The 72,089-nt window shown below is 33.6% G+C and overlaps 2 protein-coding genes and 1 long non-coding RNA gene across 6 annotated transcripts in view; 1 reads left to right on the top strand and 2 right to left on the bottom strand.

Moving 5' to 3' along the window:
* Positions 1 to 304: 304 nt before the first annotated feature.
* Positions 305 to 30,493, bottom strand: LOC120340151 (plasma membrane calcium-transporting ATPase 2-like). Of its 4 annotated transcripts, XM_039408428.2 has the most exons (22): positions 30,225 to 30,493; positions 28,871 to 29,071; positions 26,929 to 27,189; positions 24,637 to 24,762; positions 24,208 to 24,342; positions 23,824 to 24,045; positions 20,645 to 20,859; positions 19,284 to 19,371; positions 18,875 to 19,032; positions 18,376 to 18,510; positions 16,415 to 16,521; positions 16,091 to 16,325; positions 14,818 to 14,997; positions 14,015 to 14,209; positions 13,262 to 13,453; positions 11,906 to 12,119; positions 9,931 to 10,142; positions 9,359 to 9,511; positions 8,445 to 8,579; positions 5,844 to 5,894; positions 4,694 to 4,838; positions 3,224 to 3,472 (listed from the first exon to the last, which is right to left on the bottom strand). In XM_039408428.2, exons 1-22 carry the CDS (start codon positions 30,409 to 30,411, stop codon positions 3,459 to 3,461), a joined length of 3,561 nt encoding a protein of 1,186 aa, XP_039264362.1. In that variant the 5' UTR covers positions 30,412 to 30,493; the 3' UTR covers positions 3,224 to 3,458. The 4 variants fall into 4 exon arrangements, with proteins under 4 accessions (XP_039264360.1, XP_039264361.1, XP_039264362.1 ...); XM_039408426.2 differs by lacking the exon at positions 4,694 to 4,838 and having other exon boundaries at positions 305 to 3,472; XM_039408429.2 differs by lacking the exons at positions 4,694 to 4,838; positions 5,844 to 5,894 and adding an exon at positions 7,439 to 7,628 and having other exon boundaries at positions 3,297 to 3,472.
* A 3,374-nt stretch (positions 30,494 to 33,867) lies between these two features.
* LOC120340155 (protein DD3-3-like) lies at positions 33,868 to 48,328 on the bottom strand. Its single transcript, XM_039408437.2, has 16 exons — positions 48,152 to 48,328; positions 47,498 to 47,638; positions 45,664 to 45,898; positions 45,065 to 45,181; positions 44,611 to 44,721; positions 44,416 to 44,505; positions 40,483 to 40,652; positions 40,122 to 40,228; positions 39,908 to 40,043; positions 39,482 to 39,578; positions 38,794 to 38,958; positions 37,936 to 38,077; positions 36,699 to 36,918; positions 35,902 to 36,055; positions 35,136 to 35,361; positions 33,868 to 34,643 (listed from the first exon to the last, which is right to left on the bottom strand). Exons 1-16 carry the CDS (start codon positions 48,232 to 48,234, stop codon positions 34,540 to 34,542), a joined length of 2,298 nt encoding a protein of 765 aa, XP_039264371.2. The 5' UTR covers positions 48,235 to 48,328; the 3' UTR covers positions 33,868 to 34,539.
* Positions 48,329 to 69,603: 21,275 nt separating this feature from the next.
* LOC144427261 (uncharacterized) overlaps positions 69,604 to 72,089 on the top strand; it is a 13,178-nt gene continuing 10,692 nt past the window's right edge. Inside the window, exon 1 of the long non-coding RNA XR_013477826.1 lies at positions 69,604 to 69,654. This is a non-coding gene — a long non-coding RNA (uncharacterized LOC144427261). The remainder of the gene's footprint in view (positions 69,655 to 72,089) is intronic.

Raw genomic sequence — 72,089 nt, forward strand, 5'->3', positions numbered from 1 at the left:
TCGTAACCTGACGAGGAGCCGTGGTTCGCCATATGATGAAGCCGTTTTATCGGCTATACTCTCTCACTAGATGATAAATATCCACTTTCTTCTCTCTCTGAATAAATATCAAAATCCTATCGATCTGTAAAACCCGAAAATAGCGTCAGCTATGTACTGCCTCCTTTTGCCAATTTATACGAGCCTTCAATTTAATAGAATTAAAAAAGGGAAGGTGAAAACCAGGATACTGTTACCGCATGATTATACAACAATTTCGGAACATTTTTTATGAATAAATTTAATAACATAAACATTCAACGTATAGTTCAACAACGGTACAAACTTTTATTTGAATAAACAAAAGAAAAAAACTAATGAAAACATACAATCAGTAATAATGTATTAAATTAAAACTTGAAGCATATCAAGGGCTTGAGAAAATATACAGGCGCCATCAATAACTATTTGTCGTCTTGCTTCAGAACATACTTAGGTAACACATGAAAATCAAGATAAGAAAATATATTGTGAACCACTGCCTTAGAAAAACCTGCGATTTGTCTGATTTATGCATGAGAATGAGATGAACCTCTTGGGTAAGCACTCCTTGTAGATGTCACATTCTCATAACAACTGCTGGTTAAAGCGAAAATAAAAATTATCTCTCTATCGAAACGAATTTTGATATTTTTATCAACAGTAAACTTCAATGCTGCACGATTTGAACTTGAATCCTATGGAGACCCAAAAGAATAAAGTTTATGGGATAAAAAACACGTAACCACACAAATATATCTGCATTTTGAAAGTAGATGGGAGTAAAAAACGATTTTTTTTTTGAGAAGATGGAAGTTTTTTTTGTATATTGATGTATTTACATGAAACAATAAGAAAAATGGTACAGAAGATTTTAGAAACCAAATAAACCTGCTCAATAATAAAAAATGTGCATACCAATTTGAAATTACATGTCAAGTCACGTCGAATCACATTAACATTTTCCGCAAACCGCATTCGTCTATTGAAACAATATAGATAGAAATATAGATTTAAAGGTATTGCTTATTAGTGAAGAGAGAAAATGGACTTACATAGGGAAATTGAGGCCACTTTGTGAGCCCCAGTAAACCCTTTTCGACCAAGACTATCATTTCTTTTTTATTTAGGTAGTAAGATTAGGTTTTTGTCAGATGATGAGAGAATTAAGAAATTTTATCTTGTGTAAAATAAAAACCTAAAACACAAAAAAAATGCGGAATTTTAAACTATAAATTTTTGTTATATACAAATTATTATCAATATAGTTTTCAATCGAAATTAATGCTCGTAAATGGTCGATTAATAATTCGATATCTTTTCGAACAGGATCAAAAATCTTCACTTTAAAATCTGAGAAATGGGCAAATGAAATCAAAAACAATGCAGTAGATTGTAAAAAAGCAATAGCAAATTTTTGCAAGCTTCCTAGTAAATTTTTATAGCACTAATAAAAAAAAAATTTTCTTGTATATTCCTATAGTACTGTTGTATAGAGAAATTGATTGGTTGCTATAGGACAATTGATAAACTCGTATCGGTCATTGTCAGGAAAATTTCAGCGAATCTATTTGAGCCTATATTCCTGAAGGATTGAATGTGCCATAGAGATGATTCATGTGTAAAGAAATTCTTTTTAACACATTCGGTGTCTTGCAACTATGTTTTGACTACAGAAAACAAACTACAGTTAAAACAATATAAATTATTTCCTAAATGAACAAAGTTATATAAATCAAAATACAAAAGAATATGCTTCTTCACCAATAACGTTCTTCCTTTAATTACCAATGACATGAATTTTATCGGAAAAATATGAGTTAAAACAATATTCATTCAGACATTTATATCTTGATAATACGGCACATTAATTTTTCAACATAGCCAATATGGATAATAATATGACCTAAACAAAAAAGGATACTTGAGCTATCAAAAAATGCTGTTGACGAATTCATAAATTACTACGTTAATTTTTGTACAGCCAACTTTCTCACAATATTCTGATAGAGAATTACAAAGAATTCTAAAATATTAACTATCAAGAAATGGAATTTCATATAAGTTAAATCAGAAATTATACAGTTGATGGCTCAATACCAATAATACCAAGCAGATGTGAGAATGGACGACTGGTAGTAATCTAGAACTGTTATAGAATTGACATTCAGATACCGTTAAAAATAGGTAAAAAAAATTTAAAACGAAAAATCAAAAACCGAATTACCGGTAGTTTTTACACAACTAAAACAGTTGTCAGGTTAATATGGAAGTGCCAAGCACACTTATTGTGCTGTAAATATCAGTTGCAAATTATATGCATGAGAATGCAATAGCAAAGAATGAAAGGTATATTTTGGAGAAAAAAATATAAATTTAAAACGCTAAAAGCAAGGTTCAGAAAAAAACATACAAAATCAAAATAATGAACCAGACGGGGTAAGGAACTGCATTTATATTAATCACGTTTCATACTTTAAAATCTGTCATTTTTAACGAACTAAGGGGGATTGCATTATTAAACAAGGTATCTAACTTCTAACAGAATGATGAAATAGAACTTCCATTTTCAAAGCCAGATTGAGTGCAGCAAACTTAAATTAAAAACTCCATTTCAAAAATAAACGATCACTTTTGGATAAAAATAAACTAGTTTAAATTCAGCACATATAGTCTTATGGGTAATATGTCTTATCAGTGGCCAATATACTATATAATAAAATTACATTTATTAACAATATAACTATATGTTACGCTACATAAAAATACGGAGATAATAGTATCGTGATGCAATCATTTTCACAAAAAATGAAACCCAGAAAACTGATTTTTATCTAAGTTTATAAAATGAATATAAAACGTAAGATTTGTAACTTTGGTTATAATTTCTAAATTATCAATACTTGTTTCTGAGTCAATTTATCAAAAAAGGGGTCATTTCAGAAACACAAACTGATTTTTATACCAAATCGAACTTCCCCATGGTAATTCATAACAAACACAAATTTTCATCTGTAAAAAGCCGAGAACAAAACTATGTCAGAAATATTCAAATTCGACTATGCAACTTTTTCCACCTGCAAGACAACACTTAAATCCAATTCATTTGAAGCTGTTATCCGAGACACAGGTATAAGATGAAAATAATGCGTCATCATGCAGTTGGGTTTTCATTTTCTGAAGTCATTTTATTTTCTATCGATGAAGACACGTCGGCATTAATTTCAGCTGACATGAAGTGCACCGGAGGTGACATGGCCGTATTTTGTTTGATTTGGTTTGTAATGTCACTAATTTGTTCCTGGGTCATGACCTCATCATCTTCATCATCGTCATAATTTTCATATTGATGCATTGCCGGTAAAAAGTTGTGAATTGAATGGACGGAATTCATGCTACGTTTATAATGTCTGGTTTCATATAAGGAACTTCGGAAAGCGTTAACAACCCGAATCTAAAAGAAAAATGAGAACATATTATGAAGTCATAAGAAAAGTAGATGAACGGGGTGAAATTTAATAACAAAAGGAGTATTTACTATAAGAAAATGAGATATTTCGAGTCGAAAAATACAAAAAAGTCTATCATCTCAAAAATAAAAAATAAAAGTATTCTGAATAGAATGATGCTGAAAAAAAAAGAATAAATGTATTTCTTACTCAACATTAATACTGTACGCACAGCAGTTGCCTATTATTATGTTTTGTAAAAATGGAAAGTTCTCTTGGCAGTAATCAGGTGCTTATATGGACCTTATGGTCACAATGACACAAGGAGAAATCGGACAGATAGAAATCGCAGACCTAGAATTTAGATGGGAGTGGGACCAAAAAACAATTCGCCACAATGAGCGATAATCCACCCACACAAAATTCATATGACAACGAAACAATAACATTTTTACAAATTAGATAGGAATGATAAATTAATAGTTACGGTAATTATGAATTGTTAATTTGTGTAATTTTCCCTCTAAAATTATACATATCAATATGGAGCATTCTTATAAACAACAGACATGTCTCACAAAAAATCATTCAGTAATGGGTTTCTTCAAAAATTACTAATAGGAAATAGATTGGTAAAAATAATAAACCACAGACTAAATAAATAAATAGGACAGTGGAACACAATATTTGTTTTTTATAGATTCATCTTTCAGAATTAAGATCATAATTTTATGTGTCACACTGAACAGTACATGTAAACTCTACACTGGTTACCATTACCAAGCCTTACCAAACTAGCCGTGTGGCTATACAGAGCCATTATGTATATATTATAAGCAAGGTTAACAGAGGATGTGCTATAAGATATTTTTGAGAATACTATGTTTTGATGTTGGGTATATTTGGATATATCCTAACAACTATCACTAGTTCAGAATCTATAATATGGACTACTTTCCCTATGTTTGTAATTGTTATATTTGATTTTCAAAGCAAGAGCCTTTGCTGAGCATTTGCATTAAATTTCAAGGCCACCAAATTTTGTTATCTTCCTAGGTCTTCATAATCAGGTATGAAACCATTTAGTACCATAGACAAAATTCTTGAAAAAACAGGTTACAGTTATCGTTAGGAACATCTGTAATAAGGCCCATTTTTGATATTTTAACCAGGATAACTACTAGAAAAGCAGTGTTTAAAGACTATAAAGAGCAGAGAAACATTACCAATAAAAGGTATAGAATCTTTTCTATGAGAAGAAGGAAGTTGAGAAGATGAAGGTGGAGTTGTATTGCACTGTTGAGAAGCTACAGGTTCTATATTGCCTTGAGAAGTCGAAGAACAAAGCCTCTGTCGAGCAAGCGCCATTGTCTGTCAGATCATCGAGAAAAGGTTATATTCATCAAAAATGGCAAAGTTTTTCAAACTTGCTACAAGAACACAAGCAGTGATCAAGCAATGGTAATGGTCTCCCACAGGTTCATCCACACTACTCAAAAGACTCGCCATGCCAAAATTATTAGTAGTTGGCCTTCACTCGTGAAAGAGCATAAAGCAAGAAAAAACAAAATTTTGTCGATCGTTGATGTTCACTGAGATGATGTGATTGAACGCAACATGCTGATGATATATTCATTCACTGAATATGATAATTCACCACGAAATTTTAGTTACGGCACAATAACTCAACAGGCACTTGACGACTGCAAGCTAACCAGCATTAACAGGCAGTACGGCAGTGGCACGAAGGTGAAAGAAAGCACCAATTTGTAGATTCCAGGAAGAAAAAAATAAATATTTTCAGAGAGTACATTTTCATGATATCATCTATAAGAGGATGATGGCACGTATTCAAGTAAAAAAATGTCTGAAAAATATTCTTAGAGGTCCTTAAGAAATAGCGAAAGATTAAGAACCTTTATTTCGAATTACAGTTCACAACAAAATCATGCATCATATATTTAAGTAACGATGATGTTTTGCCTACACTGGGTGAAATACCAATAAGTCTTTCTTAAAACTAATCAAAACATTAAATAAATGAGATGTTTTGTTAGTTGTCTATAAAGTACCAAATACAGTGACTGGCAAGTGATCTTCTTTGCATACAATGTTATGAAGTTGTGTGGCTGACATTCATGAATCGCAATCTACGAGTATGTAAGGATAGTGGTGGATATAGTGCCTAAGTTGTTGTATTTTACTATTTCATGTAACACCAGACAAATCATGCTTTGAAAACAGAATAGAAATGACAAAATATTTTAAACATGCCTGTTCCACCATTCATTCTGTGATAATAATTTAATAATACTGACTGACTGCATGGCAGGAAGATGCAATACAGGAAAATTTACAAACATTCTAAATATTTACATTAGTGTTTGAAGCAGCTGATCCTTGTTGAAAAGCCTGTACGACGTCCATCTGTACAATATTGTTAGAACTTGTTATTTCACCAAGCCCAAAAGTTAATAAGATTAAGGAAATTAGAATCCAATAATTAATTGCAGGCAGTTAAAACTTTGGTGATTTTTTTTAGATAAACTAGGCCAGAGCTGAATCGAGACCTACAAAAAAAGTATGTGAATTCGACAGTACTAAAAATTTTTTTAGTATGAATTCTATGAAATCCACTACTTTTTATTGTACAATATTGTACTGTACTTAATCATAAAGTTTTCAAACTATATCTACAATCATATACCGAAAGAATAATATTTAAATGGCATTGGTATGCTGTGTTCCTCGACAGCCGCACTGTTTGATCGTTTTGTTATATTGTATAAAGGTATTGATAAAATTCATATAATGGGTCGGAAAAGTGAAGGCAGAAGACGATAGGAAAAGATACAGGTATAGAAAAATAATATTATGTGATATAAGGTTCGAAATATGGAATAAACAAAATAAATAGCTTTATATGTTGTCGACAATCCTATTAATTAACAATAACCAAAACGAAGAGAATACTATGGTATTGATATTTAAAAGAGAAATGAAATTTCATTGATAAAAAACTTCTCAAGCTGGGCGATGGCTCAAAGACATTGTAACTAAGATTAAAGATTGCAGCCGCTGATATAGATGAAGCGTAGGGCTGCAATGTTTCAGTTCTGGAATAGCCTACACAATAAATACACTCTGTGCTTTCAGTGAGGGGTGAATTAAAAAGGTACATAAAAATGGTAGATATGGATTTTTATGTACCTCACAACATAGTACATACAATTAAAGCAACAAACATCAATTTAATCATTATATTATTACTTTTATACAATCCAGCACTGTTTATTGCAGTGATTCTATATTTCTAATTGAATAATCAAATCTTCATATTGTGAGCTGGCATAGAACACAAATATGAGCAGTACCAATTATATTATATATATATATGATTTTCTCATGGCTTTATCCTCAAAAAGTTTTATTAATAGAACAGCATTGACACAATTTGACAGTCGAGCAAAATAACTTCACTTGTAAAGTCAAGATTTTATTATTTTTAAGCAGTTCGAATATTTATATATGTATATAAATAGACAGAATAAGATTAATCAGTAGAAAAAATCTTCAAATTTATTCCATGTCATTTTCATATGTTAGAAAACTACAATCGCCTCAAGTGATAGATCAGAAAGATTGCTGAATTCAATGTAGCCTTCAATCAAATATTTTATGATAATCAAACAAATTTTGATCATATTACATACGGAAGATCCTAAACACTAACATATAATCGTCTATGATGCTTATTCAATCTATCTGTAAACCTTGTACAACTTATCCATATCATAAATAATTTGAACTAATAAACAGCTCCATCAAAAATCTGAATCAAATCACTCACATAATAAAAATGCTTATTACTTCTGAAAAACAACCTTACATAAGTCTAATGCAAACTAAACTTTATTCTTTAGACTCACTATACTTTCTACTTCTACTAACAAAGACAAAAAAAGTACTACCTAAAAAATAAAACTAAATCTTCTGTAACTAAAATCTCAAAAAAATTTATTTCTCTTCTTCATTCTCTTCTTGTATAGGAGTAGCATGAGCTGAATGATGATGTAACAATGGTGCAAATTGTTTTCTTTCCTCTGCACTAAGATCATGAAGAGATCTGTAATGATGATCCTGCTCTCTCTTTGTTTTAATCTAGATTGAAGGAAGAAAAGATGAAAAACAAATAACGTAAATCTCATTTGTGCTCATTTATTTACTACAACTGTTTATACGCCCTTCGCCTCAAACGAGACTTCGCATAAGCAACTGCTTGGTAAGAAGCTTCTACAGTTTGAAAGAACCTGATTCTTTACGGCTAAACATCACCTATTCAATTTATTACATTCTGAGTGAGGTGGGCATGGGATTTGAACTCAAGATTTGAAATTGCGTTGCCATCACAGTCAGGTCTAATGCTTTAAAAATGAGGCTGCTGCTTTATTAAAAATACTAATGTGCAGGCAAACTGTAGAATACTGAAACTATTTCCTGACCACATTAAGCATTCCAGTCAATCTCACTGAACTCAATTTTTTAGAATTATGTTATTGTATTTCAATTGAAGACAGAACATTCCCATTATAATGAGCTAGCTAACTTTGCTAAATAACTGCTGAATAACAATTCTATACAAAATCTTCAACTTGCAAAACTGATTATAAACAAAAATTTTTTTCTTAAATTCTTAATATGAATATTACTTCTGTCATACTGTGCAATTATACTCATATTGTACAAATTTGAAAACCTTATCTATGATCAGTCACAGGATAATTTATATCAAATTTGACTAGTTAAAAATTGACAATACCATCATATTGTTGCATATAAGAAACACAAAGTTTATTTCCTCAAAACTAAAAATTTCTATAAATATTTAAGTCCCTTTAAGTACGAACAAATATAATATTTAAATCAAAATCCCAACACACTATATTTAGACCAGGCTAGAAGAAAACATGAACAAACCTGTTGCTGTATTCTGTTGAGACCACGGAACCACAAGATCTGACCACGAGATTTCAATTGTTGATCACCAAACTCTTCCAAAATGTCTTCTTTCTCACCAAGGTCTGGATCAACTTCTGGTTCAGATTTACCAATCTGGTGGAAAAATTCATTGAATAATTATTTGCGTGAAATCCTCATCCGAGTTTTGAGTATGGTGTGTAAGCCATGAAGCTTGGTACCATTCTATTACTCACAAGAGGAGTTGACTGCCATATCTAACTTGGGTACACCTTTACCAAGCGAATTGAGAGACAGAATTTCAGACTTTCAATGGTGAAATTCGAAAGTAAAATTTGCAGTAGTAACTTAGGAGCAAGACTGCATGCGATAAAGTCAAAATTTCCTTCAGACTGGAGACAAGATCAAGAGTTATGATATATTTCTGTGAATTAACATTTGCTTTTTTAATGGCTCAGAAATGGTGTCAGCTCTGCAATTAAGTGCATTCAGAGTTTGGGCAACTATAATTTATTTATACTTTATTTTTATTAAGCCCTCATTTTTAAAATAAAGAATTTCACAAAGTCCTCACTATTGAGGAAATGACTTGCAGTGCAAGCCATGAATGACAACTACAATGTATCAGAAGCTATCTGTTTGAATTTGCGTAGAAAAATATTCACACCACTGTAATAATGCATAACCACAAGATAGGATAGGATTTACATATTTATGCAGGGGGAGAGGAAAGTTGATAATACAGTTTAATCATATGGCGAACGCAGCCTCTCATTCAGTTACCAGACCATGTCGGGCTTGGGATTAGTCAGCCGGTAATTTATTTGGACTTGATGGTGGAGGGGAGGAAGTCGTGACCGGCCAGATAATAAGTATATAAAACAGCATCAGCATAACATATAATTAATACATACTGTCATGCACTTTGGTAATTTCTTGTTAGGTATTGTCGCAATCACTTGTCCCCAGAGTAATTCACTAATTCCGATGAAAATACACCATAACCACTGAGCTAAGGATAACGGTGCACAGCTGAATGCGGGTCCGCCAAATTGTACAATGACAAACTGTAAAATAAATTAGTTCGAGTTATTCCAACCAAATAATGTATGTAAAATTTTATGTTATTCAACATAAAACTGTATTATTTAACATATAAATGGATATCATATACTGCAATAACTGGAACAAGTAATTTAGTATTCGAAAATTCATCATCCTTTCAAATTTTAATTATGAATCAAACATTATCCATTTCGATACCAAAATAAAAATTTTAAGAAAAATGCTATTTCAAATTTCAAATAACAGAATTAAAAAAAAATCTATTCCAAAAGCAGTTCTAACAGAATTTATAAAAGATCTCTCTCAGTGTGATTACTACGTTTAACAATAATTGCCTCTCTGCCTTTGCTTCACTATTTATTGATTGACGATTTAAATTTTAATAAGAATTATATTTACCGATTGAATATAATTACAATACCTGTACAATTATGGTTCCTATTATAATAGCAACGAAGATTGGATTTGTGAACATTCCAGAAAAGACGTCTCTTTCACCATGAATTTTTCGGGCGTTTATTTCGTTAAATATTTGCATGAGTACGAATGTGTTGAAAATGATGGTAAAGTGTACACTTGGTGGAGCATGAAGTTGCGCTGTACGTCCATTGTCAATGTCAAATATTAATTCACCTGAAAAGACAAATCAAAAAATGTATAAAAAAAAATCACAAAGATGATAAATACAAAAAAGCTTCAGCTACAAAAATACCCAAACTAAAAGAAAACCATTTATAATCTATAAATTGAGAAATTTTATTGTGGAAAGCCAAAAATATTAAATTATACTAAAAAAAATTATGCACATGAAAAACACCAGAGATGTCCATAAAACGAATGAGTGCATTCAAAATTGTTTATATTCGATATAATTATTACTTAATTTAGGAATGATTTAGAATAGCTTTGTTCGAATATTTGTCAAATTACCAATTCAACATTCGACGGTCAGACAAAATTAGACTCATAGATAGAGAATATCAGTTTATCTTAAACATTCTTCATTACCAGATAAATTTTTCATGAATTTAAAATAGTTTCCCAAATTTTAATGTTAAACAAGAAAAATATTTCGATATTGAAAATATACCCGATATTGCTTATTCAAAAACATCGTTTCAGAATGTATTCGGAATAGTGAATTATTCGATTTTGGCTATACATAAGTAGAACTTATATGATCAATATGCTGTAAATTCAATTAGAAATACATAGAAGAGGTGATGGAGCCATTTACCAAAAACTCAGGTTACATAGTACCTTAACGAAGAAAAGTACTTGGATAACCTTTCGTATACATACCACTATGATGAATATTGACATGACATGATTGCATAACACTCCTCTTATATATGTATTAGTTAAATAGGAATTATTACCATTGGGAATACCACGGATCTCGGAGCAATGTTGTCATATATAATGTATTGGAACAATTGCGCAATATAGCCAAGAATATGAGTTACTAATATTTAGGAAAAGGCAATACAAAAACCAGCATGGGGAAATGATATGCCATGGGTTTTAAAATCAATTCATGACCAAACAAACACACTAAATATAGATGACCTATATCAAAATATGATTTTCCAAAATGCTTCCCTGTACTAGTTTAGACAGCATTTATAGATATGAGTATATTGAAATAGAATGATATTTTGGATTTCGAATTCAGAAAATTTTATTAGTTCGCTTTTCAGCAAAATTGTTATAAATGGCAAATTTTGTCGAAAGAAATGATTCGAATGTTAAGTAAATGAAAAAATATAAACTTCAATAACAAAATTTTTACGCGATACTGATTTTGAATTGATTTAAACAAAATCAGTTATACGTCTCCAACTACCATCTTCCATCATCAATATTAATTCTTTTCAATTCCACAGGGACGATTTCCCTTGAAATTTCCTGACAATTATATTTGAAACTGGCTCTAATTTTCGTATTATGTCTGTAACTGAAATCAGTCTGAACTAAATTGATTGTCCTCAATTACATATAAATATACTATAAAAAATAGACTACTGTATTCAACAGACCATAAGGCACAAGCAACGTTTTATATTGCACACTGTCAATTATTTGCTCAGATTTATTCACACATTTTAATACCTGTACTATTTTAGAGTGTGGGTAATAAAGCATAAGGCACTACCTGATTCATAAATTAGGCGTACCGGCTGAAAGGCTTAAAATTGATTTTTGAGAAAAAAAGGGGGATTTGAAGTGTGCATTATGGTCAGTAAAATATGATACCTATAAGATATTACAGTTCATATTCAATTATACTTTAAACTAAGCACCCAAACGTTCTTTTACTTACCTAATTTAAATCGGGACTTTACAAACACCTTGTATTATATATATCACAACAACACTTGAAGACAAAAACTTACCACCAAACAGTAACCCGAAAATGATGATCATTTGGTAGAAAGCGTGTCCGAGGATATTTTTCATCATGGTTCTAGATACGAGTGCCTTGTTTCTTCCATAAGGTTTACGATTGAGCAAGGCATCAGTTGGTTGTTCTGTAGCGAGAGCAAGTGCAGCAAACGTGTCCATAATCAGATTAACCCATAACATTTGTACGGCTTTCAATGGAGTGTCCTGGAATAAAAATTTAGTGTATTATCAGTGAACTGTACTGTTGAGTGATATCACAAAAAAATCATCATGACTCGTCGGCCGCGGTTTGGGAATCCTGTCATTAAAAAACATTATGAATTATACAATATTTTCTCTTGCATTTGCTTCTACAGTAGTTCGTTTGAAAAATTTATTACATAATAAACCACATGCAATAACCAGAATTATTAGCATTGACGTTTCCAATAGTTTGGATTTTGTCAATATATTAAAGTCAGTAAAAATGGTTATTGGAGTTTGAGTCAATGATAAAGTATGTTGATGAAGCCCGTTCCGTCAATGACCTAAGCTTGACAGGAGCATGTTCTAATTTAAAAAGAGCATCATAAAGTTCCAAATATTACTAATTTAAAATCCTAATATGGGTCTTCTTTATGTCTAACCAAGTTTTGATGATACTCGTGGGTCTTATATTTGTTATTAACATCAGCCGATGTAATTTGTGAGTTCAATAAATTTAAATTAAGAGGAAAATCTTCAATAATTTGATTTTGTTGCAATATGAATATAGTTAATATGATAATACAAGATTTTTCGAGTTGTAATTTAGAATATAGACTGTAGCTTGAAAATAAATCAGTCACGCAATGTATGACCACTTGACATTCTAACAAAGCCACAGGTGAATGGCCACCTATTTTAAGTTCTACATAGTATAAGAAATAAGTGCAAGTTCTGTAATTTTTTTGAGCACAACTTATCGTGGTTTCCCATATTTACGATCCAATAAATACCCTCAAGATTAGACATCACTAACAAAAACTGAACCGCAATCGAAATATGTTTAGGTCATTTTTGTTAAAAAAAATTTGAGGTGGCACATTAAGTGTCAACAATGGCGATTGGCAAAATTGAAACATTTCAATATATTTAAGGCAATGGGTACAGGCTGTTTACCTTCACATACATATGAAAAAAATATTATTATATCAAAATATTTTTGCCACCTTTGATAAGAAAAATGGTTTTAAAGACGCAGAAACCAAATAAATATTATATCAGTAATGATAGTTTGTTGGTTAAAAAAACTATGGAATACAACAAATTTCAGTTATCGTGAATTTTGAAGATAGATATAAGTTTTGAAAACATAGAAAACCTACATTGATAGCACAAGCACCGACGAATGCAACTGTTACAGCTACAACGTTAACAGTAAGCTGAAACTGTAAGAACTTAGCAATGCTGTCATATACGTTTCGTCCCCACATTACTGCTTTTACGATTGATGTAAAATTGTCATCAGTTAGAATAATATCGGAAGCTTCTTTTGCAACGTCAGTTCCAGCAATACCCTGAAGTCAAAAATAAATTACACTAAAATTGTGAAGTGAGGTTAGCAATTAATAAACGATTGAGACTGGGTGTTTTATGGCATAAAAATATAAAAATAGCACTAGTGCAACTACTGCACTAAAATTTTTTTTAGACAATTCACTTTAGGAGAGCTTCACAGGCATTCAAAATTATTTCTTTATATGATGCTTATTCACAATGTCTCTCTGAACAAGGACCTATGCAACTAGCCATTGATGTTTAACTAAATCTTAGGAGCTACTCTTATTTGAATCTTTTCCTGTTCGGCATTGCCTACCCAATTCATTACATGCTGGGTGAAGGTGGACACGAGATTTGAGCCTGAGATGTGTAATCAGCTAAGTTATAAATACAGTTAAGTCAAAAACTCCCCAATTTTTAGGCCATAATGCTGCCATTTCATGCGATAGAGAATCTTTAATCTATATTCACTATTGCGAAGAACTAGCAATCTGAATATCAATATCTGGCAACATAAACATAATTGAGAGCCAAAAAGCATTGCAATATTGGAAATTCCTTGTATCCATGATTCATACCATAGCAAATCCGACATCAGCCTTTTTCAGTGCAGGACCATCATTTGTGCCATCTCCAGTTACAGCAACAACTTCTCTGTTTGCAGATACTGTACTATCAATGATTCCTTTAACAAGCGTGTGCTTATCGGTGGGTGATGATCTTGCAAGTACACGAAGTCTGGGCCAAACGTTGTCTAATCTTTCTTGTTCAATCTAAAATAGAATACCGCAATACAGATTTGCATTTGTCTTTTAGATACAGCGTTTTCATGTCTCCAATCTAAAAAGCTTCTGTAATAGCGGTCATTGATACAAAATTTTTCTAGATTCCTCATTGCCTTCTCAATTTATTACATCTTGGGTGGGTTGTTAAATATGGGGTTTAAACAAAAAATCTGTATAGCCTATACTGTTGGGTCCAACACTCTAACTCAATGTTTGGAATTCCTCCTGAAGAAAAAATTTGAATGTATTTGGTAAGGAAAGTTTACTTCATATACTTTACATTGCATGTACTTTTTCTGATATTTCACAACAGCAAGACAACAAGTTACACAGATCGCAAGCGGAAGTTACGTTGAAAATTGAATGACATATGCAATAAAAGCTTTTATGTGTAGTGGGGGAGGAATAAGGAGCTTAATAATAAATTAAGGGAAGAATGTGTTAAAATAGGTTAGAAACTACTGCTCTAACAACTACTATGTCCCATCTATCCTTCAAGTAGCTATCAAAATAGGTTGTTATACAATAACTACATTCCAAATTTTATGAATGCTGCAATAGACTGGGGAAATGAACTTCTTTTGAAAACACCTTACCTCTCCCTTTGAATTGCGGATTCGTTTGTTAAATTCTTTTCCATCGAGCACAAGTATGTCATCACCAGGTTTAATGATTCCACATTTGGAGGCGATCGATCTTGCTGTATTGATATTGTCACCAGTAACCATACGAACAGTAATTCCAGCACGTTGACATTTTTTGATAGCGTCAGGTACCTAGAATAATGTAGTTGAATGAGAATGTGCAAACTAAAAACTGAAATTTTATTCACTGACAATATCTGATAGTGTTTCAAGTTTCATTTGAAAAACGCTAATGATAATATTTAAGAATTTTCATTTCAATATCATCTTTTTTTTAAATTCATTCTAACAATATTCCAGGCAGATTTTGAACAATCATACTAGTTTCCTAGTTCAAGTTAATCCTAATAAAAACAGAATCCCATGAGAAATACGATCAAACAATATTAAATATAAATATTGAAATTGATTTCAATTGTTTGTCCACAAGGGAACAACAAACTATGTTAAATTTAGAATGAAAAATGAAAGTGACAATAAATCGAATCAATACGAGAAAGAATTGATTGATTTATCATAAAATATATTAGAAATATAATCAAATTAATTTATTCTGCTCTGTGGCTTCGTCCCACAAAACAAAACACTGATGTGGGGAACAAGATGAAATGTTAAAAATCTTTTTAATCAGTAGTAAATAATTCAGATCAAGAATTTTAGTCAATTCAAAAATCTTACATTAGAAATTCAGCACATTTTCATTTTATTCAACTAAATTAAGCTTTATACAATAAATAAATTGGAATTATTCACATTACAGTTTGTAGTGAATCAGATATGGGAGTACTTTTTAAACACAGTCCAGTATTCCTTGGAAGGAAGTGATTTATTTATACACTTACTGAGATGAAAGATTCCCAATGATATTACTTTTTCATTGACAAGATTCAAGATTTTATTTGGGAATATAATTATCCTATGAAACATATGGACTACCTACCTAATGAGTTTATCGCTTACAAGGGGAAGCTTAAAACAGCATGTAATGACTCATGTTCCTTACATGTAGCATGCATATTCCTAACCATTTACTACCCAAATAAAACCCATTATGAGTGTCCCAAATTTAGAAACAGGGAAGGATATAATTATGGCCTAAAATAGCAATTTTCTCCGTCACAAAGGATATTAGGCTGCTATATAAAATGTCCGCTTTATTTTTAGGGCAGGTACATAATGCTGCCAATAGACAATCCCCAACAGTATTATTATTTATAACTTATACCTCTGGCCTGACTGGATCTTCAATTCCGACGACACCAATAAGCGTCAAGTTGGAGACGACTGTATTTTCTTGTTCCCAATCAGGTAGTCCATCGGATGTAAAATTTCTATAAGCAAGTCCGATTGTCCTGAGTCCATCACTGGCCATCGACTCAATAACATTAGTGATAAGAGATTGTCGTTCCATGGCAGTGAATTTACGAGCGCTTCCGTCATCTCCAAGAATGTGTGAGCATCTGATATTTAGATTAAACTAATGTTAGAAAAAAGAACTAAGTAACAATAATAGAAGTATAGATAACATGAAGAAAGATTAAATTATTACTTCTTCAGAATAATTTCTGATGCTCCCTTGGTATATAATCTGTATCCATTGTCATCAGCAGGTATAACAGTACTCATTGACTTACGTGTGGAATTGAAGGTATAAACCTAGAACAGAAAAAAATATTCATTGAATGCTCATTTCCTATTACGCAGTAGTTATTTAAATTTTGCATTTTGTCACGAAAGCTAATTTAACTTTAACCAATTTATTTATATTAAAAAATCACTGAAAATAAAATATTTCCTTTAGATGTATAGCCTAATTAAAAGGTCAGATGTTAAATTTATTCCAGAAAAATTTATCTCAAAGATTTATTTGTCATCTTCTTTAAAAACTTCTTAAAACCCACATAAATTCAATTACGTACAACAGGGAATACCTTTATTTACCACATGCTGGGCTGAAAATCAGTTTTTAAATCATTCTGTTCACAGCGGCCAAGTATTTAGAGCATTGGATCTAACTGAGTTGACGCTGCAGGTCAAAAAAATTTTAAGCTAATGCCTACCTAACCCAGAGTGCAATAAATTAGAGCTTCTAGAATAGGGGGAGTAAAAAAAATTAACTTAGAATTCAAGGCAACTAGACTCCACCGATATCACATATATAAATTTACAAATGAATATACAACGAATCACAATTCATATGGATGAAAAATAAATCTTCATTGTACTGAACGAATCCTGATGTTACTGAATAACAAGTTATTCGCGTCAATAAAATCTAAAATATCGTGAATTTTTATAAAGGGACAACCTTGCCTACTATTTCATGCCAATTCATTTCAAATTCCCGAGGGAGGTACATTTAAAATTTTAATGCAAATGGTTGGAAAAGTACTCAATTTGAAATTTTCAGAGTTCACTGATAAGGGAATAGATAAGGGTTAAAACAGAAGCAAAATGAAAATTTTAGAATGAATATATCTTAAAAATAGGGAACTTGCGTTATGCATGTAAAATTCAGTTCCCGAATCTTATGTTAAGAATTACCTAAGATATTTGGAATGTATTGATTCTAATGACAAAGGTATAAATAAACCTCACACTAACAATAATAAGCAATTGAATATTTTTTAACTATTTGTAATATGGGGGATTTGGCGATCAGAAATTAGCTCATAGATGCAAGATCAGCAATAAAACACATAGACACATGTGTAAAGCAAGAATATCTAAATAATTTATCCCAAACAAAAGTTGACAATCAATCAATTTTGAAGCCTAAAAGCAAATAAAATTTTCTCATCCCATGGAAAATTTTCTTACAATGATTTATGATTTAACTCCTGTATAAATAATTTCATATAACAGCACAAAAATTTGCTTTCTAAGTGTACCATTGTGATAAAGTCACATTTCGTAGTTAATTTCAATAAGTAGCGTCATCAGACTAAGAATGGTCTATAAGTTATGTAAAATTGGACCGGTAATGGTATTTGCAATGAAATCGAGAGCAGTTTATGTATTGCCAAAAATTAAAAATCAGACATGATCGAAAGTAGAAATTAATACTATCTCATAAAATTTTCAAAGAATAATAGGTAATAACAAATAAGGGGTTATGGCTAAGGGAAACATGCCACCAACGTTTATATCAAGCAAATACGATAGTAAAACCTGAGTAAACATTCTTGGGATATATTGTAATAACTTATTCATTGTGTAAATATTATAAGTCAAACTAACATCACATCTATTCACAAAGTACTGCATCATCCTGACAATAAATATGGAAAAAAAGGTTTTTGGGGCGTGTTGATCTAAAATTCAACAAAGTGAAAGAAAAGAAAAAGGGGAAAGCAGATTTCCTTGTATTTACTCATCCCTAATCTACCTCAAAATTTTAAAGTAATATCATCAATGATGAACAATTATGTAGTAGATAAATACTTGCCATACTGGCTGACAAAAACCATGCCATTCATTATCACGGTCAAATTTATCAACAATAAATACCTTGAATAGTTTCTCTTCTGTGATTTCATCTCTGACAGATTGATAATGGCGTCCCATCGCTTCAACGAAACCAAGTAGAGCACATTCAGTCTTGTTACCGACTTGTGCAGGCTGTCCACCTTCCTTTTCTGGGGGCTGTAACAGCAGACATACATTAATAACCAATATTATTAACTTTGAACTTCTCAGTGACTAATGTTAGACAATTTGGGTATCTCAAAAAAGAATCGAATACTTTTAAATTCAGTCAGACAAGCAGATCAAACATGATATCTCTACTGTTAACAAACAATACAATAAAATAACTCTTTTATTTATGTTGTTTGAGATATGATAAACATAAAGATATAGCATTTTATGTAATTTTCTACATGAACTCGCCCTCAATTTAAATTGTATTCAATACTCAATAATATTTTCTTAGAATATAATTGGAATAGTGAAATATTCCTTTTCGGCCATCCCTGTCTTGATTTTCAAATAATCGATACAAACATACCACAATCTTAGAAGTATATCCACTGTTGACAGAAATTCCTGTGATCAAAAGTTCCACTATGTTTGATGGCAGCATTTCGGGAGTTGGTATGTATTCTCTATGATGTTTACCAGCGGAATAGACTTGTACTACCGTCATTCTGTTCGTTGTTAGGGTACCTGAAGCAACAATGTAAATGGCAAATGCAAGATAAGCTATGATTATAAGAAGTTACTAATATTAGAAAATATAAATTGAATGCTAGCTACATTCAAAAAGGTATAATAATATTGGGCTAACAAAAAAAAGTGAAAAACCTAGACCAAACACAATATAATGCTAACAAATACCTCCATTATTATCTTTTTCAGTATCCATCATTATCATGATTAACTAACACTATAAAATGATTGAAGTAAGCTGAATTAACCTGTTTTATCAGAGCAGATAGCAGTTGCATTTCCCATAGTTTCGCAAGCATCAAGATGACGTACCAAATTATTATCCTTCATCATTTTCTACAAAATAATAGTTCAAATAAAAATTATATTTAGTGAAAAAAATTATTACCGTAAACTACTCAAAGAAATGCAGCACTATAGCTAAAAACATGATCTGCTGCAATCTTGCAATATTTTTGTTATATTTAACTACTATAATAATACATTTCTTATATTCAAATTTAGTAAGTATTTTTGACATGAACTTCCCTTTGTAATTAATATCAATGCCAAAATCAAGACGACTGAAAAAACCGATGAACGTTTTTTTGTTACATTACATCATCTACTAATTACAAGAAATAAACCATTTTTATATCATAGGTAAAATGACCATGGGCGCCATTCGCCAAACTTCTTTATCGATTAACGTGTTAGTTAAGCACCCACTTTCTCGTAGAAGGCAAAAATAGTATTCTCAAAGTATCGTTAATATTCGAGAGAAATTATTCGAAAGAATTTTTTGCGCGCAAAAACAGACGTCTCGTAAAGTGCCTTCTCTCATTTTACCGAGAATCGATATTCACGAAAGTTCTTTAACGCGCCGGAGTGCTCGCAAGCTAACGAGGGGAAAATTTTGCTTGTTAACAGTAGTTGGGCAAGTTCTTAGCATGAATTCAGGTTAAAATGTATGTGTGTTTATTTGTAACATTATCTACATAATAATTAAACGTTATAACTAAGACGGGATACATGTATGAGACTGGAGACAAGTACGTGCCACATGCACCCCAACAAATGCTGTGGTGTTTGCATACTTCGTGAAAAATTGGTATCAAAAATCTATAAATGCCTAACTTAGGTGTAGGAGTGACTGTAGTCTAGTAGCTGTGGACCCACCTATGTATGCCAACTAACAGCGTACTAACATTCATTCATCTATTTTATTGTCGGTCACAGAAGTAGTTCACAATATGTAGGCCTACTCCAGCATTTATTTCATATATCCATAGATTACCGCTATATGACCCAAATTATAAAACACAGTCTGTAAACAGGGAAACCCTACAGATCGTCGCAAAATGAGCTTGTCCGCTCAGGGCGGCTAGCGGCAGTGACTGATATGGTTGAGAGATCATACAGTGGTTTTTGTTCAACGACGACCGTGCGTTAGATTTCGAGAGAACTTGCGTGACCGTGCGTAAAGTTTTACGAGATGTTTCGTGAATCGCACTTAACGAGATTTCGTAACTGCATTTTTGAGAGACAAGGTTACGTGCTCATAAACGAGGCTTTTTACGAAGTTTGGTGAATGGGGCCCCAGATAACACCAGAATGCAGAGTAAAGTACCTTCACTGAGAAAGCTAGAGACATTGTAACAGCAAGTGGTAGACCTTCTGGAACAGCAACGACAAGAACAGTGACTCCAATAATGAAGAACTTGACAAAATATTGAACATAGAGAGCAGTACATCTAGACTCCCATGATTTGCCACCAATAGCAAAAACTTGAATGCAGAAGATTATGATCAGAATTAAAACTGTCATCACAGCAACAATAAAACCTAAAATAGAAGTTAAAAGAGATAAGTAAGTATATTCCGAAATCTTAAAATATTACTATAAATATAAGTCATGTTAAGAACTCGGAAACTAATTAAGAAACAGGTCAAAGTCAGCAATAGTTATTGATTATCAGTGTGCCATAGAATACATAATAGCATGCTTCTTGTGGGTAGCAATTTGTGTATTCCAAAATTTAAAATATGGAAATATTCATACAAAATTGAAGGGTAACTAGTATATAATTGTACCTATCTAAAACGAGTGTCTTGCAATTACTATGTCATATTTGAAATGATCAATATAAATACTACAGTTTCAATGCAGATAACAATTACATGACTGTTCACCATGAAAAAAACATATTACCGGTACCGATCTTGTGAGAAAATTTACATTCGATGGTTTTTGTAACATGAATCCCTATAATGATGCATTCCTATTTAGGAAATAATTTATCTCAAATTATAGATGAAACTTAAGAGACTATAGAAGGATTCATTTCCTATTTTACATTGATATCTGATATTAGTTTTTCCAAGAGGGCATGCCATCATGATTTATTAGCAACTTATTGGGCAGATGTTTCAGATCAGTTGCAATCAGTGCCAGTTGTTTTATTACACAAACAGGTGACATGATTAAGTGTTCTTTTTTTATTGTAATTTTGATTTCCCTTTCCCCTCATTTCAATATCATTGATTGGTTGATAAAGGAATGGAGATGGAGTTTGTCAATGCAAAGCAGCTTAAGTGACAGCAGTGAATATTCTATTTTATAATCCCCGCCTTTTGTAGATAATGAAAAATATTGATCTTCCATCCTTACTCTCCCCCTCAATACATATATCAATAAATCAATAGGTGAAAAATGGTATTCCAAATTTAGATGGACATATCATTACTTGATTTCCAATTACCACAAAGTTATTCATGGTCCAAGTATAAACATTAGATAAAACAAGTCTCATTTACAGTAATATCAAATACAATACTTGGGGCAGCCTAATGCTGTTAGAATCTAAAGTTACAATAGTAAGTAGTGAAATCTTTCAGTGAGTCACATAACAATTTCATTATTTGCCATTTAAAAAAAGGATATACCATAAAGACAACACTCTGAACTGTATGTATATGGAAAGTTTACAAAGGACTGAGGCGTGTCATATAATGTGAAAATGATATATAAATGATCATTTTTTTCGAATTATGTAAGCGGAATTTTGTATATTATTACGACCATGTCATGAATTGACTTACATTGCCATACGAAAATAGCATAGATTTTATCTGTTAGGTATGTAAACTGCCATTCCATGGTTAATAAGACTCGAATGTCAAACAATAAACATCCAGTATTCAACGCAAGTACAGTACTAAAATGTCTATGAATCATATGTATTTTTATATTCAAGTCACTGATATTTATACATTTATAGCACGTGCCTTCCACACAAAAATGACTAACTTATAATTTCAATATTGAATACCACTCTGTCAGCTGGGAAAAGCTGATCAGGTCGAAAAAATTTATCCACAAATCATGCTCTAATGATGATATACCAGTTCATAGCTTTTTTTAGCAATGATAACTTTAAAAGATAAACTGGTTGTCATATGATTTGTCAGGTATAACATTACTACAACTGATGTAAATGCAAATTCTTCTGAAAATGGCAGGCCTGATGAAAGAAACAATTACTTGAATCAATTTTTAATTGTGAAGGCTATTGAATTATTCATAAATGGTAGGTTTTAACGACTACAGGTGGTGGTAGATTTCCTTGTTTAAAACTCGCAATTAGAAATGCTTATAATTATCACATAGTTCCATTTCCGTATTCCAAAATGTGTTTAGGCAATCCATTTACAAAATTAGAATTGTGGCAAAGAAACATGTGTATGTAAAACTACACCTATGGTACATGTATAACAACTCTAACATTTCACTTCATAGAAAATCATGTCTTTACGATATGATTTTCAGTTAAAAAAATGTTGATAATTCAAATTTTAATAAGCATTCTGAATGGATATGTTATATGAATAATAAATGTAAACATTGTATAAATTTGATCTGAACCTTAAAGAATTTCATTTTCAATCTTAAGTTATGAAAAAACGTCTACCATCTAAATATTCCAATAATCTTAATATTAGCTGAATGTATTTTTTGATGTGCGCAAACAATGACCTTAAATTTTGCCAAAAGTGATTCAACAACAATATATAAAATTAGCTCCACCCACACAGTTCAGCACATACTAAACAGTGCAAATTACGAGTGCTGGCAGCAAACTTATTAGTGGTATGGTGGATATGGATCATCTAAGATAACCTATTCAAGTTGGATATTATCCATTTAATAACTTTGAAACAAGCTTATATTCGATAAAAGAAATTTCATCCATGAAACTTTTAGGTTTGCTACAAAATAATATCTAAGGTAAAATTTCACAACATAAAAATGTCATTGTGCTTGTCATTTCAAATTTAGGATGAAACAATGCTCATTATCATGATCAAAGAAAAATTATACAATAATCTAGAATGAGTATCATATAACATTAGCAATCTCAAAGGTATGCATCACAACTTTATAATAACAAATGGGACAGTTGCAAACTAGTCTAACAGCTGTCAAATCGTAAGAGCATGCTAATTAATTAGCATCACCGTAAGTATCAGGAGAATAATGCATAATACAGAAAGGTCAAATACCTAAGGTACCTTTATGTAATAATTAATCTAGCATAGCATAAGAAGGTGCAAAAATTTTTTTTGCTATTAAAATACCAAAAATAGTCATTAGTCAAGAACTTTGCATCAAAAATTACAACATAACTTTCATGAAATCAAATAGGACAGACAAAAAAGTTTACTACCAGACGAAATCAGCACAAGCAAAGACTTTTTTTATACCAACGCGAAAATCTTTAATGAAAGCAACAAAATTTGAAACCATACCTGCATAACCAATTTGTACAGCAAGCTTCGTCAGTTTGGCTTGTAAAACAGACTTGTCTTTCCTGCCTGATCTCTTCTTTGGCTCTCCATCGGTTTCTGTAGTTCCACCATTTTCTGTTGTATTTCCTTGGGCATTTTCCTGTGGATTTTCTGTCAATGGTATTTCTTCAGGAGATGTTGAGTGGGTGTGATCGTTTCGGTTGTTTGATGGCGCTGAGTTTTCTGTTAAAAAAATCATGGCTCATTTTAAAATTAGCTTGAAACTTTACAAACTTTGAAAGTGTTTATGTTAAAACCAGCAAGGAAAATTTTTTACAACTTACAATCAACCTAAACAAAAAATGATTCACAACATGTTCAGACCAAGTAATGTCAGTGACAAACCTGTGGGTGCTGCATTTTTGTCTTTCTTTTTACTTTCTTCCGAAGCTCCAAGAAGTGAAAATATGATTCCAGTTTGAGAATTGACCCCAACAGCAGTAACCAACATCTTGCCACTTCCTTCCATAACATGCGTGCCTGAAATGAAAAGACAAATATTCATTCAACTTATTATTAGTATTTTGTAGTGGGCATCACCCTGAGAATATACTACAAATAAATACAATTTTCAATATCAAGAATGCCCCTTGGTAAAACACATGCATTCTGGTGCATAATCCTGATAAACGTCAAATTTTAGTGCATATAATCGAGATTATACCATCTCCCCGATACCGAGTTTAGAATTATGTCACATTATACATAAACTCTATAGTGCACAATCAGAAATCCCACTGTTCATATAAGTAGAGAAACGAAATTGAAACTGACCTGAAAGAAGCATTGGGTCAACATGTACCCCTTTCTTAACATGATCAGATTCTCCAGTAAGTGAGCTCTCGTCAATTTTTAGGTCATTGCTCTGCAATAATACACCATCAGCAGGCAACAGATCACCTAGAATTTTAGAGTACACAATGAAACTTGTGAAAGTTGTCAATCAATCATTGTGACTTGTGAGGAATAAATGCAAACTCAAATATCGTCACAAAAGATATTAGACCGAATATCATAAAATTGTAAGATTTAAAAGTAAAAAGTTTTCACAGTAGAACTTATACCACTACTGAGAAAAGCAATACTTCATGATCAAATAATTCCAAACAAAAATTTGAAGATTTTGTGACAATACACATTATTAATTGTAAAAGATTGAATCATGTACATGAACATTAATCAAATAATATTTTTTGACTAGGAGATAAAGTTAAATACAATTATATTATATATCATTTTGATACATTTATCATATCAATACTAAATTACCAACTGTGGTTTTCTGTTCAATTATTGACAACGATCAATCAAATACACATAAACCCACAATAGGTAGGTATGCATATATAATTCCACATAAAGTACAAATATATATTATGTATAGTGCTTGTGAATACTAATCAAAGAATGAATTTAGCGGATATTATTTAAAATTCATATTATCCTGTTTTTAACCAATTTGTTTGATGGTCAGGTCAGTAAGGCCAATATTCAGGTAACAATTATAAAGTTATAACTGATTTTCCAGCCTAAGAAGATCTATGCAAATTATCCACTCAGGCCAGGGTTTCAGTTGAAATCAAACTAGACTTTTTTTGAACATTTTTGACCAAAAATAGAATTCTATATATAAGTTCAATAAGTATTTTTGAACTTAATGAAGTTTTTTTTTTCCAATTTTCGTTCAGAAGGATTGTTTCGCAATTTCGACGTAACCAAACAAAGCAGGAAAGCATAAACAGAGCAAAATGTCAACTAAGACAGCAATTTCAATACAAGGATGCAAAAACTTTACAAAGTGAGGTTCAAGGTAACCCAACGAGCGTGGTCGGGCATCAGTAACGTTATCAATAATTCAGTGCATCCAAGAATTACAGTCACACACGTCGGGCTTGCGAGCAGCTTAAAACCAAAATCTCTGCATAAAAATGCCACCACAAACAATAACTAGAGATTCCAGTGCATAACCAAAAATTTAAGAAGTTTCGATACTCCGCAATATGCAGTGAAATTACTGTCATTATTGAGTTATTGATAAAAGTTGTTCCAAAGGACTATTGAAGCAAGGCCTCGGAGAAAAAATGTACATGTTCCAAAAATTTAAAATATCAGCAATTGAAAATTCAATATTCAATGTCTTAAAAACTCTTCAATGACGAACTATGTAGATAGCATTACAATATATGAAGTAAAATACATTTATATTCTCTAAAATACATTAAATCTGGTACGAAACACACTATGTATGAAAGTGAGCCTAGCAAACCATAATTTTCTCAAATATTCTTTTAGCCCAATCAAATCAATTAGTTTTCATACATAGCAAATCGTGATCTGTCAATGAAATATGTCCACCAAAGACAAGGTCCATGCTAAAAATAGTTTCCAATAAATTTACTCTCAAGTTCGACCAAAATTATATAATACAGTGCAGCATTCGTAAGAAATTTTGAATCAATTTTTTCAAAGATAAATGTATCATATGCTGCGATGGTACAGGGGTTGAAACTTATTAATCAATTCAACAATATTGCAACAAACTAAAAATGATAATAAATTGGATTTAAATATATTTAATATCATTTGAAATATTTCGTAAAAATGCCCACAAAAAGACTGCAACATTTTTTTTACAGTTTTATTGAAAATTGCATATTATCCAAAGCAGAGTTAACTTAATCTTTGTAAAATTTTTCTCGTTAGTTATTTTTAGTTTATAATAGTTTTTTCTGCATAATAGCAATTTCATAAAACCAACTTGGCGTGACAACATGTATCGATTCTCCCTATATTGGTCTAGCAATTATTGCGATGAACCATAAATTATATTGTAGGTTTAGTGCAAGCAGAAGTGAATGTAATATATATTTTTGGTACTTAGGTATCCTACTAATGCTGCAATAACCCTACCACCATCACCCCTTCTGTTTAGATCCAATTTTGTACAAATTAAAAATGTATCTAGAACAAAACATGAAATACAAAAGTGTTTGAAAAATCATCAAAACAGCAAGCAACATAACAATTGACAAAAATAGAAATGTACATGTGTACAAAAATACGTACCATATTTAACCTGTGTTATATCTCCAACAACAATATCAGCGACGGGAATTTCCACGACTTGACCAGCTCGAATGACTGCAAATTTTTGCTCTTGCTCAATTTTATTTTGCAGTCCACGAAACTGTTTCTCCTTCGTGTAATCATTACCAGCCGTCACTAGAACAACCACAACAACGGAGCCAAGAATAGCAGCCCCTTCTATCCACCCTGCCTCTCCTTCACCAGCTTCACCACCAGCAGCAAATTCCTCTGGCAAACAACCTTAAAAGCAAAATTGCAGTATATTATAAACAGAATATTGTTGAAAATTGATATTGCATAATGCCACGTACATTCAATATACCGTAATTTCAATATGATATATCAATATAACAGTCATTTCATTATTTTAACAAGTGCGCAATTTTAAAAATAAAATGAATATTAGCAAGTCATAAGAATACTAAAGCAATGACTTATTGTGGCCATAAATTGATGCGCTTGGCCGATACAAATTTCCGAATGTTTTTTAAAACAGCAGCATAAATATTGGTATAATAAAAATCAATCTCATGAATTGAACTTTCAAAATCCATTATCAAAGCAAATAAGAGCAAGCATATTTGTGTATTTCGGGTGGTTAACCCTATAAATAGAAATTCCTTTCTCAAAACCTTGTCGTGAATAATAACATAAAATTTACCAAATACCAAAGGGTGTGAAACAGAGGATTATAATACGATACTATTTATACACATGTGACCCACGTATGTTTACTGTTATATTTTATCCTCGTGTTATAAATAAACCAAGAGAAAATGGTTCGAAGTATTGGCTTACACATTACCGGTACATTAGCATATAAGAGGGACCTTCTGTGTGCTTGCACAATTATAATTTCTTTAGTGCTGTGAAAGTTTTAATAATTTATATGGTCGTGTACCACAAGCATCAGGATAAGTTGAAAATATATCAATGGAGATTGAGTGTAGGTCCCGTAGAAGAGATGACCTTTTCAATAAATTTAATTTAGGCAGAAAAAAGTTCACCCTGAAAATTGCCTGTTAACTGGTACAAATTAATATCATTCTTATTTTATGATTTTAATTCCAATAATAGAAGTCAAGTTTGGTACAGTTTCAATGCGAACATTCTATACCATATTAGTTTAATATGCTAAAGTGAATTTGAAAGAAATACAAACATAAATGTACACCTTGAAACCATTTAGCCAAATTACCGTTATTCAAGTTGAAAATTATTGTATTATTTGCTTTGTTAGTCAACTTAAGTTGACTACTATGTTGCCACACATGTAAAAAAATGTTGAAATCCGGACAATAAGTTAAGCATAATTGAAATTGTTCCATCATCAAGTGATATCATAATGAATAATGAATAAGTTGGAAGAATTTGGAATGAAAGTTGGGCAACTAAATATATTGCTGATAAACAATGTAATATCCAAATAAGCATTATGTAATGACTTATAACAAATTTGCATAAAAAGTGATATATATTCTAAAAAGTTGGGTGAATTGTAAAGCTAAGATTATTAATGCATGAGCTTAATACAAGCTATAAAAGATCAGTCCCTACCTCAATGAGATTGAGGGTATAATCATGCTGTATCATTTTGAGTTATTGACAGTATGATTATATATATAGGGAAGTAGGATAGTATTTGTTAAAAAATACAGATTTTATTTAACAAGCATAAAAGCAAGAATTATTTGAAAAGGCAATATTATGCGGAAATGCATCTGATGCTCATTGTATTATCATACTTCATCAAAAACTCTTTTTTTTAAAAACCATTGTGGCTTGACCGCATTTTAAAACATTTAAAGTAGTGACCAACTCCTTATTGAAATACCCAGATTCGTGACTGGAATTATAATACATGGTTATGTTTCATGGAAAGCTGTTGAAATAAAAGATAAAAAAAAAACTTGAAACAAACCGGTGAGAGGCTGTCCTTCTGGAGGTTTATAAAATGCAAGACCGAGGGATATAATAGCGGCTACTTCTAGAATAATGAGAGTGACATCTTGTAATGCTTCCCATACTAATTCCAAGAATGTCTTCGGCTTCTTTGGAGGAATAAAATTGGCGCCGAAAACCTTCCGACGAAGTTCCAACTCTCCGGGTGCACCGCCCAAACCTAAAATATGCAATTTGTTCTTAGTAATGTCACATAATCCCATGAGACAACACATATGCCGTCCATTGACGTTTCTAAAATGCAAACTAATTTGTCACATGCTACAAAAGTGATGATTGATTGGATTCAAGTAAGAAAATTAAATAGGAATAAAAATCAATCAAGTAAAATCAATGAAACATGAATACAGATTAATCGTGTGCAAAGAAAACTATAGCAGTTAAATTTTTTTTAACTGAACAGTTACAAAAAATCACAGATAAATGAGTTGAATTGCAGTTTTTTATTGTGGTTAAGCATAAAAAAATATACAGATTATGGAGAATTATGTGAAATTCTTGAATCGATTCGATTACATTTTTGGGTACAAAATTTAGGAATCATTCAAAGTCACATTCTTGACTATAATTTTCACTAAAACTTCCAAATGTAAAATTTTGACACTTTACATTTCCAAAATGCCAACTGAATGGCTTTAAATGCCCGGATACCAAATTAATCATCCATGTAGTACTTTTTATCAATGAGATGAAGTGAAATTCCACTAGCAGTATTTTGTCAGGTCCTCGTACAACTCTGCTTTTGGATTAAGACTCATGACATGTTTCATAATTTTTAAATGGACAGAAATACATCATTAAAAGCTATATAGGTAAATAACCTGAATTCTGCATATACTGTTGAGTTGATCAACTTGTTTATGCCAATCTCTAGTGGGAATATTCTAATCCCACTATAGATTTCCACATTATCATAGATCCCTATCTTTTCAGTAAGGTTATAGGGGTAGTCTTTGCTTGCATTCTAACATATCAGATAGGCTTTGACATATTTGTCGTTTGAGTTAAATGTACCATCATGACATATGAATATTATGAGTTTTATTTTGGTTAATAATATTCACACTGAGTCACTGACACACACCATAACATACATTGTGGAAAGCAAGGATCTACTATGGTCTCTAGGTCCTAGGCAGAATGAATCTAGCATTTAAAATCGGATTATGAGCATTATTTTGAACATAACAGGATAATATCATGAATTTTCTGTAAGATTACAGCTATAACCACGCTCAATAAAATATGGCATGCAAGAATTGAAATTGTTTGGTCCAACTTTTATATTAGATGCAAAAATGTAAAATATATACCATCGACTGGAGAAGTTTTCAAACTAGTGGCAAGACCAATGACATCTTGATATTTTTGTTGTATTTTTTGTATTCCTTCCTCTCCTCGAAATTCCATCAAATCTCTCAATTCTGAGAGTTTGCAATCGAAATTTCCGCTTCCATCGCCTTCCAACATCTGTGCATTATTCGCACCCCTTTTCGACATTTTGAAATCACTCCAAGAAAACAAGAAACTTAACTAGATTGTTTCTTCCCTAGTCATTAAAAAAACTAAAATGTGTGAAAATAATATTTAGATGAATTTATAATGGATCAACCTTGTTAAATACAAACCACTCTAAACAAAGTACTAGACAAGCAGTAGCCAATTGCACTATATATAATAAAATGAGCCAGAAGAACAAATATTAGTTTCAACAATTCTTTTGAATGCACCTAAGAGGCTAAGTGACTAATGTGTCATTTCTGTAAATTCAACACAATTTAAAATAAAGTATGATCTGAATGTTACTTGAAAAAATAACAATCGTTGTCGCAAGGGCATGAATTTGATGGTATAAGAAGTATCTTTAGTAAAATATAGTAATAAACTGAAAAATATTTATTTGTAATTGAGTTGGGCAACACAATTTGTTGAATACCGTTATTGTATCACGCACATTCAAGCATGCAGCATACAGGCATATGCATTCAATAAAAGTACACTAATGTTAAAAAAAAACTGTTTCTTCAAGCCCATTCTCCTGAGCCAATTTTTGTGTTGGACCAATGAATTTTTCAAATAAAATGTACATGTCTGTGAAAGTGTATAAATATATGATCTTAAAACTGTATGCAGAAAAACAGCTGAAATGGTCTTTATATTCTATATCTACTGGTAAATTTCATAATGAAAAGGTAAAACGAGAAAGACTTTTGTCGAGATTTGTTTGAATGTATATCGTTCAAGATATATCAATTTTCAAATTGTTCTGCAATCCCATTTTCAAGACAAAGTTGTGCCTTGAAAAGATCATTCATTTCAAATCTATTCCGGCCATGATTTGTGGCTACATGCAGACACGGTACACACTAATAAGCTGTTCTGGCTGTCTGTGCGACTATTTACAGTATAGTGCTTGAATCACTGAATGAAGAACAATAACATCCCCTTCATTACATTCCCCTAACAATACATTCCCCTCTGCTATTATTAATATATATTTTTGTTTAGTCTGTTAGTATAAGTATAACTGTCTGACTGTACAGGAACTCCTGGAGAAAAAATGAATACCTTGCCAAAAAACCCATCATCTTTATTAAAAACACACCCAGCATTACACATGGTTGGCAGATATCCTACTCTCAGACTGTCCCACTACACACTCCAGTTAATTGATGAGACTATCTGATACAGTAATATTGTAAAATTGTAAAGTGCCCCACAACCAGACAACCAAACAGTTTCGACTATTTTTTTTAACTCTGTCTGTCAGTCTGTAATACTAGTAGCCTACTCTAGTACCAGTGACTGAGTGATGTCAAGGATGTATGATTCCTAGAAACTAATCAACACACTTAGATTCACACTTTACCGGTTTAAAGTACCGGTAGCAGCTGACATACCGGTACCAATGTTGCATTTCTCCTGAACTTACAGACTTAGCTGATAACTCTTGCTCATTCCAGCATTCAGGAACCAGTCAAATTCTGAAATTGCCATTTCTAAATCTTATGTCAGGCATTTCATTTTCCGCTTGGGCATGAAATAAAAGATGTGAATGACGCATTTGCGATTACTGCCTCTTTTTAAAGAGACGTTAGTCCCCTCAGAGTTGTTTCACGCATATCAATTCAGAACTTATTTCTGTAATGACCAGCTCCTCATTCCAAGATGACAAGTCTCAGTCTGCGAGTGTCAGAGTACGGTACGACTCGCGTTACTGGACATTCGCAAAAATATAGAAATGAATCAATATCGCGACAAGCGGTGCAAGTTCAGAACTCATCCGAAATGCAACGACAGCCTATAAAATCAACATAGGCTACCACCATAAAATCCGCGTACCGCGATATTAATGCACTTTTGTTCGCTGCAAGGTAGTCATGTAGCTAATTTACCGTGATAAACCAACGCAGAATGATTCGTCGCGCAACTGATAGATTTTCATCAATGGCTACCCAGATCAATACTTTACAACGTAAATTCGCTTCGTTCAAACCCTTCTGTAAACGGGCCGCTCGATTTTCCATCGAGTGCGAAACTGCGTATTGAACAGTCAACAGATCGTAGAGATTCGTAGAAAGGTCGCGGGATTGATTTCCAATCATATTTACGAATGAAGGCGCTATTATCGATTGACGGCAATCTTTTGACGCCGCAAAGACTAAAGTTTGACCTAATCGCAGATCATGCAAAGTAACGTTAAAGAATTCCCAAGCGGTTAACAAAAAGATAAACGCGAAGCGAACGAACTGAGTTCCAGGTCGAAAACGGCATAATGAATATAATTTAGTTTATTTGTGACGTCACAAATAATAATAATATTTAAAAATAAAAATATAAAGCATTGTTACATCACATCGTTACCTCAGTACAGTACAGTATTTTGCTTTAGTTTTACATCTCGTCAGATTTGCCTTTGTTATACAGTTTTCTCGATTTTTTAGTGAATTTCCCTGAGATTTTTGCATATTTTTAGTTAAGCTGCGGAATTATCTCAAATGTGTTTGCTGGCGCAACTATTGCATATTCAATAGTTGTGCCTTGTAGCGTAGGTGACGCTGCTTGAGGACCGCTATGTTTCCCTCGCGACTCCGGCCAAGCAAATAATATACTGTAATTGGAATTTTGTTCTTGTGCCAGTTTTCTGTACGCTTATTTTTTGTAATGACAAATAAACGACTGTCTGACTGACTTTGTTCCCGATATCGCTAGTACATTTACTATTTTTGTCGGCTAAAGTTGTATGAAGTAGGCTATGTACTGTTTCGTTTTACTGGTTTATTAAGTATTTTCTTGGCCGCTATATATTTTACGTAACAATAAAAGTATTTTGACTCTCCAAACAAAACAACATGAACACAATAGCATTTTACTGCCTTGGGCCTATTTGTAAGAATAGCTGCATATATGGTATATAACCGCAAAAAACGTGGCACAATAACATAAAAGTTCATTTTTGCACTGCGGTTGATATGATGTCATGTTTAAAAGTTGAGTTTTATTAATAATCCCAAGCTGCTGAATTTTAAAGTTCGAGTCACAAGTCACGTCCGAATTGAGTACTGTCGTAGATTTTTTAAGTTTCACCATAACCGATGTGAGTTGCTGCCAGAGCTTGATTTGGACCACCGTGTGAGTAGCAGAGGTTGGTTACTCGTTTCCTTATATTTGGTCATCGCCCTCGTTTAGTTTTCATATTTATAATCGGGTCGGGTAATGGCCAACCAGAATTAATTGTTTTAAAATTTTAAATACTGAAAAGGCGTAATTAGAAAGCGATCAGTAGAACCACTTGCGATAACGAGGAGTCCGGATATGCTCTCGCACATATTCACACCCTTTGCAAAGAATTTGGGCCAGCGAAGCCACGCAGGGACATTAAACGCTCTATGTTCTCACCGATGAAAAACATATATCTCTTCGGTATGAATGATTCTATATCAGTATAAACCCAAGCAATATATATCATCGTCTGTATTAAATATTTTCGAAGGAAAATAAGAAGAATCCTACTGTAATACAACGAGTTGAAAAGATGTAAACCAAGATACATTAGAATACATATAATCCTGGTATAAAGCACAGACAATAATGCATTGGTTGTGATCAGCTTTATGAAACACATTCTCAAATTGAAATCATTCATGATGCATAAACAAAAAATATAACAAGCGCGTATGTAAGAAGCGAAAGATCAAAACGGGATATAGGACCGCTCTTTCCTCCTATATTACCCGTCTTATATTTGCCCAAGCATTTTTCCTGAGAGAATACATACACAGCTTAATATGGTCGTTCAATATATACAAACACATAAAATAAAGCTTAATATATTAATGGAATCAAGACAGTGTTGTCTAATTGCATAGAAATTATATACACAAAATTTGCTCGTAGCCGGATTAGCTTAAAATCAGAAACTGGACTTTATTTGATCGAGCATCATCCGTATATAAATCGCATATAGATAAATTTGGATTCAATTGAACTTTTCCGTGCCCCTGCTTGATAGAACTTTATTATACATATCAGTTTTCCTTTCTTTAATAAAGAAGACTTGTGTATAAGTGACGTCGTCGTCTGTGACGTCACATTCGTATAAAATGATGTCATCACGATAAATTTAATTCAGACTTTACTACTGTAGCTGGCAAAAGGTAGTTTTGTTGTACGGAAGTAGTATATGAGACATCCAATTAATATGACAGCAACAACCAATCCAATAACGAGGCCTGTAATGGAGAAAAAAACATTAAAAATGTAGTCGGTATGGAATTCAACTATATCTGATAAAATGCGAGCACTAAACCTACGTTTTGAATAGGATGAGCCAATTTATTTTTTATTCATTCCATGTTTCAAAAGTAAAATCACCATAGTTACAAACTTGGGGATAGACCACATAAACAAATGACCAAGGCCCGCGCCGGAACGCCGTAAGAGAACTAAAATAAGGAAAATTGGAATAAAATTATGGCCTAACCTTAGCCTGATACACATACTACGTTCCGGTGTCCGCCATCTTGGTACGCATACTTCAGGAGTACCAATTTATTTATGGCAACGCATTCTTTTTAAATCAGCCCGTAGCGGCCACCTCTGACAAACTGGCCGCGAGAAGCCTTCGCTTCGAACTACTGTTAGCCTCCTATTCAAAACTAGATGATGTGTATGATGCATGTCAGTTTAATCACTAAATATAACGACAAAAATCATTGCATTACCTGCCATGGGTCCAGGTGCGACTTGTTTTGCAACAACGAAATGACCCCCGGATTCGGTTTTAAAATGAGCAGAAGAACTACTTGATTTCTTTGAATCCAGTTCCAAACTTATCCAGGTGGAATCGTCGGTTGTCCTGTAAACCACTGCTTCAAACAGAGACCCAATGCCGTTTCCACTCTCTAGCGATATTGACATATGAATGGGGTTGCCTTCTGAAGCTTGTGCCTGAACAATATTGAATATACTGGAATGAAAAACTACAATATATAAGAAACAATAACACACTGTAACATAGGTATATAGTAAGAAATGTTAGTATAATCGCTTTTTAAAACTAAATAGGATTTTTTATCAGGAATCTTTCAGAACAAAGTCACATGCGACCAGTTAAAAATGAAGAGACTACAGGTACTACACAAAGATACTATACAAAACTGTTGCACTACAGAGTTCACACTTCAAGTATTCCAATATTACACAAATTACAAGGCTATTACATAAGCGATGCCAATAGAAACCTATTGTGCCGATGTATAATATCGTATATGTATGCTAAATCGAATTTGAGAAAGTTCCGTATAATGAGAAGCAAATGTGAGTACAAGCTTATGAGACGATTTTATTTAGCCTATAAACCTCATAATCGAACTGGACAAGACAAGATTAAAGTATAATCGCTGATTTATTCTGGAAAAATTCATTTGTACAATCATACAGAAATTGCTTATGAATTTAAAACGATGTGCCAACAATCCTGGTACTTACATTTTGTGATAAAAGTACAAAATTACTGATGTAATCATCATTCGGTGGTCGGCTTTTAAGTGCGACTTCGTCTTGGTGAATAACTTCGAGTTGAACATTTTGAGGATCAGAGAGACTTTGGGGTGGAAAGTAGGCGGCTGTTTGAGTGTGATCTCTGGAAAAAAACATAGACATTCTGAATAAATATACGAAACTACTATCAAATGGCAACCAAGTATGCCTTTTACGAAAGAGGTCATTCATACGGCGTTTGCTTCCATATAACCATCCCGACATCTAAATATTCTTCTAACTTCATAATTCGTTATATTGTATGATGTCATGATCTGGGAATTGTTACGTCAGGCAATTTATTTTTTGAATAAATGGAGAAACTATCGTTTTTCGAAAATCTTCATTTTGAAAATACTGATAATCATAATCGGTCTGTGAAATTTGGCATGATTGCAACGAAGACTCTGATTTGTATAAAATATTACAAATAGACGTTAAATGTCGCATTGCATATATCAAATCTTTTTTGCCTATTGGGTCAATTTTAATTGAGTGAATTCGACGATATCCTATTGTTTGTATACCCGCACCTAAAAGGTTTGTAAGTGAGAAGCGCAATATCACGTAAATTATTTGAGCAAGAAACAGTGATAAACTGTGATAAAATTGGGATTTTCTGAGATTGACTTGTAATATAGCAAGTAACAATCAACGACTCATTTACCTTGTGTGAATTTCAAATATCCGTCGTCTTCCTGAATTCTAACTAAAGATACAGGCTGCAAGAAAAAAAAAATACATACTCTGTGCCAGTCATAGTGACATTCCCTCCAAGTTGACCAATATAGGCTTGTGAAACTTTTGATTTCTTGACAATTATTTTTCCTTTTTGACTTCGGTTTGAGAAGTTATTATTCCTGGTACACATGTAATTGAAATCACCGACCATCGTTACTTTCCTAGGCGTCAAATCGTAGTATGTTCCAGCGTCGTCAAGTTCGTGCATGACTCCACCAAATTGAACTAAGATGACAAGGTAATGTCTTAATTATTGTGAAATGTATATGTTTAATTCATATTATATATATATTAACAAACCGAACAGTAACCGAAATAACAGTTTCCGGTTATTTTTGCGCGTGTAAATTGTGTTAATTTTGCGCGTGTGAAATAATAATTATGACAAGAGATATTGCACCGCAATATGAGGAATATCGCAAATCGATACATCTTATTGGAAGTTATATATCGGTACATTTGCTTACAAAATATAACATAGCCTTAAATGACTATTTATGTTCAATCATCGGAGTACAGATTATAAGTCACTCTCTCTCTGCCTAAGTTGTAATTTATAAAAGAGTACGCCCTGCAAGGGTTTGAAACATCTTACAACAAAATTTATAAAGTACTGTATGTGCATTTACGCAACCTAAGATATGCGGTTCAATCCTATTTCAATTCAGGCAACTTTATATTCATATGCTTGTAAATCTTTACTTGGTTTTAGATAGAAAAAAGAGACTGCATTCAACATTACGTAAACAGACCACGTTAGGAATAATAGAAAGATAATGATGATTCAAAGTCAAGAAATATGAGGGACTTAGAAAAAATAGAATCGCACAAATAATGTTTAATTCACAAATTTTTTTGATGCGTTGTATTTTACTCCGAATAAAGCTGTGCGCAAAAAGCCACTGTCAACCCTGGCGTGTGGGCATCTGACGTGTCGGCGTGAAATTTGAACACGTGATTTTCCCATGCGATGCCATGAGAGCCACCCGCCCACTTGTCAATGGAATGAATATGAGCGCCTCGTCCAGCTAGTGCACCAACTCGAACATAGATTTGAAAATTTATTGTTGTCACAAATGCGAGTGCAGTTATTCTGAGGTATTCAAACGTTTCGAGAAAATGGCTGGACGAAAATATATTCTAGAAAACAAAACTCGTATTATTGCGTGGTTAAACAAGTCAAGAGTGGCGGACATTACCATTTTATTTGGTACTATGCTAAATTTACTATGAAAGTCTTACCATTTGACAAAGAAGCAAGCTTAGATTTATCATCGTCAGAAAATCCCAAGAAGTCCATTTCTGTAACATGTGAAGGGTAGCTCACTCCTGCATGTCCATAAGTATAACTTTGTGCCAATGTAGGATCACCTTCAGAGAAATTCTGCGTAGGAAAAAAAGGACATAAAAAACTAAAATGAGATCGTTGTTGTTAATTTATAGTTGAAATTTTAGCCCAACGTTTTTACACGCTTTTCACTTCGAGAAGGCTCTGTACAGGCACCCACTGATATGTATGGAGCTATTATTTTCAAAAAGATCCGAAATTTTTTCGGGTCAGCATTGCCTAATACCATGTTTTACCCTGGATGAGGTGGTATAGGTACGCTATCGTAATAACTGCCTCATCAAAATATGTTGTTGAGCGTGAAAAAACTTACCAACTTGAGAAATCATTTACTGCATTCAGTGTACAAATTTACGCATTAGACAATATCAATTTCGAAAGTGGTGCCAAATATCATCTAATATGAAAATTAACAAGAGAGTAATGCTCAATTATACGGACACGAAAGCTAAAACGAAGTAGTATCAAGTCTTCTATTATAGTACCGATTATCTGACCACTGAGATGCGGAGCGCAATTTTTAATTTTGATGACGTCATCACACCACACAAAACTTCGGAGTGAAAAACGAATTCCATAGAGCAAATAATTCTGAAATAAATAAATGTAATAGCCCTCTAGTGACAACAACAAGTTTAAACCACTGACAATTTCAAAGCAATTGGTCCAGTAGTTGAAGAGGAAGCGGCAACAACATAATAACAAAACGATCCATATTCCACTTCGTGTCCAACAAAACTATTCCAACCTACCCTGGCTTTCATAGGTACAACGTTACTTCTGTCCGTTGATTGTCGACCTTGTCCATCATTGTTTCCAGGATTATCGTTAGATCCAGTCCATTGAAAATGTATATAATCTTCTGGTGCTACTCGTATATTATTAGGCACATAATCGTATTCAACAGCTGGGTAGACCTTTAAATAAAAACGAGAATTTGAAAACTTATCAATTATAATTATTGCATTTATACAAGAGAATAATGCTCAAATATATGGACACAAAAACAAAAACGAAGTAATATCGAATCTATTATAGTATGGCAGGTAGTCTTAATTATCAAAAAACTTCAACTTCGATTACCACCAGATCGATGAAAAATGTTTGCGGTGCGCCTTCTAGCGACAATAACGATCTTTCACCGCTGAAAATTTCAAAGCAATTGGCCCAGTAGTTAAAGAAATACGCAATTTTTTTGACAACAACAACAACAACAACAATTTAACAGAATGATCCATGGGCCCACTACGTGTCCAATAACTCTGCACGTTGGTTAACTGCAGTCCATAAGAAAGGAATTGTATGAGCGTTATCTGGCAAAAATTTGGATCATTCCAAACAAAACATCTCCATTCACCTAACAGTTACTTGCGCTTTGTTCGGAGCAAGAATATGAAACATCTGAAACCGGACGGGGAAAAGCGCCTAATAATAACGAACCTGTACGATATTTCCTCTTTTCCCGCGAACATTCAAATTGTAAATTTTCTTGTCCCTCAAATCGGAAGGACGACTTCGAATTTCAAATCGATGAGTTCTGAAAACGAGTAAAAATGTTTATAATGATATTATTTGAATAGAAAACTTTGATTTAGTTTCATATCACGTTCATTCACGCCTCTCTCTCTCTCAGAACAAAGCCGTGTACAAGAAGCGACTGATATCTCACGATATGTAATGAGTTACTTTTTTTTTGGAAGTATCGGAATCTTTAATTTTAAACCAGATATGTATAAACTCTCTTGCCCAACACATTCAAGTTTAAAGCTTTAACCGAAATGCGAGATAAAGCTTACAATAACAACAATTTTGGAAAACGGCCCATCGGTACATATCGAATCCAATTATAACTTCAAATAGATTTACCGGTCTTGGAATGTTCTTCCGAATTGAGCTGTGTTAATGGCAAGTGCCAACTTCAGTTTCGTTCTATTGAAAACATCAACTTCTGGATCATTTTTCAAATAATACCCTCTTCTAACAGCTTCCTCTTGGGACAAACCTAAAAATATTCATCAATTAGTTATCAAGCATTTATCTTAAATGTAAATTTATTTGTAAAAATTATTATTTCAATTACCTAATGATGTCCACATATCAGGACCGTATCCTTGTTGTTTAGTTCGTCTGTTGTTAGCTTTGTCTGATGTATTCCATCCATCGTAATCACTTGTTGAAATATTATATCTGAATTGAAATAATGGAATTCAGCAACGACAAGGAGAAAAGAGAAATTAAAAATCAAGAAATAGAAAAAATTGAAGGGGTAGATAATAAAAGTGAAATGACATGTGAGATGATAAGTTTGTTAGGGAATGAGCGTGACTATTTTGTCGCCCTCGCAAGTTAGATCATTCTTGTTAGAAAACCCGGCAGTTAAAGAAAACTACTAAAATTCAATCAATCTTCTTAATTTGCTACATAAAAATGTCAGTAATAACCTGATTCTCAATGTACAACTTTTATTTGGATCATCAAATATAGTCCAGTTGAACATGGCAGGATGACCTCCTAATGTGTTTCCGAGATGATTGTCTCGGCTTTTGATTGAATCGGTACAGGCAGGCGGAGGAAGGTTATGCGAAGGATATTCTTTCCATACTCCAGCAACCTAGGAAAAAATGTAAATTTTGAATTTTTGGTTTTTTAGAAAAAAATTCAATGTTGTTTCATCGTTGACTACCAGTGACGGCTTCCAGGGACTACCAAGATAGTACGTACAGTTCAGTGAAAAATGGCGTTTTGGGTATTTGTTGACTATCCCAATGCGTTATTTTAATTTTAGTTTCACGTTATTTTTTCATAGGTTATACAGGCATTTGTTTTAAATGCTTTATTTCAAATGACCGACGCTCTCTAAATGGCGAAAGTGAGAATATTATCAAATTTCTTGTATAGACTCTGTTTCACAGTGGAAACACTCCGCAAAAACAATAACAAGTTGAATGACTTTTGCAATCCTGAAAAGTAAGCAAAAATTATTTGAAAAATATACACTTTACGTTCCAAGGAAACCAGCAGGAAATATGAAAACGTAACCAAAACAAAAGTGCCGACCAGACGTTGACTAAAAGTTATGACCAGATTGCTTCCCGATATTTGACTCTCAAACTATATTTAAAAGTATAGTCCACGTTTTCAAAGTTAGACAATATTCTCCCGAATTTATTTACCAGTAATTACCTGATTTGAGAAAAAAGTAATTAAGTAAATATTGTTTTAAAATTGCTATTTTAAAGCACACAGAATACATTTTGTTTTTAGTATCTTTCCGCCTCGTTTTGGAATACCAAAACACGCCAACTCAAAATTTAAAATTGACATCCGCGTATGATAAGCCACATATAAATCACACAATATTTCATTCATAGCTTTTAAATATCCGTTAAATTCGATTTTCAAATTGGAATGTAGTAAACGATAATTCCAAAAAAAAAATTAATTTCAAACAAAGAGTGATAATTATTTAAGTGACTCATTGGTGAAAAATTCTAGTTCAACTCATTGTCAGGTCACGAGTTCTATTAAACGTTGTTTTTCTATAATTACGATTGTATTTGAAAGAATTCAAATTTCCTCGGGTCAAATATCCTGATCAATAACGTCCATTGCTCAAATGTAGATGCGGTTGTTGTCGACACAACGGGCAGCCGTTTTATGAATAGGACAATATGGAATGGCATTTTATAATGTGCAAGCCAAACTTACTTTAATGAACTAATATCCTTCTTGATATAACATAATCGCTTATTCTGTATGGCTCTTCGACAATTGATTTGAAACTTTCAAACTATTCCACATGCTTATGATATTGAGTTTTTAGCACTACCAACCAAAAATTCCGTGCGTTAGCCATTATTATTAATTCAAGTGCTATTTACTATACTACGTTACCGAAAAAGTTTCGGCATTATTGTCTGGTTATTTTCCATGCTCGGAATAAAATACTCGAACTAATTTTGGAGGACGGACCGGAAATACGCCTAGAAATAGAACTGTCAATGAGTCCATTTCATAAAATATTAAAGATCAATTCCAAATAACCATAATTAGTTCATTATTTCTACCGTAATTTGAAATTGTTGATATCAAATGGACGATTCACGGAGTTTTCACAAGTTTTTTCATGTTAGATCCGTCAAGATCTAAGGTTACGGGCCTTAACCTAAAATTTTGAAAATTACCGACAGAAGAATTGTAGCGATCACTGCCGCACCATTAAGAATTAATGTTGATACATAGTCGCAATCATACAAATATCCTTATCATCATTTGTATATAAGATATGTAGGGATTGTACAGACGATCATAGTTAACCATTAACTAGCACTGGTTGAAAAGCGGGAAAATGAGACAAACTTCAATCGAAGTCTTGCTAACATTAATACCTATGAAGATAGAGTAATTTATTGGTATTGGGCCGTCTGATGGCCCTCACTTGGCCGTGTATCATAAACAATTATTATATGAAATATATGTATTAGTTTAATAATTTAATCATTAATGTTAAAAGTCATCTTACGAGTCGATATGAAACTTTTGAAGACTCAAACATTAATGGCAACAAACAAACGCGATGTGTGTTTCAGACGCCATAGTACCAGTACAATTGTTTAAATATTTGACTACTACTTAACAAGTAAACGGCCTACAAGACTTCGATGACACGGAGACACCTTCTAATCTAGACTCTGATCGACATCCATGCCTATTTAAAATTGTTTGTTGGACGATGGGCAGAGATTTTTCATATCGAATGCTTAGAAATTAATACGACGATGAGTAATGAATAAGTAACTAATCGAAAGTAATAATTACAATTCAAGTCACATGAAAACTTACGCTAACGATCACATTACTGCAAGTCATAAATGTCAAAAATAATTTCATATTTATTTCGAGTTGCATGACCGCGTTTATGACATCACAATTTACGTATGAAATGAGTGATTGTGCAAAATTAGCATGCGTATAAGAATGAATGTAAAGATTGAATAATGCATGCAAAACATATCCATCATTCCAATCTGTTTCAAAGAAAAAGAAATTATTTTATGTCATTAATTGATACTCTCATTTCTCGGAACATTTGAGTGTACAAAGTGATATCAGTTACTTAAAAAAATACTTTGAATTGATAAAATTTTATTTGTCCGTAAGTTTGAAGAATTTTGTTTATTTTACAGTATTACTACATATTAGACCAAATTAAGTTTACTTCGATTTGTATTACGGCGATTCACTTCTGTTTCGTATATGAACTAAAGGTATATACCAGATTAAAATTAAGCGGTCTCTGTTCATTTTCTTTGTCTAACCCTTCTATTTTCAAATACACACAAACGCTCCGTTAAATAAACATTATGATAGGATAAAGAAATTGTGGGCAGAACGGTTTGACATTAAAATAAATATTGATTTTGCAAAAGAAAACATAAATAGTAAACTGGGAAGGTAAACAAGCGTTGCAAGAATACTTCCATTTATGGAAGAACGTATCGATTTAGTCATATGGTGATTCACTGGACATATCACGTGCCCATAAAATTACGTCATTTTTGAGACGATGTTCTGTCATGCGTGAAAGGATGATGAAAATTATCACGATTATCTTCAAAACAACTTTGTTCGCGCTTTGCGATATTTTTTAAATAATTTCCATCAAACTGACGTATACGATGGGTAGTAAAATGCATGAATATGCATTAAATGGCGATTAAAATATAATATTTCGCAGTTAAATCTTTAGTAAACTAAAAATGTCAACGATTCGACCATCGACTATATGTACCGAATATTGTCAACAGACGAGAATAGAAATATTGCATTTCATATTGATTACCCTTACTAAACGGAATTCCATAACAAGCTAACATAAGGAAACTAACTGTAAATTATAGGACATGGAAGACGACAGCATAGACCGCCATAAACCCAAATATTACTAATTTCACACAACAAGGAAGCTACTAGCATATTTGTTAATTGGTATAAAGTTAACTCGGGTTCAGTTGGTAGCATTGATTTAAAATATTTAGATGACGTTGTATGCATTAAGCAAAAACAAATTGATATTTCGCCAAAATATTGAACTGTTCTTGATCAAGCAAGCTATTAATTAAGAAATTGCCGACAATTTATGTCACGATTCTCCATCCTTCCAGAAACATACTTTGGCAGGCTAACTTCATGTATGGATGATAGGTTATTTGTCAAAACAATCATAAAATGAAGATAGATATAAATATGAAAATTCGATCTAGCCTAGCTAAAAAATCTTATTGCATTGATCGATCTTGGCAAAACTTTTATCTAAACCATTAAGCTCTGTGCCATAGTTATCTACGAAATTACATATAAATGAAATAACTTACCGATACCCCGCCTCCAATGTCGGCATCGAACGCTTCGCATTTTTCTTTTTCAATGGGAATATATGTGTTTACGTTGTTTTGACCGCTTTTCTAAAGATATGTTTACATCTTATAAACGAATACAAAATATCAATTACACGAAGTAATCCTGAGCTCCGATCGAATAGATACAACTGAGACAAAAAATTAACTCACAATATACAAGTACTGGTATGGAACTTCGCATGCGTGTTTTGGTTTCACATTCTGGCTTTCTCTTTGGTAATATTCACATCTTGAAACATCGTTCGTCAAGATTGCAATGTCCTGTAATAAAATGCAAAAGTGTTTTCAATTTGAAGGATATTCTGGAAACGTACGAAGTTCAATTGAAGCCAAATGTGTAATATAAGATATAGGCTAATGATTCGCTTTCGTTATCTTACACAGAACTAGTCATCAGGACGCAGGGAGAATCACCCATCTCTACTCTTTGCCGTATTCACAATCTTAAAGTTGACACTATTTTGAACGAGACTCAATACCATCGGGTAATTTTTTGTAACTCTTTTTCCATTTCAGCGAATTGATGAAGTTTAAACAAATCTTCGAAGCCTGCGTTCTACTTTCTTCAACGGAAAAACATAAACATAAAAAGCTGGATTCTCACTTTCCAAGGTGTTGGCCCCCAATATGGATAATGATCTCTTTCTTCCGGACATTCGTAACCTCTTCTTGTTCCAGCGTTATTTTGGCGCGTATATTTTGCTGATTCGCCATTCAAATTCTAAACAGAATGAAATGAATTATACAAAATTCGTTCTGAACGAGACGCCAAATGTCATCAAATTGACAGCCATGCCAATGGACGTTGGGTTAATTATTTCAAAAATTTACTAAACTCGTAAATTGGCACGTATGGAACATTCGATGGAGAACAGCTTGAATATGCGAAATAAATTAGCAGTTGAAACTGATTGATCCAAAAAGAGTATGATGCTTTCATTTATTTTACCTAAAAAAAAACATAATAGCAGTGCACAATCTAAATCTAAAGCGTTAGACGTAACTGTGCTGGTATCGCCGATTACACATCTCTTCAAATTCCATTCCCAGGGTGTAATAATTTGGGTAGGCAATGCCGGAACCGGGAAGATTACGGTTCTTCCAAATGATAGTATCTCTATATCGTAAGATATCAGTGGTGCTTGTATCGAGCCTTTTTCAGAGCGAGAGGCGTGGCTGAGTGTCGTATAAAACCAGGCTTACCCTATCAGCAGTGAAAAGTCCTTTATTTCGTGACCTCAATTTGCAGTGAGCGTAATAATAGAAATCTTCGTGCATTCCATATGCTTTATCAGAATCACAGTCACCATTTTTACAGTTGTTAGGTTTCTCAGGAATTGTAGATGTTGATATACCGTCTCGTAAAGTATCGCTACACATGTATTGTAAAATCACTTCACAATGATTGTTTTCGTCTCCACATGAATGTTGATTTGTCCTGTGTAATAAAATATAGCTTAGTTGGGGTCTCGGAAGTTGAAATCACGATAAATACAGAATGGGTGTATGACTGTATGTGTATGTACCGTTTGGCAATCAATTTTATTTGGCACGAAGTGTACATATGATTCATTTGCTAAGTTGATGTTGTCGGAAAACGACGCTTTTCTCAAAAATAATGAACCGACCGATTTCAAAATTTTACTTTCGTGACAATCACCTTGTTATCTTGTTTTAGTCATGATAATTGGATTATTTGTCATCAATGAAAATCAATTCATTACCATGAACGAGGGAAACGCATGATATCCCAGATTTTCAAAAATGCCAAGAATGTGGTTGCAAGGGCGCCAACATCGAAAAGTAGGATATTATACATTGCATAAGCGTATTATACCCTATATTCGTCCTGTGATTTATTCTTATTTCAATTTTCCAAATTTGTGATACAGAATCCATTATCATTATATATGGGGTACTGTGTCGCTAATCGTGGTAGGTCGTCAGATATTATTCATTTTTATCCACGATTCATTACGTAAATTGCGTTGCTTAGTCGAAATAAGGCCTTTACTCACGCGTGGCTCAGGACAATTCCTGATAATAAAATCGTCTTAGTCAAGTAGAATAATTTGAATCAACATCCGAGTCGCCAGAATAAATATAAAGAATACAGTTTATTTGGAAGGAAATTGATTCATCGGATTCATTTCCGTCTATTTAAGATGTAATGCTTTATATAATTTTGCATTGCATAACAATAAATTTATTTCAATAAATGAAAATATCTTTTTTGAACGATATTTAGATTTAAGAATATTATTAAACAGTTTTTTAAGACCCGAAACCTTGAATTGTAATTTTGAGTAAAATAACCATTAAATATTATAAATATAAAATTGACATAGTATGCTAGATATACTATATGTCCTAAAATATGGAGCAAATAAATTTCATAAATGAATATTGGATATAGTTGTATCACAACCATTTTTCTCCGTTCATTATGTGTTGTTATGAATAACATGATATTTATATTCATGAATTTTTACATTGATATCACACAGACGAACAGTTTTTGATTCGAAATCGATTTTAATACAAAATTGTACTGCGAAAAATATATTTACATTATAATGGTAATGTGGCGAATGGCGATGAGGTACCTAACTAGATTGAAGAAAAACAGATACAAATATATAAAATTTAACATTCTGTCTCTCATCTAAATTTGTTGCTATATTCGTATATTGTAACAAAATTTATTCTTTCTTTATCAATATAAATAGAAAAACATTATATACTGAACCCAAAGAATTTACAGTCCATAGAATTAAATTCACCAAAACGATATTCAGACAAGATGATTTTCAGTAACTTCAAAAATGACTTTTGCATAGACACTAGAATTCATGTAAAATGCAATGTTCGACAGAGTAAATCTTGTCGTGTCGTGCATACTGGTTTTGCCATAGAGTGAACGAATAGTACACGCGAGTGAATTACATGGCGGGTTTCACTTGACGAGTATGAACTGCTTCAGGTGAATTGTAACTCATCAATTCTGTATATTATAAATAAAGTCTACAATACCAACCATTCTACAGATAGTTCAGAATCGACATAGTAGTAAAGGCTTCCGACATTATATCCTCCTCTAGCGTTGTTTTGTGAGTCGAATAAACGATTTGCATTATTTCGATCTCGACTGTTTTCGTCCAATCTATTGTTGCTGCCTCTGTATAAATAATACATAGTTATTAGTCTCTGCACAAATTTAGGATGATGTCACTTCCAGAATTTTGCATGCCTTACAAAAATGACATCACACCCAGAACTTATTTTTCCTGTCGATAAAAATGCCAAAACACTTGTGATAGTACCAGCACCATATTTACTGTTCACCGATTTATGTCCGTAATTTGAATAGATTATGACATGAGCAGAATTGACATGATTCGTTCCGCTGTACATTTTTCAGACCATTGCGGAAATAGATTAGTAAACAAACAAAGGACGCTGCGAACTGGCTACTCTAGCCAGGAATGATAAAAAATTCTCGTTGCCCTCCCTTCATAATACCAAAATTCTGTTTTGGAGCCTGTGGATTTGTCTAGTTAATGTATATTGTTCCTCAAGTTTTGTTACAGTGAACAAAATATCCTGTATCAAATATAACTGTTCCTCTACCAATATGCCTTGGCGAAGACTATAGCACATTTTAAAAATAAATGGTAAATAATATTAATACCTTGGATTATGGAGATATATGTCTGAGCGCACAGAAGCTGCAAGACAGATGACGATGATCGTCAAGCCATACAACATGGCCATTCTTGTTCTGTGACTATTCCGACCCAGCGGAGAAAATATGAAATAGTAAATCAACTACAAAATACAGTGCTGTAAAATGAAAGTTATATCAGTAAAATTATATTCACTGACTGATCGATTACGTAGATGAAATGTCCCGATAAGCAATCTCATGCAAAGGGCCTTAAAAAGATACAAAATTTCAACGATACAAGGAATTGAAACTCTGTCGTAATCCACACACATAACATAAATGTGCTCTATCCATATTAAACTATCAGACTATATTGTAAACAGCCCGTAATTGACCTGCGGTGAAGCCATTTTGTCTGGGAGAAGTTTACATTCTTTCTGTGTCTCAACAATAATGGATTTCTCATATAAACTGAATCGACAAGAAATCTAAATAATTCCAATAACGTAGTCATATTACGGTAGGAATACGACTAAAATACATATAAAAATTGGTCGTTAAAACGCGCAACTCATCGACCCTTTGTCAGACTGAATATTGTTTTGCGTTCCTGCGCTATACTTTCACAATAAACCTTTGAGGGAGTTTTTAAACAGTCTGTTTCAATCGAATCATTCCCTCGTCAGCTTTGCAACATATTCAACGTTCTAATCAATTCGCTATAAACTGCACAACGTCTGTATGCTTGGACTGTAAAACTCTGACGCTATTCACGAGCACCAGACACAAATATAATAACCGCCTTCGCTGACGGGTTCAGTGCTTCGACTGAGTGAATAATTCAAGTCATTACGTTCAATCGACTCACGCACAAAGCCCGGAAATAGCAAAAGATAATAAAACGCTATTTAATACAAAAAATTTCGATTGGTATTGATCTCATTTAACTATTCTTTAAGTAAAAATGTATATTTGTTGCTGTCACGTTATCTTACGTAACCTGTACTCATTTAGAACAAGACATCCTGCCAAACTATGGCGGTATCAAAAACCAAAAAAGGAATTACTGTATTACTTTACTTAAACCCAGCGTTAGCCAACCTCATGACTGAGCTAACGTCACATACCTGTTTCCAAAGTAGTGACGATACACAATTACGAGTATGAGTGACTCTTCCGTTAATATGCAAAATAAACCACATATATTACTGAACTTTACAGCCATGTCCAGTCAGAATAAATAAAATCTTCTGTGTGGTTCGCATGTTAGAGCTACAGTCACAGTTATGCTCCAATGTGAACTCAAATTTTGTTTCCAATTTTCGTTCCGCCATTGCGTTCAATTAATGTCATATGTGTGATCCTCTCACAACATGATGACATATACCCGTATTACTGTATTAACGGTACAAAGACAGTCGTGAATCATTCAAATAAAATAGATGTCGAATTGCCGCAGGGCATGCGCTACTTCGTGGTCATCTGTGTTCAATGATTGACATAATAATAAGGAACAACCGCCCACTGTCACATATCTTGGAATTAGGGTTTAATTATCGTGTTATGCGCTTGTTCTGAACAAAGCTAGATAAAAGCCACAGATATATAAGAATATCTTAAGCAATCGCTTTACAGTCTACAGCAGGGGTTCTCAAACTTTTGGTCTTGCGGAACCTGTGAAGAGGTTGACTAATATTCACGGAGCCCCAAAATAAATTTAAAATTGTTACTTTCCGATTAATATACCTGAGTAACTTAAAGGTAGTTTACGAATTTATTTTTTTTTAATTGAATTTAAATTTAATGGGGTTAATACAAGCCTTAAATAAATCTAAATTTCACAGATAAATTATATATATAAAGGCTGTAAATTTGACACTCGACAAACGTATTAATAAATTAGGGGTCGAATCTTGTCTCTTTCGATATTTTTAAAAGACTTAAATGGTCGCTGCGCGATTGCATTTTGTTACAATCGTCTATTGTTTTCGTCAGCGTGGCTTGTTTTTTTAAAACCTTAACATCTTCACGTCGGTGTTTATTCTCCCTAAATCAAAAATTTCCTACCGCATGTACATGTATTGTTCCACAATGACGACGATAATTGATCTTTTGTTCTGGTGGGGAATTATGAGTTCAACGTGACAGCATCGTTACTATATTATAGTCATTGCTTGATCGGCGACGAGAGGCTAAAATATTTAATAAAGAGGTAAATCCACAACTCAACTTCTTTGATTGAAAAGCGGCATTATGAATGATTAACACTAAAACTTAAAACGGAGGATAACACTGAGTTTTGTTTCAACAGACGCACGACAGATTAAAGCTTTTTTAGACATTGTAAATCCCAAAATTTGGTGTTATGTTAGATTTTCTTTGGTTATTTATCGTAGTAACTGAAATCGAAACACAGTCAATTATGCGCGCGATGTACCTTTTATGAATTCTGAGACTACCGACGGAGCCGCATGCAATAACATAAATTTTAATCGATCGTATTTTGACCAGACCTTGTGATTTTTTAAACGGCGATATCTTGCAAAGAATCTGAGTTGCAGGCCTGCGCGGTAGGAGTTAGTGTTGCAAGAACATCTCAAATTTGTCGAATTCCCTAAATCTACCACACTGCAACGCAATCAGCCATGAAAACGATTATGAATCAGGAAGAGCACAGATGTCTTATCAAACTACTGGCACTGGTAGTAGGTATGTTCTTTTGTGGGCAACATGACTTTGTTCCTAATATCTTACGATAACAGCGTTGTTCAGGATAAACAGTAGTCCAGAAGAACTTCGTTCACTTAACTTTGTTTCTCATTTCATGTCCGCGGATTGCCGTGGTAATCTGAGAAGTAGGGATTTATTACATTGAACACAATTAACCCAATGAACAAGTCATTTTAAATATGCCCGAATGGGTCATAGATTGTAAATTGTACTTTTTGAGTTTTAACGTTAATCTAGGGCTTTTTGTAACGCCGATATCTTGCTTAAAAATAATCTCGAGTGCGAAAGTACAAATAAAGTTTGACAAATCCCAAGATCGCAAAAATACGATTCAATTTATTTATTGTTGGCACTTTATCACGTATTTTATATTATTTTAGAATAGTAATCTTTTATTTTAGTAATCCTAATAGTAATCTCGAATCAAACGTGAGTAACGATAAGCACAATTAAATTATTATGACAATACATTCTAAAAATGCTGCTCGCAATAGTCATGGATTGAATATTTTACGCAACAGAAACCTCGTTATCCACTGCAAAAATTTTTTTCAATCGCGAAGAATGTTGCGCGAAAATTTCCGATTCCAATTTTGAACCCCTCTCCCTCTTTAAGAATCCTTCTTATAAATAATGTCATTTCTGAATTCCGCCTCTTTGCCATATTTCGAGGCTATACTGTTGTCAAATTTTATTAAACCTGGTATTGCTTCTTTGAACAATTACTAAATTAGCAAAGTCAGTATTTTGAAAAGTAATAGAATAGCACGCGGAGCCCCTAGGTTTCTCCCGCGGAGCCCTGGCGCTCCGTACGGAGCACTTTGAGAACCTATGGTCTACGCAGTGGTCTTCAAACTTTTTGAGACACGACCCCATCCCATCTACAATATTATTACGTACATGATAAGCACTCGCGACCCCAAGTTATATATATATATATGTTCACCTACAGACACGAAAGAAATATTTATCAAATTCGGAAATTTATTAAAAGAACCCAACAACAACCATATTTAATCAGTGTGAAGAATGCGACTGCTTCCTTCCAACGAGATCTTGCATTCGTGGCCTAATGTTTCTTAAAGCTCAAACGCAAATCTTTTCTACGTTTAATCGATTTCGGTGCTTTGATTTAGGCAGACTCATAGCACTAAAAGTCAAGCTTTCAAAAAGATTGATCATACGATATTTTTCTTTTATGTTTATCAGCCATTCAATAAATTATAATTATCAATATGACGGTAGCCTGGAAAATGAGGCTTTGCAGTAAAAGCAACGGCCACTGTACAGTACATTTAGGACACAATAACGATTTACTTTAAAATATAAATTACTGTCGTTACGCAATAGCCTTATTATAAAAGAAGTCACTCCAATTCGAAATATCGAAACATGCTAGCCCATGTAGCATTATTCAACTCAACAGTGCAGACTGCACACTGTTGTGTATTTGTGTCATAGAACACTGTTTTTCACACGGACTAAATTTATGATTACGATGTCATAATTGATTTATCGTAATTGCTCTTGATATTACCTGTCTGCGTGCTTGTTATTCATTCATTTGTTTGAAATATCTAGCGTTAAGCCGAGAAGACACACATAATAAAAATAATAAAAGAAAAGACAACGATGAGCACTCGGCGACCCCAGAAATATTTAAGGCGACCCCACACTTTGGTGACCACTGGCTACAGTACACTTTGCAGTCGATCTCGTTTGGTTCATTTGGCGAAAGAATTACTGATAGAAAGGCAGAAAACGTCTGGTTTTTAGTAAATCGTTCAAGAATAGAGCTGTTTTTCGCTGGTTGCTAGTTTGATTCGATGGCTGTTAGTTTTCAAAATATCTTTTGGCTTGCAAATTGTCCTATCTAACAGCAGTATTTGAAATCACAAATCACCTAAATTTATTGATGCAAGGGAAAAGATGTGATACTTTTAAAGCTAGTAGCAAGATTCCGGCTTTTAAAATGAAATTGAAGTTGAGGCAGAATAATGTAAGAAATTGACATTTTTCCGATTTTGAATGTCTGGGCTATCTGATTGAGACTTGTGAATGGGAAATCGGAATCCCAAACATGGAAACTAAGTTTGGGTCAATTGTACAAAAACATCTTGATGTGCTACAGCTCAAATTGGGAGCCTGTTTTACGGTTGTTTAATACCATCATCTTGGTTCTCCGATATGGGCCATTCAGCCACTCGCAAGTGCAGAGGTTGCTCCTGTCCATCTTACTGGTGAACTGCTTGAATTACGATCATTTCCGGTAAAAAATGCAGAGTTCAAAAGATACAAAACCTACAACGATTTGGGCAGAACTACTAGAAGTTCACGAGTATCGCAATCGCTTGCACAAAATGAATGAATTCCTTACGAATGTCATACCTTCACAAATAAGGGTTTTCTGCAATCATTGAAATTTAACCCCTGACACTAATGAGAGGGTCACTGGAAACAAGATTATAACCTCGAACCTCGAAGCTTCTGATTTTATAGTAGTAGACGTTTTGAAAAGATAGAAAGAAAAAGCTGCGACAAAAAATGGCAAGCACGCTAGGATCGATGAAATGATATATCGATGTAATAAGAGATTAACAAAATCTTTTAGGCGCTCCGTAATTTTACTTCTGGACAGTGTCCCATCATGGCGACCACCTCTGTTAATGCATGGAGCCTCAATATTTCGAAAGAGGAACATGTGATAAATTATGAGTGAGGTTGGTGATAGTGATAGGTAAATATGTTCATTTTAATGGTCGTATGGGACGTTGTGGAAATTCAGAAATGTATAGGCCTACTTCCCTCATATTGCTATGCCAAAGGTGAAAAAATTGGTCCGTTTGTTTGTGAAGGTACTCGCGCATGCACAGCAGAGAGTTTCTGACTGCATGGTTAGTGTCATACTATGTGATGAAGGTGCTATGGATACCAGTTTTGGTCCGAAGGATGAGCAATTTGGTACTTGGGACAAAAGAACGGCAAATGGAAACAGGCGATATAGCAGCGGAGCTTCCGTGACAAACATCAATGTCTTCGATGCTGATGACCATTGGGAGTAAAACCTGCATCTATGGATATGCATATTCCGATGTAAATAAATTCTTTTGCGCTGCAGAAATTCCGGCATAAGTCTGTGCAGTATCGTACCTGTGATATATTTGGTAGTCCACGACCCATCATGAAAGATTTTATGGTATTATCGGGGATAAGTTTCAACCTTTTGGTTACGTTAAGGTCGCTTTACGACTAAAATGAGCTGAAGTGTAAATTTTGAGTTGTGTTAAGCTATTTTAACCGAGTTCTCGTGACGTGAAATGACTGCGATTTTATTTTAACCGTTTTTATAAGACTTGTGTAGTTTTGATCACAGTGTTCTGAAGTCAATTTAATGTGTAATTTGTGTATATGTATAGCATCAAGTTTCACTGATTCGCCATCCTTATTAGATTCTGATTTCGTATAATTTGAGGATGATTAGAATGTTAGGAATGATTTTGTTTTAAGGTTGACTTTTGTGTTAGTGTCACTTCAGTCTGTTACCATTGTTTCTAACATTTTTTGTGTTATTTAGAAAAATTGCAAAGTCAGTTCGAAGTAAAAAAAAAGAGTAAATTGTTGTGAAAAGCGATCAACTACTGCAAAAACAATCGGAATAGGCACTAACTCATGCCCATTGTCAATAGTAAATTTGTAGGGGACGGAGGAAACAAACAAAATTCTTCAGGGGCAAAATGTTCAAACAATTTCAGAAAAACACCAGCGAGATTCAATCGGATGAAAATGGCCAATGGCAAGCAAGATTGAATGCTACCCATCGGTATCTCTCACAAACGCAAAAAAGGCGCTTTCGAAAAAGAAGGTATTTGGATAAGCGGGAAATATACCTGGTGTAGTTTTTGGTCAGGTACGAGACCGTCGTTACAGTAAGGTGCTGTCACACCCCGAAGAGTACTCGTGTTCACCACTGGGTAACTGTTGCAGGAACCAAGAACAAATGCGTGGCACTTTAATACTTTAATCAATGACAACGAACGACAACTTCATCTTCGTCAGACGACACATCCAATCGAGAACGCAGCTGCTGCACTAGCTTTGGTGAAAATACGACAATTTAGATATACTGGAGAGTATAGCGGAACAGGCGACTAAATGAAAACCATGATCCTGTCGCTCATTGATGATATATCAAACCGACGACAATGACTTAGCACATGGAGAAAAATACTCGTTTGCAAAACCTCTAACTGTCGTAGGAACTCACCGTGGTTCCACACTGTATTTTGTTGTTGTGTTTGCTTATATTCAATATTGACAGTTAGTTGGTCCCCACCTTACCTCAATTATCATATCATGATGCCAATTGTGAACAATCTTGATTATATATATATATATACATCTATTTGCTGCATTTCGGTCACATGTTATTTTTTGCTGCAGTTGGGCTACTCGTTTTCTGTGGCATATGGTGAGCCACTCACAGCGTTATTTTTAGCGGTTTTCAATAAAAAATGATATGACAATTTCACGCAAGTAATACAGTTCGTTTTAAATATAGTGGAGTTGGTGCCCAATCGTCGTCGCCCAATTCCGAGGGACTACGTTATTTAGCCTATTTGCGGGAATGAGGAATATCATTGTATATGGTCGACACCGCGAGCTGGCTATTTAATCATAGTCCATCATTAAAAACGTTCGCGCTTCCCCTAAATGCTTTGCTTGTAAGCCACTACCCACCCCGTTGAATATATTTGTGAAAATATAGTCTACAAAACGCTCTGCACGGAAACAGAGCTCAATGACCTGGAAACATTGAAATCACTCGAGTGTGACTAGATTGACGGGTACTCGCATCCGAGACCCAAAAACCCGATTTTGCAAAAAAAAACCTCTTTCTTTGGCCTGATCACTGTTGTGGGTTTTGTAGACATCGTGACAGACCTTCTTGTCAAGTTTGGCACGGATTAGTTCCCTGTAAAATGTTCGTTTGTTCCCAAAACCCCGAATATACTTTCGTATCAAGTTTCTTCGTGCGTAACGACATCTGACTCCGACTGCGCTTTCGAACTGAAGTGCTCTCGGTTGCCTAATCATAAATGAGTTTCTCGTGTAACAGACGATATTAGACCATGCACATGAAAATATGAGACTACTCATTTAATTATTTTTATACTCGTAATAGATGACACACATGGAAAAATAATAAATTGACAGTATACATACTGAAAAGTATTGTTCAGGAATTGTTCAGAACTAAAATCTCATCGTCTACAAAATTATATTTTGCGAAGTAATTGCAATTTCAAAAATAGAATAGACTATTTTATTGAGGTCAAAGTGTAACCTGAAAAGAAATCTAATAGCGATATTTTGAAAGTTGTTCATAGTGAAGTTTTGAATACCACATGACAAAATTTCCATAATTTCATAAATTGGATTATCTGTTAAATGACTTATTGCTGAGAGTTACGAAGTCGTGAGTTAAACTTCAAACACATATAAATGAGCAAAATTTCAGTCAAACTTAATTTTTTTTTTGCATTAGTCGATGTGAGAATTTTATATTTATATCTTTATATTTGACCTCGGACCCCAAAATGGAAAATTTGTTCTAGTGCATTTGGATTAAAATTTTTAGTATATTCGGATATATTTCAACATAAGAAAGCTAAAAATGTTATCATCAATAAAATTCGAAAAAATTGGATTTTAAATTTATTTTTTTATCGTTTTTTTCGGCCATCACTTTTGATATATTTGATGAAAACCAATGATGTCAATACCAATCACTTGGTATTTCAGAGACGCATTAAATTCGCAAATAAATGGGGTCAGAAAACTAATTATCGCATATCGAAGTTACTATAGGGTTTCATCGATTATCTCAATTTTGTGCGTTCGATGTCGTTTTTTGTTGTATTCAAATGTATTTGTCTATAATAAGTGCATTACACGTGCTTTACATCACTTTTAGGCAAAAGAACTAGAAATATCGATTCATGATGTTGAGGGTCTTGAAATCGCCATAATTATTAAGTTGTTTTGCGATAATTTATTGTATTAACAATTGAAAGTATTTATATGAGCAAGTTAAAACTCCCACCATTAAATCGAACCATCACCTGAATAATTACCCGTTCTTTGAAATAAAATATATTTTTTCAAATATAGTTACCATTTCCAGAAAACTTTTACCATTACCAGAAACTTTTCTTAATAAATGCAATATTTCGTGTTCTGATGACCGTAAGTTGCATAATTATATATTTAAAACGGGAGAACAGAGGGAATGGGGGTGGAAAACAAAATAACTCGGCATCGTCAGGAGCAATTCAGACTTTCCGTACATAGACGTGTCCTAATTCCTACGTTGCCACAAGTCTCAGCAACAAATTGTACCCCATTTGTTTAATTAGGAATGCTGTCGCTAAAAGAATAACATGAGCTTTTAAATATGCCAGAGTTCCAGTTCGTTAGAAAAAATTTCAAGAGCTAAGTAGATCTTTTTAATCTGAATTTCAATTTCAGGCAATATATATATCTGAGAGGGATGCGTCCAAATTAGTCCACAGTGTATAGGCCATTAACTGATTTGCTTATTTAATAGTCGGAAAATAGTTACGCCAGTTAATGTAATTAATATTATGTGTTTACAACAATGCGAAAAATCCTAGTAAAAGTACACAGTAATCAAGAATAAATATCACGATGACCGCTATATATCACGCACCACACTTTTTCTAGTATTTCGTTGTCAGCGATTCAAAGTCCAGAAACGTTATGAAGGTATTTCGAACAATTTTTACAAAATGAATAAAAATAGCCTATATTCATTTGCCAAAATGGGCATGGTTTCAGAATCCAGTTTCATTTTTAAGATAAGGAAAAATCAATATGTAGATCAAAAATTGGTGCGCGTGTTTCGTGCCGAAATTTTAAAGAATTTAAAAACCAATTGAAAGATGCATTATCAGAAACTTAGAAAAGAGGGGCGATATTACATATTAGAAAATAACCTGAGTATCTTTAGGAGAGAATGTAAGAGTCAATTTATTTCTCATTTACTTTTAGTTTCACACCAATCGCTTATTCACTTCCTCATAAAGCATAAGGTACATGTATAGGTACATAAATTTTGAGTTTGAGAATTAGATAAAGATGTTAAAAAAAGACATTCCTTGTCGATCACCAACATATTTTACCAGGCTCGCACCGATTTCGATTGTAGTTTTGTTGGCATACTCAGAATCAACACTCACTTAGAGGCCAGCTTACAATGCTATATCACTTATATTCATGAATGGTAATAGATAAACTTTTATAGTGCACAAGAGGGGTTTTTTGTCTGTTTTCTTTTTAGCATCGTAATTCACCACATCTGCGATTAGGAAAACCACGCTAACGTTATTTGATCTAAAATGCATCTTCAGCAAAAAAATGATTTTGTTGATTTGGTTTGGGAAAATATAATAATGTACCGGTATGAATGTTTGGCGCTCCAGAAATATGTGAACCAAGATGGCAGACACCGGTACGTAGTATGTGTACTAGGTTAGGATTAGGCCATAATTGTATTCTAATTTTCCTTAGTTCTATTACAAGGTCGGGGAATACCCAACTGAGTCCCGTAGTATTTGTTCCTGAAATTATGGCCTAACCCTAACGTTGTACACATACTATGTTCCGGTGTCCGCCATCTTGGTTCACATACTTCTGGAGTACTGAATGTTTCATATTCATTTATCGATATAGATAGGTACCAGTTTATGGGACGACGTCGCCGCTTTTTTGTTAGCTTTCAAGCAAAATATAAATAAAGTCGGCAATAGTCAAGCATGTTGTTAATATAGAAAATGGAATATGTTGCCAAATCAAAAATTGTTATCATATGTATTATTAGTTAATTTTCTGATTGAGCAATGCTAGAATGTACAGAATTGATTGGTTTGAAAAACTTAATCTTTAATGCTCAAAACTAAAACTAATCGGGTGTCTATGAAACTAATGAATATTTGACATTATGATAGTTGTTCAATAAATTATATTCACCTTCAAGTAACAAATTGAACTTTGGCAACTTCATTCACAAGTTGTGGCAAACAGTGATTCATATCCAGGAGTTCAAATAAAACTATTAATATGCAACTTACTAAATATTAGCTGGCAGAACAAAACAACATAATAAAGTTTTTATATATGGTCCATTGAATTGATATATCAGCAAAACCCTGAAAAGAAACTCTATAAACACTCCTAATAATATCACGAAAAGACTCTATTCTGTCACTCTGGAGAGGATTATTATGTTTGCTCCATATATTCTCATGGCTGCCATAATTAGCTAGTGAGATACTTTGCACACTTGAAGTGATATCCCCACCAATTCGATTAATTATGGGAAATCCTTACCAAGTACGGTAAGGCGAGCAAGATCCGACTGCATTTATCCTTTATTTGAATCTATAACTAAAACCGACTTCTCATCGCTCCTGACTAAGCAGATACATACTATATATGACGTAATAGGTCCAGTCTGCAAGTTTGCACATTTAGGGTGAAATTTACCATAACAGTACTTCAAGTTCCAGATATGTTTCCAGCGAATTATTGGAATACAATACGACAGCGAAAAAAATTTCCTGTTAATCCTCAAAATCTTGTCAAAAGATAACCGGGTCTAAAAAGAGAAATCATGATATATATTTGTAGCCCCAACTCAGTAAAAACAACTACAAGATAGATAGCTGGGCCTAGAAACTGTCGACAAGAACCAGAATCACAAAAAGTTTCACACTTTTTGCTCCTAAAGAAAATAAAGTCCAAACTATTTGTGCGACAGCAAAATGTGGCCCAAATATTACCGTCGCCCAAGTACAGCGAAAACAACCCCGTGTTGTCGATCAAATCGATAAAATAGGAATACATATATATAAATTGCATATTTGCTATTTTACAACCGACCGTTATGAATATTTTCGATGGGTGCATTGGTTTCAACATAATTTTGGTAATTTAGAATACTGAGTCACCACGTGCTATTTTTGTCAGGTTTTGGCGTGCTCGTTTCAAACTAATTCCATAAGAGGAGAAGGCTGAAGTACGTTCATTCTTATATTATGTTAGGAAATGAGCTATTCTTCCAAACAAGACAATAACAAACATCGCAGTGCATGTTATGGATTTTCCTCAAAATCGCAATAATATATGTAAAGTTCGACTGGTTTCTATTATAGTAGCACAAGATACTATTTACCTCTGGAAATAGGAAATCTGATAACAATGATTAGCGTATTGCAAACCATGTCGAGTCAATCAGTACTTTTGTGATCATGACCATTCCAATAAATTGTATTCGAAATTCAAGTAATGTGAAAATTGTGGTAAAGTGTACGAATTATATCAAGAAAGGCTAAAATATCATCAATTTACAACTTTACTCGAAGAATATAAATCAGTACATAGCCATATTTTTTTTTATTCAGTTGTTAATCTTGGGGATAATACAGGGCTTGGCATTCAGTTCCCGAGATAATATAGCGAAGAGTTAATTTAAGTCTGCTACTCGTGTATGATGATTAGGGTGCTCGCCGCACATGAAGTTTGTGCATTCCTTCTATATGCAATCAGAGCAAAGTGTGTGTGTTTGTATAAGCAAATTTACTGAAAGCAAAGTTACGCGCATCACTCAAAAATATAGAACAATGATCTCTGAGCAAAGTTACAAGAGACAAATGAAGTTGAGCGAACTTCTGATACATTTTTGCACTTTTTAGCAAGGTTTCTAGTGCTTTTTGACGGTATTTTATTGTTTTTACACGTTTTAACAAGATAATCACGGCGTAGAAATAAGAATTGTAATTGGTTAGGACTGCAACACAAAATAAAAACTTCATCACAAAACTTAGATTTTGAAATGTTTGTTTGTCGAATTCAAAATTTACCGCATTTGTAAAATTTGAATTATTCGTTTGCTGAATATGAAAATATTTATAAAACTTCGAATTCTAAACCTTTGTTTACCGAATATGAGATATAATCTTCACAGCTGTTTGCAAGTTCACTAAATGTTTCGTTTCTGCACTTGTTTCAGTCCTATACATCGTTCAAAAGAATATGAGACAAAAAAAGCATATGGTTTGCCTTGAAGTGGTGGGAGTGACGGTGTCGTAGCAATTGTGTTCATTAGACAGTGGGTAAAAATTTATAATTGAGTACGCTGTGAACAATCAAATGACGATAAACAAGAGAGTTATGCTCAAATTTATGAGCACATAGCGCAACATAGTGGCAAAATTGTGATGACGTCGTATCACACGAAGAAACGAATCCCATACAGCACACCGGGATACTTGAAATAAATAAAAGTAATAGCGTTTTAGCGAAAAGTTTAGTTTCAAATTGATTAGTCCAGTAATCAAAGAGTTTTTTTCTGCTACAAAGAACGAGTACAACAACAACATAATGACAAAACAATCGTTATGTCCACTAACGTGTCCAATAATGCAGAATGCAGCCAGCCTTGCACAATGGATATGACGGCAAAATAAATGACATGAAAGAGGAAACACTTAAAAGTTAGATATCAACCCTGGCGGTCTAGATTCACGTTGGATGGATCGTTTACAACGTAACGATTTGTATATGTGACGAATGAGAATGTAGTTATGATAAGTCTCCGCGGTCATTTTCTCACGGTGTTTCGTATTTCCACTCCGAACGAGGCTTCACGGAAACTGTAACTCTTACGTAAAAATCTGAAACTTGCGACTTGGTAGGAATATACTGCTAGACCAAGCAGGTTTCGAACCTGAAATACTTAATTCACAACAGCCGTGTATAGAGGCAGGGTGTGTGGTAACTACATATGCGTGTTAATTGGGTTTTTAAAAAACTTCGAAGTCTTCTCAAGATCCACTGCATATTTTAATCCGTCTCCTGTTCATTTTAATCGGTTCATATATTACTCGATTCCACACTTTTACGCTTTAAATTGAGCAACTTGACATTTGAAATGTCTATCTTCATTATCTCCACGTTTTAGCAACGGATAAAATTACTTATCTAGAATTTTAAAAAAAGTCGGTGATTTGTCAACTATTTTCATTTATAAGTTTACCACAATATTTCTCACTGAAGTTAAACTTTAATTACTCATTGTATTTGAGATGTTTTTAACAACTGATTAATTCCAGCATTTCAACCCATTTTTCTTAAATGTGTGATAATTATGATAAAAATACATTCGGTTATCATCGATTGTTCGAGCAAATATTCATTTCATCTTAAAAGTATTTCGAAATATTAGGAGGAAGTAAAAATCTACCACGAAGGGTCAATTTATACTTTAAAAAGGATACCTAAGTTCATAATATGCACCATTTCTTACGGCGATGAACGAGATCCGTGAAAGATTTTAGACTAGAGCGAAATGTTAACAGGAAAACATGTTTCTCACTTTGGAAGGACCGTTTGCAAACGCGATGACCACTACACTACGGAAAGACATCAGGGTCGGTTTCAAGCCGATTTCACGAACCACGGGTGTATATGTTTCCCTATATAGAAGTCTCCCAAGAGTATTGTTCATTTTAATATGACTCACCGGCGTATGCGTTTCTGTAGTGTAGTGGTCATCACGTTCGCTCTACACGCAAACGGTCCGCATCGTTTAAAAATTGGTATTTATCTAGTTATTGTTAGGAATGATTTGAAAATTGTATTTTCGATTTTTGGATTCTGCCAAAAGCGATGAAGTTTCAAAAAAAAAAATATGAAATTTAATAAGCAGCATTTCCACACACAATCCGGTGGGGGTGATGAAAGCCAAAATGACTGCGTAATCAAACCTGAGTACCACGCCCTTTTGCCAGGTTACCAGTCCGTGTGGGTTATGCGATTAAATCGGTTATGCTGTCCAGTTAGTCAAGTTATCAAACATGGAATCATTTATTGATGCAACCCAGTGGTTTTGAATTTTTTTTTTTTTTTTGGTGAAGCATAATCCCAGTGGAACATTTAAGGGGCTCGAAGAATCCAATAGTGCGATAGTTCAGTTGTTTGAATAGTAGGCTACATATAGAAAATCTAATACTGGAGACACAAAATTATATTTATGCAAGTGTCGTAAGTTTTATAATATTAGCGAATCTAAATGGATTACGAGTTGGATTGCGCGAGACCAACTTACTGTACTTCCAACATGTGGTCGATTATGTCGAGTATATCATCTATTTTTATAGTCTTTCTTGGCAGTCTAGTGTGTTGGCCTGTAACTTTGCTCAGATATCGGTCTCCTGTATTTCTGAGTGAGTGCGCGTGATGTTACCAAGTTAGGCTTTTTCAGCTCATCCTCTCATTGGACACTGAGTGTACAAATGGATCTTTACAAGTCAGTGTATTGAATATACATTATCCAACTGGAGATCCAGAGTTCAGACCTCAGTCCAGTCGCGCTTATATGAAGATCCTACCCAAAGCGAAAACCATAAAGGCACAAGTAAGCTTTCCTCACTGCTTCAACTTGTAATGGGCCGGAATCGATTCTCTTGCGTTCTTCCTTAGCTTGGAAAGTTGTGAGAGAGCCTTCAAATGATCAATGAAATTGTGCAAGATGATTAATGAAATCCATCAGTCGATGTTATGGTTGACACGAATCATCCAATTGAGCGAAGTCGGGCCAATTTTGCCAACCAGTAAAATTCAGGCTAGCCCTACTCGCGGCCAAAGTTAAGAAGTTGAGACGTTGAGCCCTAGTTTCGTGGAGATGATGACTTTATGTAAATGTTTAATCTATGGCTGCAAAAATTATACATAATGAGATTTTTTCCTCCGGTAGTGGGAAAGCCTACAAGAATTCATCTTTTTTATAGGGCGTTCGCTTAGGGCTAAATTGGTCGCCATGTCAATCACGTCATCGTAAAGTTGTCGCCCAACTAACGACTGTTGAATATCGCGTCACCGTCGGCCTAAAGCTGACAAACTTTTTGCGGGTGGTGGCATTTTCGTTAACCGTCGGCCTAGCTTTTTGATTGTCAAGTTCAATATCAAGTTTACAGCTTTTGGTTTTGCTGTAGGTAAAAATGTATGCCTAAAGGATAATGGCAAAAGGTCAACTTTTCTTCCTCCACCTCTGCCTGGTTACACTATAAAATGCGGAAAAAATTACTTATGTTTGCTAAACTCGATTCAGTGGATAAATAATAATAGATTGAGCAGATAAATAAAAGTACTTCATTGTTACGTAACATTAAAGGCACACACTACGTAATGGAAAGTAATCGACATAGAAAGGTAAAATTAATTTATTAATTCATATACCCAGCATTTAAATTAAAAAACAAAACAAAAATATCCAATCATATTTTAGGTATTCGCGGCGCATTTAGCAACTCGCTGCATTGCATCATTTTTCTTTATCAATTTCATTTTTGGTGTTCCGCGAAGCGACCTCAAAAGTGCAAGTGTTCTGTGGCTTGGGGTAGGGGTGGCGGGAGGAAGCCGCCAGCAATCCTCTGGTACTAAATTATCCCCTACGGGATTTGAACCTGCGAATCTAAGCGGGGTAGTCTTAGGTTAGAAATCAAGCGCATTCCTAAGGCTTAGCACAATGCGCCACTCAACGCAAACGTAGTCAGCTGCAGTGCACTGGCTGACATAGATACTAAATACATTAAAATACGTGTATACCCTTCCCCTGGGTGTTGAAATCTCAGGAATGTTCTTTACGGCCTTACATACCTGTATCATGATCGTTTTTTTCCAAGAGGTCTAATCTAGAGACAGACTCAAAGTGCTTCAAACGGACCTAAGGTCTCCGCAATCTATTCGTCTACTCAAAATGGCATTAATAAAATTTAAGCAGCAGCAAATACATCTGAGGTATTAAATAGAGTAATTTCAATTCACCCATCAATATTGATCGCTAAGTAACAATTTGTTTTTGTTACGTTCTTATTGTGGGGCTACGTCAATAACGGTCCACCTCTTCACGAGCTCCATAACACCAAATATTTGAATGGTCTCGAATAGTTGATCTATATATCATCAGTTGTTGTCGTCGGTATGCTCTTGTCTTGAGCAGTCAATTATTTACTTCACATAGAACCGTGATTAATCTTGTTGCTGATGTTATGTCTCCGCCGTTTGGTTTGGGCGAAGAAATTACTATATAGGAGGCATCGAAACAACGTCACAATATGACCTCCCTTTTAACGACATCGCCCGCACGTTATAGTAAGAAAACTTAAAAGTATTCTTGGCTATGCGCCAGTTAATGAGCTAAGATTTGTACGCCAATGCAGAGAATGCATTGATATAACGCTGAACCTGTACACGCCGTTATTCTTTCATTGAGTTGTAGGACGGTTACATTTTTGATGGCATTCACGTGCGCGTTTACTCGACAAATGTAAACAGACAAATATAATGGAATTGCTGGATTCTTGGTACTAAACTCCCGTCACTGATGCAAAGATGTGTGATCTGAGCTAAACACCCCTGTCAAGTTTTAAAATAAAAAATGAGTAATTATGCAGTTTGGGTTAGAACGATTCGAAAATTTGAATTTCCGGCTGAATCTGCTTCCCTCACCTTAACTGAATAAGTACTATTTTTATTTAATTCGAGCGTTGGCGGGGTGTTGTTTTGGGGCGGGGCTTGTTACAAAAGATCCTGAGAATATTACTGTGAACTAGGTATTATACTATGAATAAAGCAAATCCAACCGCCATTTGCATTCTGCAACTTTGAGATCACGCATCAGAAGCGTGATCGTCTCGTAACGACAACCTGGAGTAATTAAAGTAATCAGGTAAAAACATTTGATTACCAACAATCAGATAGCTTTTTTCGTCAGATATTTTTGCACGGGAAGCCACAAGCGACATCGCTTTCAGTCAGTCACAAATGTTCGTGATAGGATAAGATTTGATTTTGTGTAGGATGTATGGATAGGCTGCCTGTTGGGTTAGGACAGCGAGTTTGAAACAATATTCAGGTGAGTTAAATGTTATTTATACTCATTGTTTTCATTGCTATTATATTGCTTTCATTTTACTATTGTATAAGTGGTAAATTAGAGGTTTTCGGGCCTATACGAATTGGACTTATTAACTAATACAGAAGTCTAGATTGATGGATGATTCTCTTTTGCACCCAACTCACTAACAGCGGGTTCCATCGTTTTCTCACAAATAGGCCAAACTTAAAACCTATATGACAATACATAAGCTTATCATGAAAAAACTTAAACGTAATACACTGATCTACGTGACTACGTAAGCTGCATTCAACATGGTACGCTTAACATGAATGTAATGCATTACTTTCAAAACTTTCGCAAATGTAGCGCAAAATCCATGGTTTAATAGTGATTCGCCATAGCCTTTTTACTTTAATATATCATTGTGTATAGATTGGATCTTTGTACAAAGACCCTACCAACGTTCAAAATAAGAGAATTATCCAGTTTAAGTTAGGAATGCAGATTGCACTGGAAATTCAAATTTTTAAATCATTCCTAACCCCAAATGGATAATTACTAATATGTCATTTTAAAACGTGGCGGGAGCTTTGTGCAAAAGATCCGATAAATTTAGTCCCACTGTCCATTGATTATGCTAGCTACAGTTCTGCGACAATTTATTTATCAATATCTTAACTTTTTTCAGATGAAGAAATATTGAAGGTTAAAGATTCAAAGACACGAACTAACGAACGAGGAATATTACAAGTAAATATTATTTGAACATTTTATTTGACTTCCGACGTCTATTGATTCCTGTATACCACTGTTTTTGTTTAAAATGCTGAAAAATTCGATGCGAGCGCACCGCGTCTCTGGTCTTGCGATCAGAGTCAGCATTGTTATGCCACTTATCTGATCATGTGTTTTCTCTCGAAATTGTAAGATTTATATAAAAAAGTCAGACCCACGTTCACGTTTAAAATGCTAAATAGTTCGATGCAAGCCAACATTGGGTGCTCCTGATGTATGCGCACCAAAATGTCGCATAACCTGAATCCTAGCCAGGTACACAACCTGAGTTCAGGAGGTCCGAACATTGTTATGCCGCCTTTTTGATCCTGTGCATTCTATCGAAATTGTAAGATTTAGATTTTGCACAAGCTTTAATAATTGTGTTTCGAAGCAGAAGTTCAAAAAAGTACTATAAATATAGTATCTTGTATCAAATTGGTGTACTCTTTGCGACCCCTAAAATTCGTTGCGCGCTTCCCTGCTGGATAGCGATCCCCAGTTTGCGATCTCTACCGTGAACAATGTGATAATGCTACAAATTACTGATCAGAGGTAATTAATTAGTCATATACTCCATGAAAGAGTTAAATAAATTCATTGAGTATTTTATTGTTATTGTAATATTTGCAATTTGTGCAGTTTGAAGACTACACCTGAGATGTTATAGAGTTTATATTTGAAATTTAATGTCAATCGCTGAATAAATTTTATTCGTCTATTCGTCTAAATTTTCTAAAATTTAAATTTTATGAAATTAAATGTCGAAATTCACCCGTTACGTATTTTATTAAAACTTACGTATATTTTTAGAAGAAAATATTCAGAAAAGAGTCTCACCTTAACAATACAAAATGAGGTACAATATGATACCCTAACATATCATTTTAACTAAAGGATGTAATTTTGGTGAAATCAGCGACATAGTTGAAAATGACCTCAATTGAATTACATAGTTGGTTTTTTGTATCTTTAGCATAAGCATAGCTTTGTCAAATAACATTTGTGTGAAATAACTACCTGAAAATGGCATAGTTGGCTCCACGAAATTTAGTTTAATTTAAATTTAGAATTGGCTTACACAAAATCACGATCTATATATTGATTTTCAGCGTTTCAAAACACTGCTTGAAAGTCGACAGAACAATTTATCATTGCACCAAAAGAAATTCGTCAAGTGTCAGATTTTCATCACTGAGTGAGATGGAGGCCTATCAAGTCTGAAGAGCAAGTATGTAATCATATCATTTGAAATCTTTCAATTTACATGTCTATAAATAAATAATATGTTGTATTTTTTTCGGGAAATCGACACACAAATTATTACTTTTAATATTTTGAGTATAATCGCGAAATTAACTATTCTGTACTACAAATTAACTGTAGCAATATCCGGTGAATAATGGCGTAGTCAGTATAGCGCTGCACGTTCAGGGGCTAACTGCTGTGTTGTCCCATCTGCTGTTGTTTCGTTTAATCGTCCAAACCGAAAGACCAATTACTATCTTGTAATGTCAATTTAGGTAAAGTTCATTGGGTCAGCATAAATAAAAGGCGTTTCATCGCAATAGGGCGTCACGTTGTGATTACTACAAACAGTGAATTTTTTTAAAGTGATACTATAAGTTAATCCAGCAGTGTATATCTGCAGAGATACTGAAAGGATTTGAACTATGCCTCGTTAAGTGCAATTCGGTTAAAACACAACCCCAACTTAATAACCATGCAAATATTAAAACTTATTTTTTACCTTGTTGTTTATCATAGGGTGCCTATATACACACTAATGTGCCTAATTTCCCTGAAATCGTAGTCCTGGCCTTTTTTATTAATCTGATGAGCGTTTTTGCCACAAATGATAATGGTAATCAGACTAATGTCTTAAATTTAACTGTAGCTCATCGTAACCTGCACGCTCTGGTAGTAAACAGTTGATCACCATGTCATTGATGTTCCCAACTATACTTCAAACTGAAATCGCCCCAAATTTCCAATAATGATATTATAAGAGTGAGTCATACTAAGTGTATTAAGATAGCCGTTAATCTTACACCTTAAAGAACTCGTGTCCCAATTAAAATTTTCAAAAACAATACTGTGTAAATTATATTCAACCAAGTGTAAACATTTTTTGGTCCATATCCCCTTGGTAAAAGTGCTAAGTATTCATATGTTCATGACTGTTTAAATTTAGAGACATGGGAATATATGTCATATTTTCCCTATTGTTGGTGCGGGTCACGTCGTGTTATGCCTAATCACGTGTGAAGAGCTTAATTCATATAAACTCTCGTTTATAATCTCTACTGAATGGTGTTAGTTGGATCGTTTATACGGCACACGCCGTCAATATGAGATATAGTAGTTTCAAAACTCTGGAATTCTTACTTTTTTAATTAGATATTAGAAACTTGGGTGTCGCTGCTCGATAACCAGTTTAAAGATCACTATATACATGAGATCCCACCAAATTGTAAATCTACTATAGTCAGCCTATATATCCGTTGCTAGTAGTCTCAGTAACTCTACCGTCCCATGTTCATAAGTTTTCGAATCTGGAAATATAATTCTTATTTCCTTATCGTTTATTCCGTAGTAATAATCTGTCCTGTTCTTATTTATATATATATATATATAAATATATGTCTACAATGTCTGTGGCTGAAGTTATTTATTGACCTATATTTTCAGGAAGTTGCTGGGAGGGAAAGACTATGGAGAACTTGAAGGTAAAATATAACACACTAATAAACTATTAACTATTTAAGATTTAGATAATGAGATACAACATAGCACACTGATACATTTTCTGTAACTTATAAACCTCAAACTTAATAATGACGTAGTTCGAACATCTATATATAATTCAAATCAATATCATACAAAATTTACCTACATTTCATTATCTCATATAAATTTCAGCTTTCTGAAACACTACTTGAAAGAGGGAAAGACAATTCATCATTATATCGAAAGACATGCGGGGTTATTCGTCCGATTATGCATCACTGAGAGAGGTGGCTGCCTCGAGTCTAAAGAGCAAGTATGTTATTAAAATCTTTTGAATCTTTCTAATTTACTGAAATGGAAACACAGTAAATTGTTCGCGCAATGTACCTTTTGTCTATTTTGAAACTACCGATGGAGCCCAATACGACTTTTTCTCTGTATGTGACGATATATAAAATAATTAATGCAAAATATAATGAACATTTTTTTTTTTGCAATATTTTAAATTACAATCGCTCGTATTTTGTCGATATCTTTAAAATAATTTTGAGTTCCGAAAAAACAAATCAAATTTGATTAACTTCAAAATACGATTCCGGTCTACTTATAGTTGGCAGTTTGGGACGTATTTCGTGCAATTTTCAAAAAGTGATTTTTCATTTATTAAATAATCGTAAAAGTTTTCCCGACTAAAATTCGAGTAACGAAGAACACAAATAAATTACTATGAAATTACTATGACAAGATATTTTGAATGCTCGCACCGGCTATGAATTGAATATTTTACTCGAGAGACAACTTTTTATCCTCTGCGATCTTACTTATATATAATGTCACATTTGAATTTGCGCTCGTTGTCATATTTCGACACTACTGATGTCAAATTTTATTAGTTTTATTACTTCTTTGGACAATCACAAAATTGGACAAGTCAGTATTTTATTAAGTAATCGAAGCGCCTAAGTTTCTCCCACGGAGCACTTTGAGAACCTATGCCTTAATAGACCAGGGAAGAAATTTTCGTAAAAGTGTTTGAAGTATCGTTGTACATGTTTAATAGCTGAGTTTTAGGCAGAATATTGTACAATTTTAGAATCACTTTGAAAATTAGCTGTTTGCATCTAATAATTAAATATTCACTCCAGTTCACCAAATAAGATTTTGTGGCAACGCTTCCAAATGGCCAAAAACTTAATATGGAAAGCAAAGTTACCTTATGTCCAGGCTTGTCTATGGGAAACGTGCCATGAGATGGGATGGGATAACACACCTTTGTATTTCCCATGGGACGCGTGGGACACGAAAACCATATGATTTTCAGGGAAATGATGGTAAAAAATTTCGTTATGGATTTCGTGTCCATATATTTGAGCATAGCTCTCTTGTTAGTTATAAAGAGCAAAACATATTCAGCATTAACAATATACTTCGTGAAAGGGCTGATGGATACATATATAATAGTTATGAATAAAAAGTTAACTAAGTCCGTTTTTTCGGGAAACCTGCTGACAAAGTATTATTTTTATTATATTGAGTATAAGCTCAGCTTCGGTTTGTCTGTCAAATGGAATTTTTTTTGGTAAACCCCCCAAATACTTTAAAATATCATGATTCGGACAACTATCGTTTTTTTGTGGCTAATGAGCGAATAAGACAAGAATGAATTTTAGCAATAAAAAACCGTGTTTTTGTCATATTACCGCCCAATATTCGGAATAAAACTTGCATTACTTTGTTCCAAATTTTGTCAAATTTTCGTCATTGTTGAGAAGGAACTTTTCCCCTTGTGTTTGCAGTAATACTGTTAGTTTAGGCACCAATGCGCGCTAATAATTTTATATGGCAAAGTCTTTAGAACCGGACCAGTGTTCATTTCTTAGTATCGTTGGCATAAAATTTAATAGTATCAGCGATTATTCACTGGGGCAATGGTTTTCAAAGGGTGGGGCGCGCTTTGCAAAAGGGGCGTAGACAATTTTTGAGGGGGCATGTAGCTATTTAAATCTATTTTTTGTTTGTTGGACTTAATCGTGCATTTTTTGGATATTTACATTCCATCCCCGTATTTTCAAGGTATTTTTGAATGAAACATAATATTTGTTATATGTAGCTTATAGCTATCTAGTTATTTTTGAGTGGTTGCGAGCATTTTCATAACAAGAGTTACATTGTAATCACCACAATTCGTAAAAATATTTTCATAGCTATACTATACTAATGAAAAGAAAATTATACTCAAGATATAAGTACCAGTACTTCTTTATCGATAGAAGGATGTCTATATATCCTGTGTCATATTTATATGTATATTGCCTTCTTTTATTGATAGCATAGTCATTATTTTCTTGCATAGAATTTATTGATTTAATTTTCTGGGCCAATCTGGCTAATCTTATATATGTAATTTGAAAGTATCATGGTCTATGACCATGGTAGTAACCAGTTAACCGTGTCATTCGTGTTCCAAGCTAGAATTACATTAGCTTTCCAATAACGATGTTATATAAGTAATTCCAACCGAGTGTATCAATGTGAATTCTATACCATTTGGCACTGGTTAACTACGCCATGCAAGCCCCGAACTAAAATATCGTTTCCAGTGTAGATACTGTAACGCAGTGGTTCTCAAACTTCTTTTTATTGTGACACCCTCCAAAAAATATGCTCAAGTTGCGACTTTTCGTGGAAACCGTACTAAACCGTACCTTCCAATAAAGGACCTTTTTTGCAATGAGTTTTATTTAAACG

This window comes from Styela clava, chromosome 9 (genome assembly GCF_964204865.1).
Source record: "Styela clava chromosome 9, kaStyClav1.hap1.2, whole genome shotgun sequence".
In the NCBI taxonomy this organism is placed as follows: Eukaryota; Metazoa; Chordata; class Ascidiacea; order Stolidobranchia; family Styelidae; genus Styela; species Styela clava.

Coding starts and splice junctions, on each gene's coding strand:
- LOC120340151 (XM_039408426.2), bottom strand. CDS start 30,411: ATGTCGAAAAGGGGTGCGAATAATGCACAGATGTTGGAAGGCGATGGA. Junction 10,143..11,905: donor TTTCGGGTTACTGTTTGGTG/GTAAGTTTTTGT, acceptor TTGTCTTTTCAG/GTGAATTAATATTTGACATT. Junction 5,895..8,444: donor TCAACAGAATACAGCAACAG/GTTTGTTCATGT, acceptor AATATTGTACAG/ATGGACGTCGTACAGGCTTT.
- LOC120340155 (XM_039408437.2), bottom strand. CDS start 48,234: ATGGCCATGTTGTATGGCTTGACGATCATCGTCATCTGTCTTGCAGCT. Junction 45,182..45,663: donor GACTTTTCACTGCTGATAGG/GTAAGCCTGGTT, acceptor CATTCTGTTTAG/AATTTGAATGGCGAATCAGC. Junction 40,044..40,121: donor TGATATGTGGACATCATTAG/GTAATTGAAATA, acceptor GAATATTTTTAG/GTTTGTCCCAAGAGGAAGCT.